This window comes from Pleurodeles waltl, chromosome 1_1, assembly GCF_031143425.1.
Source record: "Pleurodeles waltl isolate 20211129_DDA chromosome 1_1, aPleWal1.hap1.20221129, whole genome shotgun sequence".
Taxonomy (NCBI): domain Eukaryota; kingdom Metazoa; phylum Chordata; class Amphibia; order Caudata; family Salamandridae; genus Pleurodeles; species Pleurodeles waltl.
In genome coordinates, this window is record NC_090436.1 from 387,472,355 (window position 1) to 387,544,443 (window position 72,089).

Genomic DNA, 72,089 nt, shown 5'->3' on the forward strand with positions numbered 1-72,089 from the left:
TAGCTCCCTATCTCACTATCTAACTCCCCCACTCTCCACCTCCTCCTACCTACCTATCTGTCTATCTATCTATTTCCCTATCTATCGACTTCTCTATCTATTTTCTCTATCTATTTCTCTATCTCTGCCCCCCTCCCGCCACCCCCTCTACTACCTATCTCCCTATCCTCTCACTCTACCTCTCTCCCTCACCCACCTCTACAACCCCCCCTCCCCTATCTTCACAACCCTACTCCTATCTCTCTCCCTAATCTCCAAACCTCCTAACACTCACCCTCCTCCACCCTAAACCCCCTCCCCCAGCTCCTCTCACTCTACCTGTCCCCCCCCCTCCCTCGCGCTTTCCCGCCGCGACCTCCTGCACGCCCCCGCCCCCCAGCTCCCATTCGCCCCCAGCTGACCCCTCCCCCCCCCTCCTACCTCTTATGGCGGCCGCTGCGCGACAGTGGTAGCGACCCTTGACCCAAGGGTAGGTCGCTCCCCCTGCCGCTGCAGCTCCTCCAAGTTCCCGAGTTCCTGTGTTCCTGAGACCCACCTAACTGTAAGTACCCCCCTCCTCCCAGCCCCTCGCCCTGCCCCGCGCCACTCACCTTCTCTCCTGCTCCTGCTTCTTTTCCTCCTCTCTGTCTCTTCCTCCTCGCTCCCCCTCTGCAATCTTCTTCTGTGTTCTTCTGTTCTTCCCTTCTGTTCTTCTGTTCTTCCCTTCTGTTCTTCTGTGTTCTTCCGGTCTTCTGTGTTCTTCTTCTCTGTTCTTCTCTGTGCTTCTGTGTTCTTCTTCTCGGTTCTTCTGTGTTCTTCTGTGTTCTTCTGTGTTCTTCTCTGTTCTTCTCTGTTCTTCTGCTCTTCCGATCTTCTGTTCTTCTGTCTTCTGCTCTTCCGGTCTTCTGTTCTTCTGTCTTCTGTTCTTCTGTCTTCTGTTCTTCTGTTCTCCTGTCTTCGGCTCTTCTACTTCCTCCGTCTTCTTCCCCCGAGCCTGCCCTCCTGCTCCTTCCTCATCCCCCTCCCTCACTCGCCTCCCCCTCTCTCACCCCTAGCTAACCCGTTCGCTATCTACCTCCCTCACTCCTCCTATCTTCCTATCTCTCTAGCTCCCTATCTCACTATCTAACTCCCCCACTCTCCACCTCCTCCTACCTACCTATCTGTCTATCTATCTATTTCCCTATCTATCGACTTCTCTATCTATTTTCTCTATCTATTTCTCTATCTCTCCCCCCCTCCCGCCACCCCCTCTACTACCTATCTCCCTATCCTCTCACTCTACCTCTCTCCCTCACCCACCTCTACAACCCCCCCTCCCCTATCTTCACAACCCTACTCCTATCTCTCTCCCTAATCTCCAAACCTCCTAACACTCACCCTCCTCCACCCTAAACCCCCTCCCCCAGCTCCTCTCACTCTACCTGTCCCCCCCTCCCTCGCGCTTTCCCGCCGCGACCTCCTGCACGCCCCCGCCCCCCAGCTCCCATTCGCCCCCAGCTGACCCCTCCCCCCCCTCCTACCTCTTATGGCGCCCGTCCGCGCCTGGCCCGCGCCCAGCACCACGACCCCTGGTCCCCAGCTCCCCCAAGCCCCGCTGATCCGCTACGACCCCACCACCCTCCACGCCCTCAACCCAGGGCGCTCCAAAACCTGCTTCCTAGCTCACCCCAAACGCACCCATGGACCCTTCGCCTGCAACTCCTGCAAACGCATCTTCCACCACGCAACTACCACGACCACAAGCCCACGCGCCATCAACCACCTCAAGTGCATCCTGGTCAACGCTCGTTCCGTCCACAAGCACGCCGTTGAACTTTGGGACCTCCTGGACTCCACAGCCCCGGACGTCGCCTTCATCACGGAGACATGGATGAACGCCTCCTCTGCTCCAGACATCGCTACCGCCATCCCCGAAGGCTACAAGATCTCCAGAAAAGACCGCACCAACCAAGTAGGAGGAGGTGTCGCCATCATCTTCAAAGACTCCATCAGCGTCACCACCTCCACCGAAGACCCCCCCCTCGCCGCTGAACACCTGCATTTTCAGATTCGCACCGACCCAAGGACCACCCTCAGAGGATCCCTCGTCTACCGTCCTCCCGGACCTCGCGCCTCTTTCAGCGACGCCATCGCCGACTTCATCTCCCCGCACGCCCTCGCCTCACCGGACTACATCCTCCTAGGCGACCTCAACTTCCATCTGGAACAAAACAACGACCCCAACACCACCACCCTGCTCGACAACCTCGCTAACCTCGGCCTCAAACAACTGGTGAACACCGCCACCCACATCGCCGGACACACGCTCGACCCTATCTTCTCCGCCAGCAAACACGTCTTCTTCAGCCACACCTCTGCCCTACACTGGACCGACCACAGCTGCGTCCACTTCACATTCCGACGCGAGACCTCCCACCTCCGCACTCAACCCATCCCTCGTCGACAGTGGAACAAGATCCCTGAAGAGCAACTCTTCTCCGCTCTCGCCGCCAACCAACCCACCCTCACCACCGACCCCAACGACGCAGCTCTCAACCTCACAAACTGGATCTCCAACTGCGCTGACAACCTTGCTCCCCTCAAACGCACGCATCGACAGACCAACACCAAAAAACCTCTCTGGTTCTCTGACACCCTCAAAGAATCAAAGAAAACTTGTCGTGCCCTTGAGAAGGCCTGGCGCAAGGACCACACCGCTGACAACATGACCGCCCTCAAGAACGCTACACGCGAACACCACCACCTGATCCGCACTGCCAAAAGGAACTTTTTCACCGACAGACTAGACAAAAACAGCCACAACAGCAGAGAACTCTTCAGCATTGTCAAAGAGTTCTCCAACCCCAGCGCCAGCGCCAACGCCGTCACGCCCTCACAGGATTTGTGCGAATCCCTCGCCACTTTCTTCCATCGCAAGATCAGCGACCTCCACGACAGCTTCGGACACCAGACCCAACCATACACCACTGAACCCGCTTCCCCGGACATCACCCTCAACAACTGGACCCACATCAACACGGAAGAAACCAAATCCATCATGAACTCTATCCACTCCGGCGCCCCTTCGGACCCCTGCCCGCACTTCATCTTTAACAAAGCCGACGACATCATCGCCCCGCACCTCCAGACCGTCATCAACTCTTCTTTTTCTTCTGCTACCTTCCCCGAATGCTGGAAGCACGCTGAAGTCAACGCCCTACTAAAGAAACCTACGGCTGACCCAAGCGACCTGAAAAACTTCCGCCCCATCTCTCTTCTACCTTTCCCAGCCAAGGTAATAGAAAAGACCGTCAACAAACAGCTGACCACCTTCCTGGAAGACAACAACCTGCTCGACCCTTCACAAACCGGATTCCGAACCAACCACAGCACGGAAACCGCCCTCATCTCAGTCACAGACGACATCAGAACCCTGATGGACAACGGTGAAACAGTCGCCCTCATTCTCCTCGACCTCTCGGCTGCCTTTGACACCGTCTGTCACCGCACCCTAATCACCCGCCTACGCTCCACCGGGATCCAAGGCCAGGCCCTGGACTGGATCGCCTCCTTCCTCGCTAACCGCTCCCAAAGAGTTTACCTCCCTCCGTTTCGCTCAGAACCCACCAAGATCATCTGCGGCGTACCTCAAGGCTCATCGCTCAGCCCGACACTCTTCAATGTCTACATGAGCCCCCTCGCCGACATCGTACGCAAGCACGACATCATCATCACCTCCTACGCCGACGACACCCAACTTGTACTCTCCCTCACCAAGGACCCCGCCAGCGCCAAGACCAACCTACAAGAGGGTATGAAGGACGTCGCAGATTGGATGAGGCTCAGCCGCCTAAAGCTGAACTCTGAAAAAACGGAAGTCCTCATCCTCGGCAACACCCCGTCCGCCTGGGACGACTCCTGGTGGCCCACGGCCCTCGGCACCGCACCGACCCCCGCAGACCACGCCCGCAACCTCGGCTTCATCTTGGACCCTCTTCTCACCATGACCAAGCAAGTCAACGCCGTGTCCTCCGCCTGCTTCCTCACTCTCCGCATGCTCCGCAAGATCTTCCGCTGGATCCCCGCCGACACCAGAAAAACCGTGACCCACGCCCTTGTCACGAGTCGCCTGGACTACGGCAATACCCTCTACGCCGGGACCACCGCCAAACTCCAAAACCGCCTGCAACGCATCCAAAACGCCTCGGCCCGCCTCATCCTCGACGTACCCCGCAACAGCCACATCTCCGCACACCTGAGACACCTGCATTGGCTCCCAGTCAGCAAAAGGATCACCTTCCGTCTTCTCACCCACGCACACAAAGCCCTCCACAACAAGGGACCGGAATACCTCAACAGACGCCTCAGCTTCTACGTCCCCACCCGCCCCCTCCGCTCCGCTGGCCTCGCACTTGCTGCCGTCCCTCGCACCCGCCGCTCCACGGCGGGTGGGAGATCTTTCTCCTTCCTGGCGGCCAAGACCTGGAACTCCCTCCCCACCAGCCTCAGGACCACCCAGGACCACTCCGCTTTCCGGAGACTCCTAAAGACTTGGCTGTTCGAGCAGCGATAACCCCCCCTTTCCCCCCTAGCGCCTTGAGACCCGCACGGGTGAGTAGCGCGCTTTATAAATGTTAATGATTTGATTTGATTTGAGGACAAGCCAGCAAGACCATACAGGCTAATAAAATAGACAATTATGCACTCCCGCTGCCATCTGAGAGTTCTGTGAGGAAACATGCCAAACAGGGCCCCCAGGTGGCACTGGAGACTTATGAAATGCTGACATATTGGCAGAAATAAAGAGCTCACGTGAGGTCATGCTAGTGAAAATTGATACAGATGCTGTGGCAGTCAGCCTGCTCCGTGCAGACTTAAATCTCAGAACAAGTTCCATGGCTGAAGGGCAAGTAACAGTGCTCCAGCAGGAGGTGGCAGCAGCCCTAAAAAAAAAAAAAGACTGTGTCCGCGCTCAGCTCACTCAGCGTGAATGGAGGACAGGATTGAGGATGCGAAGGTGTGATCTACAAAAAACAATTTCCATTTGTGGACTTCCCCGAAAGGGCTGAGGGTCAGTCAGTGGTGTTCTTGGAAAAATGGATCACAACTTCTTTGAAACCACTGAGACTCTCTAAGTTCTTTACTCAGATATTGAGTAGTACTGAGTTGGGATAACATATGTTCTGCGAGACATGGTCCTATTGTTCCTGGTTTCTCAGTTTTGCATGTGAATTGAAGTCCCTCATTCTTTTCAGCACCTTCCTGTTAGGCCTAATGTTGACCGTGATGGGGACTGTTCTTTGGATTTCTAATTGGAATTGTTGTGATAAGGAGTGGTGATAGTTCTTGCCAGATTAGTTTGATTCTGTGGTCCCTTTGATTATTGCCTGCTGGAGACCACGGAAGGCTACAGTTCCATTGGGGTGGTTTGAGTGCCTTCGGCCTTGCAGCCCTGGTGGGAGGCTAGGTCCTCAGCTTGATGCAGTTGGATATGTTGAGGCTTCAGCCTCTGTGGAGAGATAGGGCGATGGGTTCTTCCTAATGGCTTAGACGTTCTGGGCTAGAGTTGTTTGGGCTCACTGCCTTGGGGGTTGCGGAGGGGGAGTTCTATGGGAGTTACTGTTGAGGGTTGTTTGGTCTGAAATTGGTTTTCGGCTGCTCCATGATACTCTTGGCACGAATTATCATTGAGTGTGAGTGTCATGTGCTGTATGTGTGGGGCACAATGGGACATGAGCGTACGACTTCATTTGGAGGGATGATCTCTTCCTGGAAGTTCATTACGTGGAATGTGAGAGGTTTGGGGCAACCCGCTAAAAGACACAGAGCGCACTCCTATTTGAGACGCTATGGAGTCTCGGTGGCGTTTATGCAGGAAACCCACACATGGAGGGATTGCATTATATAGCTGAGATGGAGGGGTCAGATCTTTGCAAAATCCTACTTTAGCTATGTTAGAGGGGCATTGATGTGGGTGGCACCTAGTATTCCTTTTGTGAAGGTTGATTCAGAAGGTTGATATGTGATTGTGTCTGGTGTGCTTGCTGCTAGTGACATATGTTTGATAAATGTCTATGTTCCAAATGTGGATGAAGCTGGCTTCTTCAGGTCCATGTTGAGTGCTGCTCTGGACCACATCGGCCCAGTAGTTCTGCTAGGTGGAGATCTGAACTGTGTGTTGGATGGTAACTTGGACCGTTTTCCCCTACAGATCGACACTAGGAGTGCGATGACTGGTGCACTCAGAGAGGTCGAAGGCCTGGAGTTGCAGGATGTATGGAAGGTTTGTTTGCCTCAAGACAAACGTTATTCTTGCTGTGCACCTGCAACGGGCACGCCTAGTCAATTGGACTATTGCCTGCTGTCTTGTGGTATGGTTCCAAATGTGGTCAATGTTTCCTATTTAATGGGCTGTCTGATCACTTTACCTTGTTGGTCTCCTTTTGGGTGAGTAAAGTAGCCCCCAGGGTACCTCTTTGGCAGATGAGAGCGAGGCATTGGCAGACCCCGTCTTTGTGAATGCAGTGGTGGAAGTCCTGGATCATTACTGTACGTAGAACTGAGGAAGTGCGTCTGCAAGGGCCACGGAATGAGACTTTATGAAGGTGGTTTTGGGTGAGGAGTGTCTAAAGGTGACATATGGGGTGGAACAGCAGCTGACCAGGTCGCTGGATGTTCTGGAAAGAGAACTTAGTGCTCTGGAGGAATGTGTTATTGCACAGCCACAGCAATCAGCAGAATGGAAAGAGTGCAATCATGAACTGAAGGAAAGGTGGAATCGCCTGGATATGTATGTCTGCACCAGCTTTAGACAACATCTCCACATGGTTGCCACACTTCTCAGCAAAACACATGGTGGAAGTTCGGAATGCACAGAGGAGGGAGCTAATCATCCAACAAGGAATAAGAAAGGTATTTGCTGCACATCTGCAAAAAGGTATACACTAAACCTGCTGACTCCCTACTTTGGGGAGTTGGGGAGGGGAGAGAGGAGAGGGCATGGCCTACCTTACTGAATTATAGTTAGCTTTTCTTTCGAGAGAGGGAGGATAGGGATAGATTTTATGCACCGGTAACCACGGAGGGAATTGTAGTGGCAATACGAGCTCAGAAAACAGCTAAAGCCCCGTGTGGCAGTGGCCTACCTGTTGAACTGTACCTACATAGAGCCTGTTAGAGGTCTATAAAGAGCCCTTCGAAAGGGTCGGTTGCCTGAGTCTATGAAGGAGGCACATATGGTCAAGCTGCCTAAACCGGACAAGGATACTAAAAAGTGACTTCCTACCACCTCCTTTCGATGCTGAATAGGGATCATAAAATCTTGATGTCCAGATCACAAGAGCATCTGCCACAGCTTATACACGAGGACCAGTGTGGCTTTATTCCATGCAGGAACACCCTCTGTAATTTGCAGAGGATGTCACTATTTATGCACACCCCTATTCTGGAAGGTGACCAGTACCACTGGTGCTGCTTGATATAGAACAAGCATTTGATTTTTTTGTTGTCTTGGGGCTGTCTATTGCAGGTCCTATGGAGGTTGGGCATAGGGAAGCACTACATAAAGTGGATGAAGTTGTACAGTGCAGCAGTGGCACGGGTGTAAGTTGGAGGGACAGTATCTCAGGGCTACTCATTTCATAGGGGTACTAAACAGGGTTGTCCATTGTCACCCCTGCTTTTTGCACTGGCCTTGGAGTGTCATCGTGCTCTGTGATGGGGCATCCTGGTCAGGGAGACCACACATGCAATTTCCTTATATGCTAATAAAGCCTTGGTATACCTACGGCAGCTGATGGATTTGGTCCCCATTATGCTGGCTGCCCTGTCTGTGTTTGGTCAAGTGTCTGGATTGAATGTCAACCATACAAAATCAAAACTATTCCTGTTAGGGAGTTGTCAGGATGATGGGCGCAGGATCTACCTAGACTTAGTCCACCTTGGGAGGTGACCAGTGTCCGATATCTTGGGATCAGGCTTGGTCATACAGCCACGACATTTGAGGCTTTGAATATTGCTAGGGTGCTGGAGGGACTATGACCCTGTGTGGCTTTGGAACACTTTCCTGCTCTCCTTGATGGGCAAGCTGGCTTTAGTGAAAATGAAAATTCTGCCTCTTTGCTTGTGTGTTTTTCAGGGCACCATTTTGAGATCCCTTGGAAATACTTTGTGGACCTGGAAAAATAGACTGTTGAGCCTTTATGGGCTTCAGTGAGGAAGAGGATTAGTCCGGCGACTCTGGAGGAAGGGCGGGGAATGAATTACCTTGCTTAGATCTTTATTATCTGACAGCTCAACTGCAACCTGAGCATTGGGAGAAATTGTTGCACAGTACTTGGGAAGGTGCACCATTGACAGTCCTCTTAATGTTGGGAGCAGGTGTTCCAGATTCAGTGCCATTTGTAGTCAGACAGGTGTGTAGGGCATGGGAGAAGTCAGTACGATTCTGCGTAGAACTCCATATGCACCGTACACGTGTGTTTGGACTCTGCGCTCATTGCGCAAATTATGTCTGTTGACAGGTAGCAGGCAGGTCGGCCTGGGAGTAGGAAGTGTGGGGGACGCGGGGGATGTATCCCCCCCAGATTTTGGAGGGTAGGGGACACGGGGGACAAAGGTGGGGGGGACAAGGGGACAAAATAATCTCCCCTCTCACTTCTATTGTTCAGAGGGCCATTAGCGCACAAAAGCGCTACTTATAATAGCCCTCTACCGACCATCCTCCAATCTGATGGTAACAGAATGAAGGTGAATCAGGAGGCCCCCTGCGCCCTCTGCCCTTTTGTCCTGTTCACAGCTGTGGGCATTAAGGGTGCTCATAAGAACAAAGGAGCACCCTTAACGAGGAGGAGTAAAGAGTTTTGGATGATTACTGTCTGCATCACCTGCCGCCTTGAAGAGGAGCACTGCAGGATGCCTTCAAGAGGAGCTGCAAGACAATGAGGAAGATCGAAAGAGGAAACAGAGTCCCACTCACCCTGATGCCTACAGGCTAGAAAGGAGACTCTGTGAAACACAATATTTGTATTTGTCTAAGATCACACCAGTTGGTGAAACAGTGAAGTCGAGATTGAGCCCAGATTTTACCTTTTCACACAACAATATAGCTATTAGAAGGGTATATTTTTCTAACATTTATGTTTAATGTTTTGTTATCTAGGTAATGAAGGGCTTGATTACAGCTTGGCTAACAGGGAGAAGCCATATTTCATTTTGGGCCGTTATGCCTAGCGTTATTATTTATGTTGTTGTTATCGTTACATACTTAAGCACATTGAAGTATATTATCTTTTCTCTATCTTTTCTTCACTCTACTCTGAAACAATCTACCCTATACCACTGCACCCTACACCACTTTTCTCCTCTCTGTGCTACTCTACGCTACTGCAATCTATGCTGTACCACTCCACTCTACACCACGCCACTGCAATCTATGCTATTCTACTCTAACCATAGTACACTACACCCCTGCACTGTGCCAGTGCAATCTTCACCACTTTACTCAAAGCCAATGCACTCTATGCCAATCTACTCTGCACCAAAGCACTCTATTCCACTGCTTTCAATGCCACTGTACTCTGCGCCACAGCACTCTATGCCACTGCACTCTATGCCACTCTGCAATACACCACTGTACTCTGCGACCCTCTAATCTGCAACATTGCACTCTCTGCCACTGAACTCCATGCCGCTCTACTCTGCACTCAATGCCACTGTACTCTGTACCACTGCACTCTTTTCTGCACCACTGCACTCTAATCTACTCTACACCACTCCACTGTAGGGCACTTCATTCTACTTTGAAATCATCTCTTCTATGCCACTGCAATCTACGCAACTTCACTCTATGCTATGCCAGTCCAATCTACCCTGCACCACTCCAATGTACACTGTGCCACTCCAATCTGCTCTGCACCGCTATATGCTACTGCACTCTACCTCACTATGCTTCTCTCTGCAACAATCTACTCTTCACTACTATACTGTACTCTGCAGCAGTCTACTCTATGCCACAGCACTCTATGCAACTCTATTCTACTCTTCACCACTGTACTCTACGCCACTCTTCTCTACTCTGCATCACTCTACATCACTGCACTCTACGCCAATGCATTCTGTGCCACCCTACTCTACACCACTGCCCTTTATGACACTCTACTCTGCAACACTGCACTCTGCCACTGAACTATACTCCTCTCTACTCTGCACCGCTCAACTATGTGCCACTCTACTGCATTCTACACCAATGTACTATATGCCACTACACTCTATGCCACTCTACTCTGCATCACTGCACTCCACACCAGTCTACTCTACCTTACACCACTCCACTCTACGATGCACCACATCACTCTATGACACAGCACTCTGAACCACTGCAATATACAATGTGCCACACCACTCTACCATGCACTGCATCAGTCTATGACACAGCACTTTGCCCCACTGCACTCCACACCACTGCAATCTATGATGTGCCACTCCACTCTGCTCTCCTCTTCACCACTGTACACTAATGCACTGTACGCTAAACCAGTGCAGTCTTCGCCAATGCACTCTACACCACTTTACTCAAAACCAATGCACTCTATACCACTACACTCTACTTTGCACCACTGTACTCTATGCCACTTCACTCTAGACTACCCAACTCCACTCTGACACTTCACTCTGACATTACACTCCATGATACTAGACTCTGAAACTCTATTCCATTAAACTCTAACACTTTCTCCACTCTGTAACTCCCTACACAACTCCCTATACGCCTCTCCATTCCACTTTACTCCACTCTATACCACTCCACGCCAATCTATGCCACTTCAATCTATGATACTCTACGCCACTGCACAACCCTGTATGCCGCTCTACTATACAACAATGTACTATGCTCAACAACACTCTACCCATCTTTCTCTATGCCACTTCACGTTACTTTACTTCACTCTATGCCATTTCACTCTTCTTTATGCCTTTCCACTCTATAACACTCTGCCACGCCACTCTATTACACTGTGACACTACTCCACTCTACTACTACTTTATGGCATTGGCGCTTGATTAGAGATTCAGATCTCCGTTGATTGCCTTCTCACTCATATTAGACGTGAGTCAGATTTATCTTCGCCGTTTTGGTTACAAGTACTCTGTAACCCTTTTTTCTCAAGCTTAACGAAGGCTTAGGATGATCCTGATACTTGTCTAGGGGATCGAAATATCGATGGCCAAAGTACCTTGACTTGAATGTGTGATATTGTACATAAGTTGGCATAAGCATAGGCACTATGAGCTAATGACTTCTAGATTCACTATTTGAGTCATTCATGTAAAAGTCGGTGTATAAAAGCTTGTAAATCATTATTGTGGATGCTAACCTTGTAGGAAAGTAGCCTCTTTCTAGCTTGGTTACCCACACTTATGGCCTGTTTGCCAGTGTGTTTGAGTGTGTCTACTGGGATCCTGCTAATCAGGACCCCAGTAGTTATGCTCTCTTGCTTAAATTATGGTTGTTGCATACTGGTGACCCAGTATTTCACCCAAAATTGGCATACTGGTGCCCCCTTACAAGTCCCTAGTATATGGTACTTAGGTACCCAGGGCATTGGGGGTCCAGGAGATCCCTATGGGCTGCAGCATTTCTTTTGCCACCCATAGGGAGCCCATGCAAAAGGCTTCTGCAGAACTGCCATTGCAGCCTGCGTGAAAAGGTGCATGCACCCTTTCACTGCCAATTACACTGCACCGGGTCACTTATAAGTCACCCCTATAGCAGGCCCTCCAGCCTTGAGGGCAGGGTGCAGAGTACCCGTGTGTGAGGGCACCCCTGCACTAGCAGCAGTGCCCCCACGACCTCCAGGACCATTTTCCCAGACTTCGTGAGTGCGGGGATGCCATTTTACACGTGTACTGGAAATAGGTCACTACCTATGTCCAACTACATAATGGTAACTCCGAACATAGGTATATTTGGTATCAAACATGTTGGAATCATAACCCAAGGCTTTTGCAAGCATTGGTTGTATGATTTCACGCACTCTGGGGGCTCCTTAGAGGACCCCCAGTATTGCCATTCCAGCCTTCTGAGGTTTTCCAGGTAGCCCCAGCTGCTGCCACCTCTCAGACAGGTTTCTGCCCTCCTGTTGCTTGAGAAGCTCAAGCCCAGGAAGGCAGAACAAAGGATTTCCTTTGGGAGAGAAGTGTTACACCCTCTTCCTTTGCAAATAGGTGTTACAGGCTCGGGAGAGGTAGCTTCCTTCCCCAGGCCACTGGAAATGCTTTGAACGGCACATTTGGTGTCCTCCTTGCATAATCCAGTCTACACTGGTTCAGGTACCCCCAGTCCCTGCTCTGGCACAAAACTGGACAAAGGAAAGGGGAGTGACCACTCCCCTGTCCATCACCACCCCAGGTGTGGTGCTCAGAGCTCCTCCAGAGGGTCCCTGGGTTTTGCCATCTTGGATTCCAAGTTGGCAGCGAACTCTGGGAGCATCTGAGTGGCCAGTGCCAGCAGGTGGCGTCAGAGCCGTCCCCTGATAGGTTACCTGTTTAGCTGACCAATCCCCCTTTCAGGGCTATTTAGGGTCTCTCCTTTGGGAGGTTCTTCAGATTCAGATTGCAAGACTCCAGCAGGAATCCTCTGCATCCTTTACTTCACCTTCTCACCGAAGAAACTGCATCTGGGCCCTCCAGGAACTCCACAAACTGCAACAAAGAAGCAAAGACGACTTCTGCGACATTGTATCTTCAGCTCTTGCCAGCAAATGCAACTGTTTCCCAGTCGTGCATCCTCAGAGGACAGCCTGTCTTCAGCCTGCACTAAAAGAATGAAGGAATCTCCCTTGGAGTGAAGGAGTCACTCCCCTGCTTCAGCAGGCACCTCTCTGCATCGACAACCATCTGCGTGGGTCCCCTCTCCTGACGAGTTGCATGGATTCTGCATCACGGGTGGTGGGCTGAAGTGATCCCGATGGTTCTGACGTCCTACTGTCCAACTTTGGTGGAGGTAAGAGCTTGCATTCCCACGCAAGACAGTACCCCTGTGCACCACGTGTTTTTCAGTTGCCAAGGCTTGTTGGCATCCTTCTACGAAATTCTTTGTGCACAATGTAGCTCCGGCCCCCAGCACTTTTTGCTGCGATGCACAGCTTCCTGAGTGGTTCTCTGGCGGCGTGGGATCCTTTGATTTTGTGCTGCGTGGGTCTCCTTTTGCAACTCCTTTGTCCCCGTGCTGGGGGACTCCTGTGTGCACTGCCTGGTCTTCTGTGGGCTCTCTGAGATGCTGAGAGCCCCCTCTGACTTCCCCTCCTGGGTAGAGTCCACCAGGTCCCTCCTGGTCTTGGGCAGTTCCATTTTCCGCTAACCGTGAGCTTTGCGTGAGTCAAGGCTTGTTGGCGGAATCCAGTGAGGCAAACCAGACTGCAGTCATCCATCCTGTGCGGGATATCATCTGAACCAACCAGGAACCCGCATCCATCTTCTTGGGTGCAGTACTGACTGTTGTTCTTCACCAGTGGTTCTTCTTTTGCACCTTGATTCGGGTTAGCAGGGGCTACTGTCCTCCCTGGACTCTTCTATGCTTCTTGGACTTAGTCCCATTCTTCCACAGATCTTTAGGTCCAGGAATCCACCCTTTGTGTCTTGAAGTCTCTTCTGGTTCTTGCATTATCTTCTTTCTCGTGTTCTTGTGTGTTCTAGGAAAGTTACTGTGATTTACTCCTGCTTTCCTGGGCTCTGAGGTGGGTTCATTACTTACCTTTGGTGTTTTCTAATACTCCCAGCGCCCCTCTACACACCACACTTGCCTAGGTGGGAAACCAACATTCGCATTCCACTTTCTTAGTATATGGTTTGTGTTTCCCCTAGGGCCATTTCTAACCATTGTGATTTTCACTAATTGCACTGTTTTCTAACTGTTTTTATTGCTATTGCTGCATACTAGTGTATATAATTGGTGTATTACTTATCTTCCAAGGGAGTATAGTCTCTATGGTATTTTTGACATTTGTGTCACTAAAATAAAGTATCTTTATTTTTGTAACACTGAGTATTTTCTTTCATGTGTGTGAGTATTGTGTGACTACAGTGGTATTGCATGAGCTTTGCATGTCTACTAGATAAGCCTTGGTTGCTCAGCTACAGCTTCCCCTAGAGAGCCTGGCTTCTAGACACTGCCTGCATTTTACTAATAAGAGATAACTGGACCTGGTATAAGGTGTAAGTGCCATAGGTACCCACTACAATCCAGGCGAGCCTCCTCTGAACCACTGTACTATATAGGTTACTTTTTACATTTTTCTTGTAATTGGTGACATTTACAGATAACTTGTGTAATGCCCGAATACCAGTCTTTCTCGATTTCCCCTGTTGATGTTTTCCCACTACATTTGATCTTTTATATTTTGATTGAATAAATGCATGACACATTCCATTTGCATACTACTTTAATACAATTTTTTATGGGAGTGGTGTTGCATTTTATTCAAGGGACCCCAGTTCCTTTAAAGTTAGTTTACTGCTCCATTCTAGGACACTCTACTTACTCCATGACACTACGCCACACCAGTCGATGACACATCATTCTCCTTTATGCCATTAACTTTGAGCCATGTTGAATAGTAGTCTTACTAGTGTACAGCATGGCAAAAACACATTGGCAAAGGCAATAGAACGTACATAGGTGAGACCTATTGGCTTTGCCAATGCTTGTTTATAAGGTATGAACTTCAAGGTGACTTGCAATATCCTTATGTACGCAGGGGGTATTTTACCCCATATAATACATGGTCACACCACCAACTTTCCCAAAAACCACTTAAAACCTTAGTGCATAGCTTCTGTCATTCCAAGCTATTAAAGTAGAGCAGAAGAAAGAAAAGCAACATTCAATTTTTTGCTTTAAACAGCTGCATTAATTATGCTCGGTGACCTGATCTGCCTTTCACCTTAGCTGCTAGCTCTGGCAGAAGGCACTGTAATGTCAGAACTCGACTGTAATAACCCTATCATAGTCATTTTCTGATGTCTTTTCTTTATAAACAGTGACTTGGTGCATCACAAACAGCTGATTCTAAAGAAATTAGTGACTGCAGTTTATACAGAGATTAAAGAATCCATGTGTATATAGCCTGTAACTCCAAGAGCGTCTTCAGTTGAAATGCTTCTAGTTATGACTGATGTGGAGCTGAGCTTCCCAAGATCACACACAGGAGTAGAAGTGTTATTAGAACTATGGTTTCCGAGCAAAGTTTACAACTCTTGTACATAATCGCTTTTGATATCTCCAGTGAGGTTCCAATTGGCATGAGGTGAAGGGCATGATGGGTGTGGGGCGCAAAGGGTATGTTCTTCCTTTTTACCCTCCTACCTTTATTTGCTTGGTGCATGAAGATGCAAGGTTAATCAACATGTTATTTTCACATTTGAGCTAATTACTTTGTGAATGTAAATAACAAAAAAAAGATGCTTTCAGACTGTGAAAACATGCCTTCCTTTCTCCCTATTTCACTTCCAATATATATGATTGAGTATATTTATCGGAGCCTGCAGTTCGTAAACAAGCGATTTGTATAGGGTTGATTGGAAGTCCCCAAAGCTGTCCCTGTCCCCCCTAGAAATGTATTGTCTCCTACGCCCCTGCAGGTGGGTGCGACACCTTAACGCGATGTATATCCTATAGACAGATGTATCACCCCGGCGGACGCAGTGGAAATGTTTGCCTTTGAGATAGACCAGTTGTTGCAGTCTGCACAGATTGCTGCGCCTGCCCATGGAACCTTCCTGCTGTCTCTCAGAAATCTCTTACTTTGGGAGCGTTACTGACTGCGGCCGGCAGCTGGACACTGTTTTCGCACATTTTCTTCGGGCTGCAGGAGGATTTGCCTCCAGAGAGACTTGCCAGCGCACGGGATTCTGGGGGCCCTCTTTCTGCTAACGAATGCAGGGGAATTCAGGAAGGAGTGAAAGGAATATCTACTAATGCAGGTTCAAGCTTCTTCAGTACATCGTCTACCTCATCCCGACTACGATCCGTGCAATGTACTCATCGCGTGTCTCCTGCTGTTCGCGTTGTGCCACAGACAGCGGATTTTCTACACATGCTTTGGGGAGCGTCCATTCATTTCTGGCAAACCGTATTGGGTCCTTAAATGGGGTCATCTGTTCCCAGAAATGTGGGGCATTGACTTTGGGACTGTTACCGGCTGCAAAGGAAAAGGGGGAGGGGGGGGGGGAGCTTAGTAGGCGGTTTCAACTCCAGGGTTTAGTTCTCTCCGAGGACAGCTTTCTGGCGGTGGTCTCCAAGGGGTCTGACTGGTTGCGAGGCGTGGAGAATGGGGCCACATGACTTGCAGGCCTGGGCAGCAATGCTTACTGAGCTGCTTGAGCCCCCGGATGCCCTACCCGCATGAGCGGAGGGCGGTCTGGTGGTCGGTTACCACTGTACTAAATAAGCGCACATACTGTCTCCAATTCTGAGGTGCTGTAATCGGGTCTACTTTTACTTTGGGACATTCTCTTTTTTTATGCTCCCTAATCCCATGGTGCACTTGTCTGGAGCATGCTGGGGGATGGTGATTGTTATACTTTCTTGTATATGCAAAAGATACATTGACATGGTAAACTTGTCATTAAAATACCAATTAAAATCTAAATGCAAAAAAAAAAATCGAGTAATACAAAATCTTTAGACTAACAGTGGTTTTCTCACTCTGAAAAACTGTCAAGAACCTTGTTCCTTCAATCCTCTTCGCTTCATTCTCATTGCCATCTCCCTCAAATGGTCAATTTTAATTTTGGGCCAATCTGTCTATTCTCCAGCCAACTACGTTATGGCCAACTAGACATTAACAGGGGAACTGAAACACCACAACTTGTTCCCGTGAGTGCCTGGGCTTTTTTTTTTCTTTTCTAACCCTTCTATCACCCACTTGTCATTAAGGCATTGTAGCTGGCTTCACACTTGCTTTAGGAGACTCAAATCCTCCTCACCGTTTGGTCCCTTTAGACTACTACCAGTCGATTAAAGCCCTACCAAGAACGTGCCAATTTGGTACCCAGCTGCCTTCTTTTACAAGATAAGAAAGGTGAAATTCCTGTGACTGAATGAAGGGTTGTGCAGTATGCCCACAACACGTCTTCTATGGCTAAATTAGCAGGAAGATTGTTAGAAGAAGCACACTGTAAACACTCCTTTATTTTTAAGATTCACCCTCTCGACTGACTCGTTATCTCTTGGGCAATATAAGACAGTCCTATAACGCTGAATGGACAATTTCTGAAGGAATTTCTTCACAAGAAACGAACTACACTCCATGATATGTTACAAGTACTTCAGGCATCCTTTGGGAATTCAACAAGGACAAGTCAAAATATGACTCGCAATTTTCATAAGGACCCATTTGGAATGCTAACTAATCTAAAATCTTCAAGGAACCTCCCTTCATTGCTCAAACTCTTCTCAGGTCCTAAATATGCCAGTTTTCACTACATAAGGAACTTTAAATAACGGATTTTGTTGGTGATCTTCACCTTGACACTAGATGCACAAAGGACAATCGCATACTGGGTTGTGAACCATAGAGTCTAACCTTGGCCACCAATAACGATCTCTATTCTTGTTTGTGTTCCTTCCCAAATGGCCTTCAGGGACTAATCCTATTATCTTCTCCATGAGTGCAAGGGGAGGGAGTTTACTAATTTCAAACCTTTCATTAGTTTTCCCTCCTGGATACTCAACGCATTCTTGATGTTACAGAATGCTATAAAATCCTCACTTATAGCTTTAAAATACCTCAAATGTGTACATTTTGGGTGGCCTAGTAAGCAATGGGCCATTCTATTCCTCTGGGCAATGATACTACTATTTTTTCAATACCCCTCCCCCATCCTGGAAAACTGCCGACACCACATGTGGGGAATATTCATCCATTACTGAGGATAAACAGGTAGATATAGATTGCTTAACCCACGAAGATGCTCCAGGCGAAATTACACACTTCTTAACCCAGCAATTCTGCAGGTGGTACACATCAAAACTTTGGTAGTAACTGCAGCTTGGAGGGGTTTATGATCCATACAAAAGGTAAATCCCACAGGTAAAACTACAAATGTTTGATTGCCTAGTAACCACCCAATACTTACCTTTCAGAATTAGATCAGATATTCGCAGGCCCTTTTAAAGCTATATAGCTACAAAAGCATGAATGTTTTTCTTGTTGTCAATGGTTTGGGATGATGTATCCCCGAGTACTGGACTAAGTAGTGTTTTTTTTTTTTTTTTCACATCGAAACACCACAGAGTAAGTGCCCTTTGTCGATCTCATTATCTTGGTAAATTCCTCCGCAATCAGTATGATATGTATTAGGTTGCTTTTTTTTTTTATTATAATAGTATGTTTTTTTTTTTGTTTTTTTTTTTTTAAAGTGAACAATGTTGTCAAGCCCCTACAAATTTACAATAGTATTCTGCAAGCCCAATAAAATACCTCAATTCATCCTTATCCAAAGTTGGAACTTTTACTGATTCTACCAAATCATTTTTGTGTCACTCCATCTTTCAACAATGTATGCCCCAGATAGGTAACAGAGCCCACTCCAATTTGACACTCGTCCTTTCTCAGTGTATCAAGCCATCTGTCAATGTAAAACAGTTATGTACACTAACATCAGTTCCATATATTAGCACATCCTTCTCAAAGCACGGCACTACTCAAGGGCCTTTCAGAATGTTGCATGATTGTTAAAGGACGGTTCTGACCATCAGGTCTGCCCTGATTTTTTGCTTTTTGACCACCTGTATTTTGACTTTTTACTGTGAGGGAGCCTCCTATGAGGGGACTCCCGCACAGTAAACACATGGTAAAATGGACTGCGCGTGTTTACCGCCTGTGCTGCCGTGCTAAGGAAAGGCTGCTGTGACGCAGCAAGGGTAGGACGCCCCGGGCGGGTTACGTGAGATCATGTGTGCACACGGATGTGCACCCATGTGAGGGCTGTGGGAGGAGGATTCCTGGTGTGTGCAGCCCAAGAACTGCGCATAGGTAAGCCTGGTGCAGGAGGAACTATGCAGAGTGGGTGGTGACCTGGAGTAGGTCTCATGAGAGGGGTGTACATATGTGAGGGAGAGTCAGTGTGCTTACTGTCTTTTCACTGTAGGGAAACTCCGTTAAATGCCAATGTCAGTGTGCTTAATGTATTTGCATTGTGGGGATACTCCGTTAAATGTCAATGGGAAAGGATGGCCTAGGGTGCAACTCCAGTTCTCTGGGGTCCACCGAGACCAGAGTCACACCAAAGTACACTGTAACCTATAAGAAAAGAATGATGCAGTAGGTTACAAGAGCATAGTTGTACATCTTATGGGTCATCCAGGGATGTCATCTTTCTCTGACTCAGCTGAGGATTAGGGACAATTACTGCTCTGTCCAGTTGCTTGAGCAGGGTCTTGCATCAATCAGCCAGCTGTCATCCCGTGCCAGGAGCAGGCTGGAGAGGCCCTGGGAGGAATGTCAGTGAGGAGGGGCTGAAACTTTCAGGGCACATGTGGCAACTAACTCCTAGATGATGCCATTTTGAGCTATCCCAGAAGACTGCAGGAAGGAGGGGACGGGGGCAAGGAAGTGATGTGGCACATCGGAATAGGCCAGAGGTGCAGACCTGCTGGACACTTCCACCCCCACTTAAAAGGTCCTGCACAAGGGAGAGCTCGCTCTTGGCTATGCTTCACTACTGAACACTGGGAATGCAGACGAGCATCATGGAGAACTGAAAGGAAGAACCCCCTGACTGCCCTTGGGGCAGGGACTCTGCCCCCGAAGTACTCCAGGCCAGCGAGGCGAATGCCAGGGCCAGGCAAGCTGGCCCCCTTACCCCCTCTGAGGACTAGTTGGGGAAGTTCTGGGCTAGCGCAAGGAGAGCACCCTGCCCAGGAGGAAAAGAGGGCACCCAGAGGAAAGGCTGGCGCAGGGAGTCAGTGGGACTGGCTCCCTATGATCTGGGACCCTTCTAGGCCAGGCGGCCCAAGGAGAGTGCTCCTGGTGGCAAGGGGTTGTCACCAGGAGCGAAATAACACCAGAATTATGAAAATCGACACTTGAGGGCCCCGAGATATCCAGGGAAGAAGCATTGTGACCTTTGGAGAAGCAGCGACGAAGCGCATGGGGCTCCCCCGCTGCTCCAGACTGTGCCCCCGGGGTGGGCCAGGGCCCGTGGGCTGCCTCAGGAGGAAGAACAGGGGGGGGGGGGGGGAGGGGGAGTTCAACAGCACTCCCCCTCCAGAAGGAGGGGTCCCGGGCCCCGTGAAGCCTGGCCAGTTTGACTTGATTGGGGGGGGTCGCGCACCCCCTCCTGCCGTAGTGGGTAGGGAACCCAGACCCCATCCCGGGGCCCCCCCACAGCCGAAGTAAAGTCAGGGAGCACCATTGCGCTCCCCGTGAAAATTGTGAGGACCCGGGGGGGGAGGGGGTCACGCACCCCCTCCTGCTGTAGTGGGTAGGGAACCCAGACCCCATCCCGGGGCCCCCCTACTGCCGTAGTGGGTAGGGAACCCAGACCCCATCCCGGGGCCCCCCTACGGCCGAAGTAAAGTCAGGGAGCACCATTGCGCTCCCCGTGAAGATTGTGAGGGCCCTGGACCTCATCCTGGGGCCCCATGAAGGAGGAGTGGGGGGCACCATCAAGGAACCCCGTAAGATGGCTGCCAGCTGTGGAGGGGCCGGTGGCGAAGAAGCCGGGGAGCGCTCCCTGTGAAGATTGGACCTGGGGGCCCCAGACCCCATCCTGGGGCCCCAGCAGAAGGCAAGTCGGGGGGCACCGTCGCACCCCCGTGAAAATCACCAGCAGGGCCCCCAGAGGGAAATTGTGTCTGGGAGCACCATTGCGCTCCCCGTGGAGATGAAGAGTGGCCCCAGACCCCATCCCAGGGCCCCAAGACGAAGATGGTGTCGGGAAGGGCCATCGCGCTCCCCGTAGGCATAGAGGGGCCCTGGACCCCATGCCAGGACCCCGAAGCTGTAGCGAGCGAGGGGGGCGGGGGTTTGCCGTTACACTCCCCCAGACGGCCCGTCTGGCTGCAAGCCTGCACGTGTTTGCCTGTGGGAGCGGGCAGACACCACAGAAACCGGTTAGCTCCTGCAGCAGCACACGGAGGGGCTGGCCATGCGGCACCCTCCTACGAGGGAGCACTTACCTCGTGTGGGGGTGTCAGGGTGGGACTAGGCACCCACCTGGATGGAGCACCAGTTTTGGTGGCACCGGAGCTCCTCCCCGGCTCAGCCGGAGAGCCGCTCATTTCGTATGCAGCCGCCCCAGCTTGCTTTGCGAGGCATCAGCAGGGGTCTGGGCCCCTAAACCAGCTTGTGGTGGTCCCAGGGAGATGGGGCCACCACCGTGCCCATGGTCAGGGGGAGCAGCGCAGCCTCCCCACACTAGGTAAGGTGGGGTGGGGACAATCATTTATTGAGAGTCATGCTGGTGTGCTCATGAATGGGGATTACTAGCCCACACCACCTCCCTTGAGTAAGCCTTGGACTGCTCTGCAACGCTACCCTATGAGAGTCAATCGCTACAATGGGGTGTTTGGTTCCCAGTGGCAGTCGCGTGCGGACCAATTACTTGTGCAGGCCACACAGCTAATGACCCACCTTCCAACAATGATTCACTAAAAACCCACAGCTTCAGAAGGAAGGACAAAAGCTATGTAAGACAAATCTGAATGCACTCAAGTAATAAAGGATAAGCGGTGTTCGAGCTCGGATAACATTCAACTTTGTGGTAAACAGCAGACGAATCAATACAGCTGAAACATGAAGCCGCACTAAAGTGGAGATCTCTTCAGTAATAGGTAGGGTGTTGCAATGTCCCCCCACAGTATTCAGGCCCCTGAGGTCAACAGAAGAAAACCACTACCCCTGCCTTTTGACTAAAACAAGACAGGACAACCATTCTGATGCATCAGGGAGCTCAAGAACTCCATCCTTTACACATTAAGTTCCTTTTTTAGCAGTTCCTTCGTCAACTTAGGGCCGAAACTGATTTCATGAATGATGGGCTTAGTCCATCCATATTATACCATGCTGCCAATTACTTTAGGAAAAGCTTTATAGGTATCCATGACAAAGATCTTTCAATAAGCAGCACAGGATCAGACCTGTTAGGGTCCAACACTGCATTTCATTTTATGCAGCCATGGCCCTTGCTTCAAGATGCATACTTCCAATAGTGCGACCTTAAGTTTAGTCTTGTCATTGAGATATCTACTAGAGGAATGGGGTCCTTAACCTGTTTCCAAAGGTCCAGTTCATCAAGTGACGAATACATGATGTGCTTTCCAGAAATTTTCAGAACCAAGCTTGTCATCTGGAATGTTGAGTGATTCAGGTGGTTTCGGTTGTGAGTCATTTGTTGGGAAAAGCAGTTACCAAATGGAGGTCTGAGAATTTGCTTCCTATTGGAGTTCTGGTTTACCCTTCTGTGATTTCTCTTGTCTTTTCATTGGCGAAGAGCAGGTGAAGGAAGTGGAATGACCCATTGTGATGCATGCTACACAGAGTTGCTGTTTAATATTGGACAGAGTATGACACTAGCTCATGATCTGTTGGATATTTTTCCTTTGGTTTGGCTTCAATCTGTGACAAAGGATCCTTTATCCTGGTTTTAGACGGCCTCAAGTTTTTGCTTGACTGTCCTAAACAAAGAATTGCTTTATTGAAACACATTAGGTTATGTTTGTTTTAAAACATTACCAGTCTTGGAAAATCCTGGTAACATTGATTTTGAATATGCAGTTCAACAATTAACTATGGGAGGGGAAATTAGTCATGGAAAGACAAGTTTTATTCAAGAGTTGAAAAAGAGGAAGTAATAAGGTTAATAGCTGAGCCCTGGGAAACTTGGCTGTTTCTTTCGAGTTCCATACTATCCCATATGACCAGGTCCTAAGAGATCAACTCATGATGAGAACCAAAAGCCTAGAAATTCAAGACAAACTGGGTTGACACAGAGGACTTTCAGTGTGTGACTATTAACATTGCACATTGAGGGGCATGGTCAAGAAATTAAAGGAAAAATGGATTTTCACGCTAGTAAAAATTTGGATGTAAATGTTGAATCATATTACAACTAGAGAAAAAAATGTATTTTTTTTTTTTTTTTTTTAAGTATAGAAAAATCTATAATTGATTATAGTGGTGGTAGCCATAACCATGCAGGTAATTTGAAAAATTCTCCTGCAGTGGACAAAATTAGAAATCATTGTATAAAGAAACACCATTTTTGTACCACATAATACAAAATACTAAGGTTAACTACGTTGCTAAAGATCTTGAAGACTTTCAATCCTAATGCAGTTTTATGTGCAAGTGCCTGGATTTAGTGTGGTTCTCTCAAGTGCATGGCAAACTGAAGGGAAAGATGTCAAAGGACTGTTCTTGTGTGCTTGGTACAGTACCATTAGTAAATTCCAGATGGAAACGTTATAGGGAGATAAAACATATGCTCCTGGGCCTGTATAAAGGTGCATTGTTCATGTTGGTTTTTGCCACGGCCCACCTTTAAACAGGTGCACCAGTTGCAAACGTGAACAGTGCACCGGATTATAATTATTGCACTGGCCTTGGCAGCCATGAACTCTGGTGGTAGCAGATTCTGTGAAATATTGGACAGCTGGTTAAATCAGAAATGCTTTGTTTAACTTTGCAGACAGCACCCACCTGAACTTGATATTTCCCTTACAGGTGGGTGCAGTGTCACTTGTAAAGGAGGGGGGGGGGGGGGGGGGGGGTCTAGGATGTTTGAAGGTATCCATGGGATACCATTTGTTCCCTCCAGAGGACTCCCGTTTTGTTTTTGGGGGGGGGGGGGGGGGGGGGAAAGAAGTGAACAATAACAGTGAGCTACCTTTTTATGGCATACTGTCAGTGCACCTCCTGATAGCTTCTTTGCGCTCAAGCCATATTATGGATGCAGAGATTCCCTCCAATAAAATGGGAATGCATTTGTCGCATGCGAGTGGTTGCTATTTGGTTTAGCTGGTGGTGCATCTGTTTCCCATTGATGAAGGAAACACTTTGAATGAAATAAGCTACACAGTTGCTCTCAAAGATATTCTTGTGATTTGTAAAGAATACAATGAGCAGAAGAATATACATAGCCCTTCTCCAATGGAATAAAATAGGTCTTGTATTGAAGGAGTCCAATTTTAAGTGGTCGTGAAGCTGAATATTTAGATCTTATTACAAGTGCGGTAATTCAACCTCAGCAAAACCATATTTAAGCAGTGGTCGATGCCCTAGTGCTGCAGACTAACAGTTACAGCTGTCTTATTTTAACTGAATTCATTGACAACTACACTAGTAAGGTTGAACAGCTTCTCCCGCGGTGTAAAGAAAATGCGCGGTTTGCCTTGTCTGCAAATCAAATTCCTGCCTGATAATCTTAGTTGGTAAATGCTCCATTGCTCAGATCATTGAAGCAAGGTAGAGTATATAGTAGTAGAGGACACTAGTGAACTCATAGCTTTGGGTTATTTTATTACAAAAAGATAAGCAATAGGTGGTATCTTGTGTCAAGATCTTTCAGAACATCAGAAAGGAACTATTCCACAACTGAAAGCGCTTGGCTTGCACACGGGCAGGCAGCCATTCACTACAGGGCACGGAATCCGTTTTGAGGACCAATAAAACCTTGTGACCCAGAAAGTATTACATTGATAGTGTTTTATACTGCACCAAGCTTTCTCCCCCACACCCCTCCGTCCCTCAGAAGAAAAAGGACTGTGCAAATACCCAATAGCAGAGGTCCTGGATGGGCCTTTGGGTTTTTTTTTTTGGGGGGGGGAGACATTAGGTTCAGAACCTAGATAATGCTCTACCATCTTAAGGGAGGTATAGATCCCTCAGCTAGCTCTTTGGTACTCTCCAGCAGTAAGATTAAATATGGCGTTGAAAGGTATGCAGTACCATGACACCTCCTACCCCCCCCCCCCCCCCAAACTTAATTCAATCAGTATTTGTAAAGTGTAGCTACTCACCTATGAGGGTCTCTAGGTGCTGGAGGTGAGGGGCCTCACCCGAAGAGCCATGTCTTGAGGTTCTTCCTGAAGATGGTGAGCAATGGGCTTTGTCTGACGTGCAGGGGGAAGTGGTTTGCTTTGCTGCAATGTAGGTAAAAGACTGCCCTCCGGCGGTGGTTTTGCAGATATGAAGGACGGTGGCCAGGGCCAACTGGGCAGAACAGAGGATCTGGTGGGGGTGTGGAAAGATGCGGTGGTTCAGGTAGGCTGGTCCTGTGTTGTGTATGGCCTTGTACGTATGGGAGAGAAGCTCGAAGGTGATTTGCTTTGACTGGTATCCAGTGGAGGGTCCTCAGGTGTTGTGAGATGTGTTCTCAGCGAGGGAGGTCCAGAATGAGTCTGGCAGTAGTGTTCTGGATGAGCTGAAGTTTGATTTTTCTAGTTGAGGTGCCAGTGTAGAGGGTGTTGCCGTAGTCAAGCTTGCTCGTGACTAAGGCGTGGGTGACTGTCCTGCAACAGTCTGCTGAAATCCATCTTAAGACTTTCCGGAGTGTGTAACAGCAGGAGGAGACGGCAGAGTTTACCTGGCAGGTCATAGATAGGGAGGAGTTGAGGATGATTCTCAAGTTGCAGGTGTGCTCGGTCAGAGGGGTGGGGCAGGGAGGAGGGGGATGGGGTGCTGACATATGTGGGCCACCAGCAGTCGTCCCAAGCTTAGCTTGAGGCACCTCTCTCTCATCCAGGTGGCAACTGCTTCCATTCTTGTGTGAAAGTTCCTTTTGGCTGTGTCCGAGTCTTCGGTGAGGACAACAAGTTGTGTGTCATCGGCATATTACATGATCTTCATACTGTGGCTTCTAACTATGGCAGCACGCAAATAAATACACTAGGGATGTTTTCTGCCCCCCCACCCCCTCCACCAAAGGCAGGGATTTCTCCCCCTACCCAAATTTCATAGTCTAGTATAGCAGAGGACTGGTCCCCACTCCTTACTTCATCCCCGTGTTCCCAGGGACCTCCAAGTTAATGAATACCAACCCTCCTGGACATTACCACCCACCACCACTCGATGCTCCATTTCTGCACTCCCCACTTCTGAACCTTGACTGTTAAGTTCCACCTTACAACTTCCACACTATTGGCTAGGCCCTTCTGAGATCTGAACCACCCTGATCTCCATGCTTCTAGATGGAAGTTGCAATAGGGTTGTCGTCATTGCCACCATTGTGTGCAGTATGACGCTATGCTGTTCCTTACAATGTATGCTGGTGTATTTATTTCTTAAAAGTTAGTTTTACAAAACTCCAATAAAGTATTTTTTTTTAAGTTTCTCCAGAAACTTTTTGCTCCAATTTCTTTAATTTGCTGAAAATATATTTACAGAGTGGCTCATCCCATCCTTCCACGTCTTGGCCAGACAGGTTTTACATTTTCCTACCCTTGTGGCAAAATTGTGCCGCAGCATTGCTTCGAGTGCAGAAATGTTACTCAATAGCAAGGGCACAATTCAAAAAGTCTTACCCCTTGCTTCCAAGGCAAGGGAAGGTGCGCGCCAATCCCCTCCAGAAATTGGGGTGGTTGAGCTATGCCAGCTACTGCCATGTTCGAGGAGGATGGAAAGATGTCCAGCTACCGTGTCAAGAGTTAATTTTGAAACCGTGATGATGAAACGAAGGTCCAACAGTTGTGAAATATTGTACACTAGTTGATAGCCGTAGTTTAGAGGTACAAAACTATGAGACTTGGAAACCGTTGAAGAAATTTACATTTGCAAGATTATTTTTTACTAATACGCTGGCGCTCTTTAAAACGCAGCACTCCTTTAATGGATATATTAGAAGGCGAGGAAGGAGGAATGAAAATGTGTTAAATCAACTCCATTCCGTGCAGGACAAGAACTCGAATGGGGGAGTTCAGATGAGATTTCCAGTGCGGTAGGAGCACGGCGCTCGCGTTTTCCACAACTGAAGATAAATACACCATAGGACAGTGCTCAAAGTTAGGAGAACACAGCCGCGTTAAACCGTGCGGTCAATCGCCAGCTCGAGGCAATGGCGCAGTTCATTAGCTTGTCAGCTGACAAGATGGCACAGCAGCCCTGAGCCGGTAGTACACGTCAAGGTCAAATAGGCTGCTTAAGGAACCTTGAGGAACACATTTAGATCTCATTTCTGAAGTGCCCACAGGTGTGCGCGATTCCTGGAATCGAGTTTCTCCTCTGAAATAGCTATGAAGAGGACGGTAAAGCCAGTCTCCGGGGGTGACGGTGCCCCAGCTGCCTCCTCAGCTTTGGAGTACTCGTCGCCAGTACTCCGAGCGAAGCTGGCAAGCCTATATTCGAGAACACTAGCAGCAAACAGCACGTTCAACTGACCGCAGCCAACTCTAAAGTGAAGGCAAGATAAGGGGTGAAGAAAGAACGGATGGATCAGACCGGGGGGGGGGGGAGGGGGGGGCGAGAATGGTTGGACGACCACTTCAGCGCTTTACACACATTTATTTCCCTTCATGAGGTATTTTGTATCACTACACTAGAACCAGCATCAGAGAACATTTTTTTTTTTTAATAAAGTAAGCTTCTGAAGATTAATAATTCTTTGGCAAATATTTTATGGTTTAAGTTAACAAACAGGAAAGTCAAATAATGAACATGTGGAACGTGTGAACCTCTGCAGGATAAGTGAAATGGAAGCGTGCAGAGATATTTCACAATTTCTGTTTCGCAAACAGCTCTTTGAGTTGTTCCTCTGTGGTGGCCTCCTTCTGCTGCATCAGCTCAGCTGCTCCTTTGGTCACTCCCCAGGCATCAGGCCTGGACATTGAAGGACAATATGGCCTGCCGGACGCTGGGGCTAGTTTCTCCCAGTATTCCCTTCGTGCCCTGAGGAGAAATGAAGAGCGTAAGCTGCTGAGTCCAGTGCAGAAATACTGCCACGTCAAATCATGCTTCTAGGAAAAGACTATCTGATCATGCACAAACGACTACACCATTGAGACCCTCAGGCTAGCAATCCTAAGAGAAGGAATCCACCTCCTCCCTCCCCACCCCTCCAACAGGTCATGCTAGCTAACGAAGCATGCGGTTATCTGTGCCTACAAGACATCTAGGCTAGCATACTGGAGACATAATAGTAAAAGGGTGAAGGGAGGAAGAAAAAAAAAAAAAAAAAAAAAAAAAAAAAAAACTGTACCTTGCTCTAACCCAGGGTTTCGTGTGCATGTCCAGACCACTGGCCCAGCTGCCATGTTTTTCAGATCCTTTTGGCAAAAATCCTCTTTCTGGAGCAAGCTCCTCTGCTATTGCTCGGATGTGGTAAGGTTCAAATCCACAGCAACCACCGATGTACCGGATGCCAAGGTTGTAGGCCTCCCTTGCATATTTCTGAATATCCCACCTGGTGACTATCCTTGGTTCCAAAGCTGCAAGAAAATGAGCCATAAACGCCACAATGTTTAAATATTTCATTAAGCTACTGAAGTGATAGTGGGGATCACAATTAGATATATCATAACGACTGTTGCTAAATCAGATGGTACCCAGGGCGGCTCATCACCAGTCGTTTGAACTAAAGCATGGCACGTTTCCCTAAACCTGGCAACTGTAATGTAGGCATCAGTGCTGGCAATACATACCAGCCAAGTACTTCACGCGGACTGAGCGAGGCGGCCAGTGCATCCAGCTTGGACAGCTGAAGCATAAAACCATTCTGTAGTTTGCCTATTACTCAAGAACAGGGGTTAGCCCTGCCGTGCTGGCCATCATGGAAGGACACTGTCGGCTAGTGTAACCTTTCAAAGGTGGCTGCTTTGTACTGTGCTCAACCTGCACAACGCGCACAATCTCCACCAAGCCTTTTAGGTCTGGGTCTGACCGCAGAGCAGTCACTGAACGCTTACAATATACACAGTGGGCTTTGGGCTTCCCCTTTGTTACTGGCTTTCTACTTTAGTCTCTGGTTTGGCTCAGCCCAGTGAAGTATTCATCTCATCTTACTCTACTAGGTGTTTTGACCGCATCCTTATACCTTTATTCAAATGCCTGCACAGAACTGTACGAGAGACTATTTCACAGCCGAAGTCCCATCCTTCTGGGTTTGAGGTTTCTGCACCTCGTGGTGTAGCACATTAAAACCTATGTAGCACATTCTTTGCTTACGATTTTTTCCTACCAGCTGAGAGCAGGTGCTGACTTCCCTGCTCAGCGAGGAAACTGTTCAAAACTTAAGTCAGTGCTCCCAACTGACTTGCTTTCCCAGTCTAATTTCATTAACAAGCTAATTTCATGGAATAATTCCTCTGCAGTGCTCACGCACCAGGCATCAAATGCAAAGCCGTCATGACTGCTTCCAGGTTCATCAAAGCTCTCCAGCTCGGGCAGAGTTTGCCTTGTCTTTACACAGCAACCAGACACATTTACACCAGAATCGTTCATCCCTCTCCAGTCATTTAGGATCAGAATCAGCCACTATTGGCCACAAACTCAGTCGTGCAGCTTAACTGATGAACCAGTAGCCCACCCCCGCCATATCTTTGCTAGATAATATTCACCGCAATCATTCTGGTCATCCTGGCAAAATGCACCATTTCACACGTTTCTCAGAACGTAATTTATATTCCCACCTTTAATGGCTATCTGGTACCTATATACTACCCCCTACTCTTGCAAGCATCGCCTGCTCAATGTCTCAATTGCACTGGTGTCCAGCCCAACAGCCTGGAGACAAATGTTAAAACATTCACCCTCGTGATAGATACAAAGCAATTCTATTTGCTGCATACAGGCTTATGCTCTTTTCGCAGAGCACCCGATGGAGCTCCGCAATATAACCAGATTCACAAAGCTGACATGCAAGAAAAACAATTATTTTCTCCATTATATTTAAGGGGTTTCCATCCAGCTTTTTATTATGTAACTTACCAAAAGGAAACTCTGGAAGATCAATGAATCCCTGTTTGCCACAGTCAGGGGTGTGGTAAGCGAGTGGCTGTACCATCAGATGTGCCTTGATCTTTGCTGCTTCCAGGCCCCGTTTCATCAGTTTCATGGTTTTCAGGCAAAACGTCGGGTCAAAATGGCAGTTCACACCGACAATCGCTGCACCTAAAGTCAAACAGATAATATTAGTAAATCCGAAACCAATACACCAGGATTGCTGCAGATCTAAGTGTTTCATGCCTTGTTAGTGGGATACACTGGAGAGGAATCTACGCATGTTCTTCCAAAGCCAACATACGAAAACTTAAGTTGGAAAGCACTAGGTGCAAAAAACCCAACGTCTCCAACACATGCCCTCATGTTGCCGCATAAATTCAAGCAATTTACTAGTGATGGAAAAACGAAATACCAAGTCCAGATTTCTTTTTTTTAAACAAGGAAATGTTACGAGTGCTGTATTGCTCAAGATGTAGTGAATATGGAATGCTAATAAGTCATACAACTTCAAGGTACTATAGTCATTGAGCAGGGTTAGCAGGATAGCGTATACAGCAAATGCCACTGCTGATAAGTGCAAGTCCTTCAGCAGACATTTTAGACGCTGGGGCTAACACTGAAATCAAACCTACCAAAAAAAGCTAAAACACCCACACAACCACCTTACCAGCTTTAACTAGCCTAACTGCACATTCTCCAGGCGTCACACAGTTCATGTCACCCTCCGGACCAATACACATGGTAGCGGCCACCGGCAGCCCAGACTCCTTCAGTACCTCGACAGCCCACACTGCTTCTTCCACATGTTCGAAGTACTGAGGTTAAAAAAAAAATAACGCATGCTAAGCCAATTCAAAGTTTAAAGACGTGACATCGCTAGGTTGATAATATTTAAAGCATTAGCGCGTTAGTCTACCTCTGCAATTAAGAAATCCACTTTTTTACTGGTGAAGACTCCCAGCTGCTGTCGGAAAATGGCCTTCACCTCGGTCTCGCTCTTGTTACTGAGGTAAGATGGCGTTTGGCTGACCCCTCCGGCAACCAGCGCGTCGCCCTCCTCGGCCACTTCGCGTGCAATGTCACAGGCGGCTTCGTTTACCTTTTGCCCCTAGAGAAAGAAACAAAGGTGGTCGGTTAAATCTTATTCCGGAGTTGGAGAATGACCTTCTCTACGAGGCGGAGTTCTGAAATTCAGAAAGTGCAGTTTTATTTCTGCCACATCGTGCACTACTAGAATAGTTATTATTCCCGTAAACTGGCACGGACAACGGATGCATTATTAATAGATACCCATGTTCTAAGTTGCACATCGACTGCCTCAACGACATGAATACATTTACAAACTATTGTGGCATGACAAATTATTTTTCTGTAAGAGTAACTCCTAAAATTGGGAGTTTTGGAAAACCAGTGACTACAGTGCCAGCGTAGGTAGGAGACCGTGTCTTCACAAGGAAAGAGTCTGCCCCCTCCAGCCCCCCTCAATGTATTCACAAGGAAATCAGATCATACCCGATTACGGTCCTGTGGCCCCCAACAGGCCTGAACTCTCCGCCAAGGAACCATTACAGGCACAATCATTCAACAATACGAATTAGTCCGTAAACCACAGGTTTTCTGCCATCACTGTAAACTTGAATGCTGGACCACCACTTTGTAGTTTTGGTATATGGACCACGGCACTGCGTTCAGTTTCTTGGCATGGACTATCCTGCCATAAATGCCCGGTTCGAAACGGGTCAGGCAGCATTACTACACTGGGGTGAGGCAGGGCCATGTTCTTACTGTCCACTTTTTAGCCTGTACGTGGACGATCCGAATAGTGTTGGTGTCAGTAGTTCATGAAGTGGGCAGCGATTAATGCCAGTGGCAGTTATAATTAAAGTTGACCCTAGTGTGGAGTAGCAGGTCCATCTGTAATGGAGGCCTATAGTCTAGAGTGCGTTACGGCAGTGCATATCTTCAAACCATAACTGAAGTCTCCAACACTGGGGGTAATTATGTGGAGGTGGCCAAAGGTCAAATACTCAAAAAGCTGTTTGCCATCTGCAAAGTCAACATTAATTTCACAAATGGTAATCGAATGGGCTATAGTCCTGGCATCACATCTCCCAGCTTCAGAAGTTGGAAAGCCACGTCACCTTGTCATAACTCGGGCATTAGACACGTACAAAAGGCCACTCAAAATATATAACTACTCCTGTAAACTTAAATAGCCACTAACATTTTGACAAGTTAAAGCGTGGCAGGGCACTCTGATGCAGTGTTCCAACCACACCCCAAAACCCTGCTGCTCAAAGAATAGAACTTGGACACACTATCAACAGCGGACTGACAAACTTGCTGGAGTGACTTACACTGTAGTAGCTTCCAGACACTGCTTGCTCTGAAGGAGTGTCTAAACATGGCCAGCAATATTAGGCTAAGCGCCCTACATGTTGAGACAGGAAAATACAGATCTTCGCCACATGGACTGGCGGGGGGCCGTGTGCTGCGCTGTAGCCAGTGCTAGAGCAGTACTGGGTCAACAGTAGTGAGCTGTGGCAGGTCAAGCCAAGTGGAAGCAAAGAAACCTGCAGCCACAACAGGCATGAAAAGGATACAACTGGCTCCAAGTAGGTTAAGAAAAGGCAGACGTTTCACTATTGCGGGAGGCAAATGGAGGCCCAGCAACTAAAGGAAGGCAGCACAGGAAACACGTGATCGTGCACTGAGGGGCTCCGGGCACAGAGCATCTGGCCTGTTCTCATCTAAACTAATAAAACCAGCAGCGCAGTACATGCTTGAAATGGAAACAAAAGTGCAGGTACTCCCGTGTCTCTTCCTCCTCCTCCTCCTCCCAACCCCCCCCCCCTCCCCCGAGTATCTGAGGCGGAGATGTACCAGGACTCTGCCATTAAAAGCATTAGCGCAGTGCTGAGATGCTCCTGCGCAATTCCTTCCAAAGAAAAGTATAATGATACTATGCACACATGCTCAATTACTCCGATTTTTGCGTTGCCCAGGTTATTGGGAGCCATGCCCAGCGAGGAGAAAAAAAAAAAAAAAAAAAAAAAAAAGTGTAGGCTTCATTGTCTATCGACAGTCAAAGCGCTTTATACTCACAGAAATTTTAGACGCTACGTAGTTGCCTCGGTTCTCCAGCTTATCCTCGCTCGCATAGAAAGTGAAGGTCTGCATGACATTTGAACCAGCACGAAGAAACTCTCGATGAAGCTGTCGAACTGAAATACATTTTACAATATCGTGAGGAGCTGCATTCAGGCAATACAAACTAGCATATGGAATGCAACGGGTCTCACATTTGCTCGAGTTAGAGCGATTAGTGTTGTAAACTCCTAACCGGACTTTCCTTGCCACACAAATTACAAGGGAAAAAAAAAAGGAAAAAAAAAAAAAATCGCGCTGAAATTGAAAACCGAGGTGATTGCGCTATGTAAACCCCAGCGCCATCACGCTGCGTGGAAAATAAGATAGTCCGGAAACCATGCTGAAAAGAGCCTTGAATGGTTTCATTAGTTTACTGGTGCTGTGTAGGTGGGCTAAACACTGGAAAGGCATGACGTATGCAGCCTTTCACAAGTGAAAGCAAGCAGATTTTAAAAAGCAAGCCCAGGAACCAATGAAAGTGACTGACGTGACATGGGCGTGGTTAGAAGCCCAAAGATATTTACAGCATGGGAGGGAGTGCTTTGCACTCGCCCATAAAAATGAGTACGTGTAGCTTGAAGGCAGAACAGGTTACCAGCAGTTATCGGGTAGTGACCTACCACTCTTCCCCACACCAGACTTCAAACCCACAATAAACTGCCCTAAGCAAGCAGCGGTATTATAAGCATCATGGCAATTTAGCTTGGAATAAAGTTAAATTCAAAACACTAAAGAATGGTTCCCTTTAGTTTCTACCTGAAAAAAACAAATTTGATGTACCAGGTTCTCATTTTTTCAGAAATTCGTAGTTTGCATTATAAGCAGTACTAACATGGCATTGGCAACATGGGAGGCAGCCACTTATGTTTGATCAGACTTATGTTGGTAGCCCGTCATCCATCCACCATCTGACCTGGGGGTAACATCTACCCACTGCTCTTCTTGGTGATCTTAACCTCTCGTTTGATTCCATGTTGACTGCACAAGCTTTGCTCATTTCCAAATTTCAACTACTCTGTAAGACTGGGTGCTCAAATACTCCCTCCCGATACTGCTCAACAACCTTGACTATGGTGTAGAATGTTATACCCTTTAGTACTTGACCCCCCAACCTACTGAGCATTAGTGACCTGTATTCAGAGCCTCCAAAGTAGCTACAACCTTATAAAATACTCCCAAAACAACAAGTTACCTCCCTAACATACCCAATGAGGCCCCTTGCCTCACTTAGAAAGGGGGGGTGGGGGGCGGCTTCAGTCTTCCTTGCAGTAAGTTGGCTTCTTCTGGTGATTTCCTGGCTGGGCAGCATCTGGATGAGGTGTGCGCAGCCGCCTCAGGAAGTGGCTTGAGTCGTCCAGAGTGGTACAGCTCCTGCGCTTCCAGGTTGAAGCCTAGCGATGCAGGACGTGTCCCCGGCTGCTTGTTTGTTACAATGGAAAGGTCAGGTTTTGGACCTGCATTTTTTTTATTATTCAGTGGTGGACCAGACTGCGGCCGTTTAATGCAGCAATTTCATTGGTGTGGTAGGGAGGTTCTCTTCCCTATTTAAAGTCTGCCTGAGGTGGTTTTGGGCGGTCTGACTTCAAAATCATGTCTGAGCAGAGGAGTAAAAAGCAGAGATGCATTTTAAAGCAGAGACGTATTTTTTCCTCCTCTGTCCTTTGAGGGGGGAGGTGGTTCCTGTTCCCCTGAAGGTGTGTATGGACAGGGATACAGTTGATGGGCCTGCTCCTCATGTCTAGGGAGGTTCAGGACATGATTGAGGTAGCTGTCTCCAGGGCCCTCCAGGCTGGGGGTGCCTGGTCCAGGTGTCACTCTACTTCACGCTTTGGTGGCTGCTGTTGGCTCCTCTTCCTCGGAGGGTGATGCTCAATCTACTTCTTCTGGATGGAAAAGTGTCCCGTGAGGAAATGTAGGTAATTATTATTTTTTACTCATGTACAGGACAATCTGGGCTTCGTTTCAACCTCCTGGGGTGGAGTCCCTCTTGCTTCCTCAATATTTTACCCAGTCTAGTTTGGAAATGCCCTTCCAGGGTCCAGTTAAGAATATTGTTTTCAGTGAGGGGAAGGAGGTGGACAAGGCCCAGGTGCCCAAGTTTTCTTCAGAAGTTGTATTTTCTGGAAAGAGAGGATGCTCTGCCTCCTTCTGTATGGCTGGATTCCATGGTATCCACATTGATTGGTAAGACTGCAGTAAATCCAGAGGACTCTACTCTTACTGATGCCACTGATCGGAAGGTTGACTCTGGTCCTTCATCCACTTAGTCCAAAAAGATGAAAACAGTGTCATATGGTTGGCTTTCAGGGTGATTGGGTCAACTGTCTCTTGCATCAGTACATTTGCTTTACTCCTGCCATTTGTGTTTCTTTCATATTCCAGACCTGTATGGAAAATAACTTAATGCACGTGAAATAATTTCAGACCTAGTTACCCATGCAGTTTTTACTTTGGCTGCATTCCCCACTGACCAAGGAAAATTCGAGTTTGGTAACCAAAAAAGTGAGCTTGCAAATGCCACTACTTTTTAGCACATTAATTTCCCACTTTGTTATTGGCATGCATGAGCCAAGGCTATGGTTGGTCTGTAGGAGAGGGGCAGTGGTGGGCTTGGTGCGGACTCCCGGCCCATTCCTATGCTCCACAGCTTTGCCAGCAGCCCTTCGCCTCCAAGGCCAAGGTGCAGCGCACTTTGAGACTCCACACCCACAATGCAATGGCCCTTGAATTTTTCCTGAATCAAGCAGTAGGTGACAGTAGGGGATTGCCTGGTCTCCCCCTGGGAGAGTCAGGCTTGGTGGAGCTTTCCACCATGCTCCAAGGATACTATTGATCATGATGTGAGGAATTTAGGGAGGGCTGTTAAGGGTGTGGGCACCTCTGACCGTTGTCACAATCGGGTGCAGGGTGGAGCTAGCTTTTGTCACATTCACTAATAGGTAAGCCAGAGTATTTAACATGTTATAGTAATTTCAAACTATTTTGGCCGATTATTATGGCTACGGCCAATAGAGTAGTGCAAGCTTTAATTTTGCAGGAAGGAGGGAGAATCTTCTACAGGAGGGTGTTTTGGAACAGGCATGGGTGGGATGGAAACACTCCAAAAGGGCATCCTAAGAAAGTGTATCTGGTGATTTTGGCCTGCACCTACCCTAACAGGCCAAAACATTTAAGCAGAAGAGTGCAACCGGGAGGTGGTCATGCTCCTTACCTCATTCTAATTTAAAAAAACAAAAAAAAAGCGCACAAGCCTATGTTTCAGTCTTCACGCAGCAGTGGGCCACGTTTGGCTCACAGAGGTATGTGTTTAGTGCACTGTGGCTCTTCTGGACCACGTCATGGGCAGAGGGAGAGGCAGATTCTAGTGGACAGGCACAGACAGGAGGTCAGTCTTCATGGCCAAGGCAGCCGTTACTACACCTGGCTGTGACAACTCCTCTGGGTTGGGTAGCCTTCAGGAGCATGGCTGTCTATGGCACCTTGAAGCAGGTGCTAACAAGTACAGATGCCAGTGGAGGTCTGAGCATCCTTTGGTTGCACGTCCAGAGGGAAAGCAGGCTCTGAAGAGACCTGCTTGACGTCAGGGAAGACCCTTCTTATGACACTGGGCCCCAATGGTGGCAGAAAGCATGACAGGCAGCCGAGCACTAGCTGGGGTGTTGCTGGACTCTTGAGTATTGGTGGCTTTGAGGAGGAATTATTAGGTTCCAATGAAGAAACTGTTTGCGAAAGGGGAAATTGTAGATGCCATTACTACTTTTGGGACAAATCAGGCTTTGGTAGGTGGACAGATAATTAACCCCAAGAGAAGCACTGGCGTTTTTCAGAAGGAGGCCCAGAATATAGTCCAACGTGACTTTGGGAAAGGGGGGGGGGGGGCTGGGGGCTCCAGAACATCAAGCGGTTTGGTGGGCAATGTCCCTAGAGGTAAGAAAACAGTGGTTTGGGGTACATCTTCACTGGCAGATAAGCAAAAGGTGGTCAGGGTGGTGTCAGTGGCTGTGGGTAATAGTGGTTAAAATGATAGCAGGCAAGCAGGAGCAACAGTAGTAAAGATACTGGTGTGCAAACTATAACTGAGGAGAACAGAAGTGATTTGTTGGGAGTCCAAAAGGAGGATGCCAAGTCTGAGGGTTAACAGCAAGTAACGGGAATTCAGGTAAGGATGAAGGAAAAGTTGCAGAGGGCAGTGCAAAACATAAATGTTTGCCATACATGGGGATGTCGATGCCTTTGGGGGTGCATCTCACCCAGCAGATGAAAGAATTTGTAAAGGTGAATTTGTGAAATTGTTGCATAGAGAAGTCCAAGCCAAAGAAGGTTTTAAAGAAGAGGAATGGGACCAGACACGTAGACCCAAGGTACCCACTACGATTGAGAATTGGACATCTGTCTTCTTGATATTTGCAAGTGTATTGTGAGTGCCATCCAGGGAAATGTGTTCTATTTAACTACATGGATGTGATGTGGAGGGCACAGATGGGCTATGGGGGTTTAGGTATGATGAGTTCCATGCAGACAAGCTATTAATCCAGAAAAGGAGTGGGACGAGATTGATGGAGACCTGTGGATGCAGTGGCTTCACACAGCCAAGTGTCCCAGTTGTGCACAAAGCCAGCAGTCTACCTTTACAATACAAGCCCTTTCAGGGACATCCCACCCAATATGGGGTGGGGGCTTTTGGAAATGGTAAGCTCCCCAAAATGGGTCTTGTTGGTCCTTTAAACAGAGGAGCACGCCCACGCCTCCAGTGGGAATTTAGGCACAACTGCAGAGGGAAGTATCTGTTGGTCCAATGCTATGTGGTAGTGGTGGGAAAAGGGCCCTACACCTATCAAGTTTCATATTAAGTTACTGGCTGCAGTTTTAGCCAAAACATGAAGAGGCTAAATATTTGTATTGGGGTTTTCTTGAAGGTTTCAGTTTATCAAGGCCCCAGAATTTGAAGATGGGCAAAGAATTGGGTGGTCCCGAACAAGCAGCAGGGTGAATTTCGATTGATTCATCTGTTATCTTGGCCCTTGGGTGAATCAGTCAATTTTATTGCTCAAAAGGACTCAGTTGTACATTGCACGTTTGTGGATCAGGCTATTGCTTTGGTTAAGACCTGTGGAGTGGGAGCTGAGAAGGTCAAGTCAGATATTTGATCTGACTTCAGGCTCTTGCTAGTTAATAATTTTTCATTGTTGGGTTTGCAATCGGACAGTTCCATTTACATAGATAGGATGTTGCCAATGACCTGTTCAGTCTCTTGACTCAGAAGGGCCCGGTACATGCATTCCTTTTTGGGTATTGAGTTGGAAATAATGAAAATGGAGGTCCGTTTACCTCAGGACAAAGTATGCAAGTTGATTTCTTTCGTGGAGCAAGTTGTTAGCAAACACAAGTTGGAGTTGACCGGTGCAATCTTCTGGGGCACTTGAACTTTGCTTGGTGGGTGGTGAGTTGGAGGCACTGTCTGCAGGCAGTCAGCTTTGCAGTGAAGGGTGCCGTTTTGCCTCATAATGGGATTAGACTGCGTGCCAGCATTTGAGTGGATTTGACGATGTGAGTAACATTTATAAAGTATTCCTATGTTGTGACAATGCGGTTATGGCAGATCCAATTTTTCAGATGTGTTGGGTGCTCATGGCTTTGGTGTTTTTTTGGGATGGACACTGGGTGGCAGAGGATTGGCCCATCTCACGGCAGTGAGCTAGACATAGTATCACCTTTTTAGATTTTTTCCCATTAGTAGTGGCTCTAGTATTATGAGGTTGCCAGGTGGCTAATAGGTGTGTAATTTTGAATGTGGAATATCAAACTGGTCAATTTCTAGAAGGCCAGTGACAAGAAAGTGGAGGCTGCTTAGGATTTTTCTCCAGGGAGGTTTAAAATGTAACCTTATGTTCATGGCGTGATCCCACCCAGGTGGGAATAATGATATAGCTGATGCACTCTCGTTCAGTGGCAGAGATTGTGGGCTAGCACCGGGAGCAGATGCACGGAAGACCGATTGTAAGGGATCTGTGGTCGCTGGGAGAGTGATATTGCGATTGATTCAGTCCACTGCACCTACTAATTTCTAGATTTATGAGCAAGCCTGGTCTGAATTTGTTCTTTCAGGTGCTTCTCGAAGGGTGGATGATCCTTTAGCATTGTTTTCACAGGAGGAAGGATGGGGTACATTTTATTTTGTTGCAGAAGGACTCCGTGCTTTTCAGCAGTCACTATCAGGTAAGATGTCGGTTATGTCTTTTTATGGTAAGTATTTTTTGGATATGATCCCATGGAGGAAGAAGTCTGTTGGAGATTGCGGAATGGGCCAGGGAGATGGGGTGCGGTTGGATAGGATAGGAGGCATCCTATTACAGGTGAACGACATTCTATTCAAGTTAAACAGCATTTGTTTATCTGCATGGAAAGTGGCTATGTTTTCTCTCTGTACAACTTGGATGTACGTCTGCATTTTGTGCCAGAATTGTTGGGGAGAACAGGTAAGGAAGGCTTATTGTGCTCGAATGGGTCACTGGGAAAGAAAGGGGGTGGATTTGGTTGGCTAAATCAAAAACAATCAATTGGGCAGGGTTCAAGAATGGTTATTTTCAGGTTCTCATTCTTAAGGATAGTGTTGGGCAATTTGAGTTTGTCCCCTAGTGAATATGGTACTCACTTTTCACATAGGCGCAACGACAGAAGCAAGGAGAATGGGTACTAGAGCTTGGTATCATGAATATAGGTTGATCGAGGTCAGTGTTATGAACATTAGGTTCAAGCTCATTTACATGAAGATTGACCATTGTTATGTTTGAATCCTAGTTGTAAGTTCCTAGTCTAATTTTCCATTTCAGGTTGTGTGGTGTAGCTGACCTTTTAGGTCAAAGAGTTTGGGATTAGCTTGAACTTTTGAAGTAGTATTTCTGGTCAGGCAGGAAAACACCTGCAGGTTTACCTGGTTGGCGAGTTAAAAAAAAAAGGCAATTCTTGGGTGGGTTGTGGGTCCAAAGCAGAGTAATATGAAGTTGGGTATATTGAGGAAGGATCTAAGGCAAGGGAAGCAACTCAGGATGGAGATCAGGGCTAAGAGATAATGTATTTTGGTTGGGAAGTGTAATTTCCTGGGGGGTGGAGGGGGCGGCATTGGGGGAGGTTAAGCTTCATTAGAATGGAGGGGTTGGGCCTTTAGGCAGTTATGTAGTTATACATTAGTGAGGTGGGGTGGGGTAGTTTTCTAAGCCTTTGGACAAGGTGGTTTGTTAATTTGCCAAACCTGTTCTATTAAAGCAGCCTTTTACCCCTTTAATTGGTGCCAGTGTTGTGTTTGCTCAGTCTCGCCAGATGGGGACGTTGGGCTTGCCTGGTCTCCCCCTGGGCTAGTCCAGTGTTGTGGGGCTTTCCACGACACTCCAGTGACATGACTGGTCAGGATGGGAGTGTTTAAGGTGTGGTGAGGGTGTAGGTGACCTCTTTGGCCTTTGTCACACCCAGGTGCAGGCTGGCGCTAGCTTTCATCATCCTGCCCATCCACCCCATAATTTGGATTTATACAAGGGATTTTTTTTTTGTTTTTCAAAGACATCTTGGTTGTGTATTTGGGTTTCTGTAGAACAGGTCTTGGTTGGTAGGTGGAAGGGGTGGAGCAGTGTGGGAGGAATGGGGAGAAAACGCACCACACACCTTAACTCGATTGACGCACCATCTGCTACCCTGCTGCGGGCACAGGCTCCCAGACTGCCCTGTGGCCAATCCCGACACTGCTCAGAGCAGCGCTAGGATTAGCTGAAGCTGTGCAGTTCCCCCTCACTGCTAGTCACCCCCAGGCCCCCCCTTTACAATAAAGGTATAATAAACAGGGTTTTTTGGGGGGGTGCAGGGGGGAGAAAGGAGTTGTGTTGGGCGACATTCCTCTGCCCTAACGGAGGAGCCACCCTTGAAAGGGATCAAGTGGTAAGCCGGAAAACATGAGTTCCAAAGCCAATGGCAAGCAACAGGCTGAATGCATTCCCAGAAAATTATGTTATGCTGGAGGTTGCTAGAGTTTGCGACAGGATCTTGCAGTAAGGGAGGATGGTGTTCCAGTGTCTGCATTGCCTGTCTACTAGAGGCATCTTGTAGAGACACCATTTCTCCCGTCCTCCACTGCCATGAGCTTGCAGCACTTGCTGCAGCATATGCTTGACCTGTGCTAGTTTATCACTGCAGCAAAATGTAAAACCTACGCAGCTGTGGGCTGCTACAAAATGCAGACTTCAAACAAGCAATGGTTTAAAGGAGTTGACTAAACAAGCCCCAATCAAGTTTTCACATGTAGATAGGAGCGCAGGCTACAGCTAAACGCTGAAATATCTTCACATTGCATACATGTTCTGACATAACAGCTTCAGGCTTACAACTGCACCATCTTGTTTGGCAGCTTAACTAGGTTCTAAGAATGGGAGATTTCAGCACTTGGGTGAACATGTGGCACCCTTAGAATAGTAATGTGCGCTACAATAATGATTTCCCAATTGCTCTCCCCTTTGCACATTTTTGTAACCATCCTCCAATTTAGCAGCATTTGTGCTCCAACTACATACTGCCCAGATTGCCCTTACATTATTCCATAAGGGATGAACAGTCAATGATTCACACTATCAGGCCTCGAAAAACCATAAAAATGTTACTAGAACTGCAGGTCAAGTAACTTGAATAAGCTACTCAACCATAACTAATGTACTTGACCCATAAACGGGTCTCCAATTGTGTGATCCTAGGCAAACGTAGTATACAGAGTCACCTTTCTTCATTCTCACATACAAGAATACCTTCAAATATGTCAACGCAGCGTTCCTGCTGTATAAAAATACTTCTATGTTTCATTAAATAGACTAAACGTTTGCACCATGTATAAAAATAATCTAGCCCACATATAGGGGTAAACATGATCCATTACGTGCCTCTTAGTTTACGAACAGCATTACTACCAGGGCAGGAGGGTTTGTTTAAACACAAATGTTAAAGCATGTGGTCACACTGTCATTTACAGAACCAAATTTATTTAGTTGGAGTAGTTGTGTTTAGCTGTACCCTGCGCTCCAATCTACATGTGAAAACTTTATTGGGGATAGGGCTTGTTTGGTCAACTCCTTTAAACCATTTCTTGTTTGAAGTCTTAGTAAAATCTTCCAAGTAGAAAGTAGGTGGTCACATTTACACATTAAGCTTGAATAAAGTTGCCCTTTCTGCAGAAATGAAGAAGTGTTAAATTTTCTACAAGCTGTGAACACCAATTAATGCAAGTTAGTTTTAACCTTCCCACAGACTTTTTATAGAATATAATGTATTAAAATGTTTTAGCTTATGTCTGCAAAATGTTTCAAAGCAAACAATAGATTATGATAAGTCAATAGGCAGCTTGCGACTTGATGTAAAAGCCTAGCCATGAACTGAAGTTTTTCTAAGCAGAGCCAATGATGTGAAACCTTACAGAGTAATACAAAGTTTGGATAACAATGATTCATTGAAACACTTGTCTTTGGACTATTGTTTTTACGATGAGACGACAAGATGTTCCTCACCCCATGAGGGCACCAAAAGCTGATTAATTGATGCAAAGGAAGATGACATGTTGCAAAGGTCCAGATAGGATTGTTTAAATTGGTGCATGTTGCGCCATCTTTGCACTCTCTCACCACCCCCTCCATACCCCCCCCCCCCCCAACACTCTCCAAGACTTTTCTCAGATACTGCAAGGGATCCCCCCCCCTTGCTCAATCCTAGTCACCCAGCCCTTTTTTCCCCTCAAACCTATGCTGCTCTGAGATGGAGTTTCTGTATAAGAGGTTCTGCTTTGAGAATTGATAGTATGATTCTGACCCTTTATGCGTGAACCTCTATTTGGAGCCCTTTATTGGTTCTGACTGGCATCTCATTCTTCTCAAATTCATCCTGAGATTTAGAAGGAGGACTTTTCCTTTATGGAACATGCTTAATGCACTTTCTCTGAGAAAGACTGATTAGTGATTCATAGGGATAATATTGTATGCAGAGTTCGATAAAAGAAACTAAAATGATTTATGAATAAAGCTTTTGAACACACCAACTCACCGACTGAAAACGGACAGCTGAAACCGATGAATCATTGATTGATGTGCAGCTCCTGGTTAATCTCATTTACATTCAAGTTCTGTTAGCCTGACCGCTGGTATTTCTTCCCTGATGAATTGGTAAGCATTATTTCATAAAATCGATATTTAACCAATACCCCTGCACCTGCAAGGTGCATGTTTGGATTTTTAACGGAACAGTTCCAAGGAGTAGGGGCAAGCACAACAGAAATTCTTCCCTGTTGCAAGTTTGCAGAGATATAATTAAGAACGGATTTGAGCGTAAAGGACACTTAGGATACCACTGTACCAGAAATTTAAGTAGAGCTGAGAAGCATCCAAAACATGCTTGGGCACGTGGCACAGCAACTGTGCTTTGGAATTTTGTACAATTTGAAGTTTCTTTGGAGCACTTCAATACAAGCATGTTACCATAATCCAGCCTGGATGTAATCAGAGCCTGAATCACCCTTTTGAGCAGATATGGTTAACAGCCCAAGAATTAAGACGTTTAAGTGTCCAAAAACAGTGGGCAGTAATTTTAGAAATCTAGATATCCATAAGAAGCAGTTGATCGAACAGAAGCAGAGGCTCTTGACTGCTTTAGAAGGAGTGGGTAAGGCTCCAAGATCAGAAGGCCACCCCTGGGGCCCCAGAGATGGCGATTCTCACTCGCCAACCAAAAGATCTGTTTTATCACCATTCAGCTTGAGAAAATGGAGTCTTCCATTTTGAAGAATCTGCAAGACCGGTGGAAATTGGCCACCCTATCCTCATTCTCTGCACTCAGCGCTACAATGATCCTAGTATCAGCGTACATGAAGAATGACATGAGTGGACTAAATGCCAATATCTACCACTTTCTGAAACAAAACCAGATGAGATACCATGTCAAAGCATGAATGAGGTCTAGAAGAATGAGGGTAGCAGTGGCCCCAAAATCAAGTAGTTTCTTGAGGTGCTCTACTGGAAGAAAAAAAAAAAAAAAAAAAAAAAAAAAACATACCATCAGATTCCTTACTGAAGCCCAGCCAGAATCCAGACAAAGGCAAGTAAGAGACCAGAAGCCTCTTCTGGTAACAAGAAAGCTAGGTGCTAACATGCTTTTCTATGATCTTGGCACAGATAGGAAGGAGTGAAAACGGCAATAATCTAAAGTTTTCTTTTCGTTAAGTAGAGAGGTTAACTATGGTGTTTCCATGAAGGAACTTTACTTTTCGTTAAAGATTTGCTCAAGTGCTACAGTAGGTTGAGGAGGGATACAACAGTATTAATCGTCTTCATCTGCTCCAGAGAAGAGGCTATAGAGGTGAGTCAGATTTTATGAAATCTACAAGTGATTATAGAGAGTTAAAAGATCTAATAACAAACTTTTCTAGATTAAATTATGGGTGTCTTGTATCTGCTCTTTGGGAATGGTTTACGTCTAATCTCTGCTCTGGTACTTCCGAAACAGCCAAATAAATACATGTTAACTACATTATAGAAGAATCTTCAAATGTCTTCAGTTAGACACAAACACAAGAGGGAGAAACTTGTGCTGGAAATGGAAGGATTAAACAATATCTAAAAGCTCCTTCGATTAACTTTGAGAATTAGCAATTTTATTGGAATGGTCCACCTGGGCTTTACGACCGGCATTAGTATACATATTATCAGCTAGGTTTTGGCTTCCTCTTCCTATGTTCCACATTCTACAATTCTGGGGGTCAGGTGAGGTGTGTGGGGGGTGCAAATTCATGAGTCAAAGGCAGCATTGTTATCATTAAGGAACCTCGGTCGGGAATGACCGATTCCATTATCCACTTAATTTGGGGGTGATGAAATTGTGTAATGGTCCATCCAGTGTAGAGATGGACTGACCACTGCAAGAGAGGCCATGTCAGAAAAGCTGGTCAAGAGTATGCCTGCAGACAGTGAGAAAATGCACTAAAGGTAACAGACCAATAACGCGTAAGTCTGTATACAAAGTGGTAGCCACACCATTGTTTGTATCATTAAAACTACTAAAGCCATCTAAATAAGAAACCAGAAATCCATTTCAAAGAGAAACACTCCAGATGGACCTTCAGTCCCATTTACAATGCAATTTAGTCATGCACTTCTAAGACAGAAATGTGGTCTAGGAACTATTTTAAAAATGAGCCAAGAACCTAATAAGAGCAACAGCACAATAAAACAGAAACAGAAAGCCTACCCAGACATGGAAAATGCGCGAAACATGCACTAATACCGTAGCTGCAACGCACAGAACTACACAGACCCCCCCCCCCCCCCGTACTCCACATGGACACTCTATTGGACAATAGGAGCAATGATCAATACCTCACCTCTCTCCAACAGCCTCCCTCTCTGTCCTGACTAGCATTCCGACGCCCAAAAGAGCCTCAAAAATGTGACCCTTTGCTTCCTTCTGTTTTTCCCCTCTAGTCGTTATTGCAATGCAGAAACGAAATGTTTACTTGTACTCGTCTGGAATCTGATAAGGCGATTAACCTACCAAAGTATTAAGATGTACACAGAATGACTAAAGCCAATAATGTAGCCTGCTGTACTATCATGATCATGCTTGTAAACACTGCACTATATAACAAAAGTTAAACAGATTTAAAAAAAAAAAAAAAAAAAAAAAAGAGCCATGACAAAGGCTACTGATGTTTAGTCAATCGCGAAAACTGGAAGCCAAGCATATAACTGAAACCAGAATTAAACACTGCACTAATCAGTCTATTAAAAGGGGGCAGAGGTCCAGACAAGCAAAGAAACTGCGTTGGAGGCTGGCTTGTAGAAAATTAGTAGCTATGCCATGTACACCCTGTAGAACGCACCATGAAGCAGCAATAACTGGATACACTTGCCGACCCACTGTTGTGCCTTTCCCAATCTCACACAAAAACACAGAAGTTGAAGATAAAGCCACCAAATGTACATTAATTGCAACAAACGGCTCCACTTTGAAATGCTCAATAGGATTAGACCTGGTAGCTGCCAGCCCCGCCACCTCCCCTCTCCTGGCAGTTGAGATCCCCACTTTGAGTGTTTTAGTTAAGTACAAGAACAGAGGCTACCAATCCCTCATTAGGTTGCATGCACCTGTACTGTTCCCACGAATCAATCTGAGAACACTAACTTCATTTTTACTTTATTATACTTACAAAACATTTAATATTTTCAGTTTACATATTGCAATGCATCTAAAATGCTTGCACTGTCATGCAGACCTCCAGGGGTAGCAGGCTCACAGGTGAAGAACCACTGATTTAGACAATGCAAAGGCTCCATGAGGGCAGACACCTCAACACAAGGCTGAAATTCAGATATCAGGCAAAAGCAACTGATGCCAGCAAATCCACTCCCCCTTAAGAGCAACTAGTAGCAGACACCCTGCGCCCAAGTTTACACCTCAGCAGCATCCAAGCTTCTACACCAAAACTCTTAAGAATCTGGTTATACTGACAGCTGGGTTTACAAGTAATCTACCACGTCACTCGATTGGTGAACTTACTTTAGGACCATTGGGGTGTACACGTCCATAGTTAGTGTAACATGAGCTTGTCCACCTGCTTCTTACATGTCAACTTGCTTTCCCACTAATCTTGACACTCACCCAAGAACACTTATAACCCAAGTGAAATTGTTCAGTTACACCTCTTCAAACTCCTACCTGAAAGTAAAGAGGCTAACAGTGTACATCAGCAGCTCTCACATTAAGGAGCCATGGTGAAGTAGAAGGCAGGCACTGGGAGTACGTACACTCTGGTACTTATTGCAGCTTTGAAGCAATTTAGGTAGTCACAAGTTAGTGTGACAGCCAACAGCCTACAACTGGTGGGAAAGGTTAGTACGGAAAGAACTCTACAGTCAGCATGCTGCTTCTGCCCCTCAAGAGCAGAAAACCTTGTAGTGCAATCCATTGTAGTGGTGGTTCAAAATTCCCAGGAAACCAACCTGCTTCTGGGTGCTCCACTGCAGCCTCTGGCGTCCATGGTCCAGCTTTCACGTAACCCCTCTTCTCCAATGCAAACACAAAGCCGCCATCTCCAATGACTACTTCACCAGCATCCAGACGGGCCAGAATACCCTGTGTGAAGAGAGTAACATTGTGAAAGAATTAAAGCAACCAACAAAATAATATGTTAAAACCAACAATGGTGCAACGCTTACAACTGCAGTGATAGACACCAAGAAAATATTAAATTAACCATGGAAAATCCCCCTGAGCACCAAGCCCATAAAACATTTTAGGTTTTGACCTTATCCTAAGAGTTAAGGTCCTTTACTATAGCATCATTGCAAGACTAGTCATTTGAGGGCTAGTAGTCTCCTAAAGTTATCAAAAGTACTCAAATGCCAAGGCAATATGACAACTACATTTCCTGCTGGAAGAACTACATCAAGTCTGATGACAGTTTTAGTAAGTAAGCTAAATGCGCTGTTTTTTTTGTAATCATTAAACATGCGTTTTCCAATTACTTTTAATTTGCTGTTTCAAGATGGCACACACTAACGTTGGAGCAGTAAATTAAGAAAAATGTGGGTGGAGGGAAGTGAAGTTAAAGAGTTGGAGTTTAAAAATGAAAAAAAAAAAAAAGACTAAGATGTGGGGGTAAGGAGGCAGGAGGGGAATTACGGGGAGAAAAGGAACCGAAGTAAATGGGAGTGCAGAGAAGGGGCAAACTAGTAAGGAGAAAAAAAAAAGAAGAAAAAAACCCACACCACACAACAAGTACTTTCAAGAAGAACTGATAAAAGTACTTCCTCAGAATATCTATAATGGAAGGATCCAGGTAATCCAATCTAAATGAGGTTAAAAAGCCATTCTCCAAGAAGGGACAAACAAGAAGAAAAAGTAAAGGCAGCAAAGGCATAAAACAAGCAAACCAATAAGACTGGCAAGAACTCGCCCAATCCTGAACAATGTGCTGACCTAAAGTCCAGTCAGTGTTGGTATTGTCCAAAACAAGTTTAACAGAAAGGTTGAAAGCGGTCTTAAAGATACCCAATGATGATCTCTTCGCTGTCAGGCGGCCTAGACGAAAGAGGTTTCCTAAAAGCTGTGCTGCTAAAGAGCTTGTACTGCATTTAGTACCCTACTCATTAACCTCAAAGCCCGAAAATAATAGCACTAGTTTTTCAGTTTAGTGAAATCAGGACAGTGTTGCAGCTTCAACCCAGAAACACAACAGGCTGTGCAAAGCTGAAGAAAGGAAAATACGCGACTGACACTGGAATCATTTTCGGTAGGTAGTAGGACTATAGCTGGTATTTTCTAACCCGCTTTAAACTCCTTGAAGGGCTGCTGTGGAGTGAATAGTATGGCGGCAATGGCATGTTTCTTCAACATAGGCACACTTTCAAGATTTCTAAAAGGAAACTATTGTGACTCAAGAGGTTCGTTATAATTATTGGCTAGCATTTTGACCATGGGTGATCTGGTGCTCGTTGTGCCCGTGTGCTTAATTTGCCTTTTTTTGTGTAGTCTATATACACACAATTGAATTGAAGACTGTCAAAAGCGCACTTCGTTGTGTGTACTGGAAACATGTCGCACACAACGCCAATTATGCTGGTCACTTCTTGAAGTAAGAAGGAAATAAAAAAAATAAAAAAATAAAAAAACCACAGTAGACCTATATGGTTTGGGGTGCTTGTTCGCGGCTGTTTTGTCACTTGGCACCTCCGAGGCCCTTGAGTGGATATCTCCAAACGGCTGCACTGAGACCTGAAAACCTGTTATAATAAAACGAAACGCCACCAAACGGTAAATTAGGGGCAATGTTGAGGCAGGGAGCACTGCTCCCTCCACTTCGCTGGCCTTGCATTGCTTTTGTAAAATTTAAAATGCTTCACATTTCGGTACAGGATAATTTTTCAACACGCGATTTGGGAACGCAAAGATGCTTTGCCGTTGGCAAGATTGGTTTTCATTAGTCCGCTGTCTTATAATGAAGTAAAGATTTTTTTTCACCAGAACACATTTTATTTATTTTAATGTACATACACGGCAGAAAAGGCCGTATGGAATGATAAGGCTTGGGTATACATATAGCAATGCATGTAGGTAGAAGGAGCAGAGCATTGATAGACAAAGAAGAAATAAACAAAAAAACAGTTTGCACATGTTGAAACCCCTTCCCCATCCAATTCCAAAATGACTATTTATCAGCCGGCGTCTACATATCAGTTGCCAGGCGTCCATCCTCATTGAGCGGACCTTGGCTCTGACTATCCCCTCCAGATCCCTGGTCAGGAGGATGCATCAGCTCCAACACAATACCTTGTTATTCCACCCATCTTTGCCAGATTTTATGTTTCTTAAGGCATTCCATGGGACCTCCAGCCTCATGCAGATGTCTCTGCCTCTTTTCCAGGCAGAGAATGAGGGCGCTGATGTGTCCTTACAATGTTTAGCAATATCACGTTCAGCCAAAGTAAGACCCAGGCAAGTTTCTATCTATCGTCCCCAATGCCCTCAGTGACAAGTAGGATCCCAGGGCAGAACCCATGAGGACTGCTCAGGGACAAAGGAATTCTCTGCCAGAACACCTCTCATGCAGTGCAGTTTCACACAGAATGCAGAAAGGTGCCCCCTACCCCATCCGAGGGGCAGGGTGAGGCCACCAGACCCATCCACCACAGGAGTTGTCGAGTGTAGTAGGCTCTATGTAAGTATTTAAACTGGAGGTGGGTAGAATCCACTGCCTTCCTGAGAGCCCCAAGGGCCTCTGTCCAATTGTCATTATCTAATGCTTCAGGATAATGCTCCCAGGCAGCACTGAGGGCCGGTAGAGTGTCATTACTATTATTAACTAGGGTTCAGTAGATCTGTGTGATTGTGCGAGTCGAAGTCTCCCAGAAGGAGTCTGCCCCTGAGCGGGTTAAATTCGGAGAGATCCGTGAGATATTGTATGTAGGGGGTGAAAGCATGACTGAGCTGAAGGTAGCAGTGGAATTGGCTCCAATGCAGGTGGTATTCCCACTGCAGCCCCCCCCCCCCATATGATTTCAGGATGGTGCCCTGCATGACATCACCCAATGTAGAAATTCCTGAGGTCCCAGTGTCAGAAACCACCTAGTCGGGTTATCTGGGGTAGCAAGTGACCCCACCAAAGCAGTGTTTGTTCCTAAAGATGGCCCCACCACCCCATTCGCCACAGAGTACCTCTTCAAAGAGGCAACCACTCGGTGGCATACGGTCCCCCACCCCCCCACTTTAAGAGTTGACATAAAGAGAAAAAACATTACGAGTTTAACAAAAAAAAAAAAACTACAACATAATGCGATTAGCTTAGATAAAACCACCCCGAGAGTTGCTTGAAGTGTTGTGCCATTCCTAAGTAGCCTTATATGTCCTGGAGCTAAAGGTGCACGGATTTCGGTGGAGAAGTAGCAGTGGAAGAAAGCAGGGAAATACATGCACTCTCTCATGGACTGCTTAACGTAAAAGATAAAAAAGCAGTTCTCTAAAGCATGAGTAGAACTATGTACTTCATAGTATCAAAAGGCCAGTAAAGCAGTTCTGTTCCACAGAAGTGGCAAAGACATGATGGATGTCTCAAAGAAAATAACGCCAGCAAACAGAACCCAAGCGAATTCAAGTTACACAACACAAGGCCAATAATAAATTACTGGGGGAAATGCATTCCCAGGTTAGATTTCTGCATGTCCCCAATATGCCTTTGCAACCGGTATCTGGTAGGATGAGACCCGAGAGGTACACAAAGTACGACTGAGGGTGGCCTTTCTGTCCTTTGCATATAGGGCCCTGTTGACTATTTAGCAAAGGTATTCAGAACATGTTCAACTAGCAAGTATTTATTTACATGTTAAAAAAGTGAAAGGAGTAGCAAAGGTTCTGCACTAATATTTAGAAAAGGTTTCATTCTAAAGAATGAATTGTGTAAAAATATGACTTCAAAATTCCAAAAAATGCATTTCATTAACAGGCGGAAGCTGCTAACTTGTGTGCAGTTTATATCACTGCTCTGAAATTCATTTTTTTTTTTAAGTGATAGTTCAAAAACTAGAGCTTAGTAACTTTCATGCCATAATCTTCCTGACAACAATAGCATAAGTGAAATCAGAGGTATGTCAGTTATGTGCATTCTGTATGTGACCTAGATTATAATTACACATTGGAATAGGATTATAGTTTAATAATAACAAGAAGTTTCGCACAGCGTTTATCCTAAAGTTATTTCATGGTGTTCTTGTGTGCTAAAGAAAGGGGAGGCAACGTGAAAAAATAGCGGCCTAGCATCAGACAATTTTGAAAGCCAGGATAGATTCTTCCCAGGTTTCACATTATACAGTTCTGCCACTAGATGGTATCGCTTTCCGTCTAGTGGATTACATCAAAAGGTAATGTTCTGTCTAATTATTGGTGCATGAGGTTAGAGCCTGGTGGGCAGACTGAATACTTGGCTCTTATCCGGCCCAAGGATACAAGAGAACTATGAGCTGAGCCGGAGTCAGGCTCAAGCTTTTAGTGTCTCTCCCCCCACCCCAGCACATAATGACAATTAAGAGGACAAAAGCATAGGAAAGATTTGAACTGACCATCAAAACAACTAGTAAAGCAGTACTACCAACACCACAGCACAGGACTCAATGTGCCAAGATTTATAGCGCTCTCAATACATCATTTTATTGAGTGAACAATTAAACTGGATGATCTCTCCCCACAAGAGAGAATTAAGATAGTCTTATCGTTTTATCAAGCACTTACTACCAGTGTGTAGTGTTAAGTTCTAAAAAGCAGAGCAATATGTTCAAGTGATAACCCAAGAGCATACAGTATTACAAGGTCAGCTTCTGGTTCCATTTTTTGTTATCTTGTTCTTTACACAAGAATTGAGTGGTTCCAATGGTAAGAGTTGGACTACCCATAATACTCTACCAAAAGAGATTAGTTATGAAATCTGTACTAAAGTCTATACTGGTCCCATATCTTAGGTTAAGTGGTAAACTCACGATTAAATGTAACGTCTCATACCACCATGGTTACAGCTTTCACTGTTCAATGTCTTGTGATGGAGGTGGGGTGTTTGTGTCTGACCACCTCGATGAAATGCATACCTTGCTTGGGGGGGGGGGGGGGGGGGGGCAGGAGGAGTCATTTGTCAAGGATTTTTAAAGCACTTGCTACCTTAACAGGGCCTGATCCTAGGCACTACTAGGTTTAGAGTAAAGACAGTGGCACTCCACAGATCATACTTTTTGTCCACTGAATAAAGCTTGCAGGGACCTATGGCTTAGACCTAAAAAAGTACTCAAAGTAGATACTGAACACAAAATATAACTTACTTATACCTACTACCCCCCCGGAGGGATAACATTCCTAATCTCCACTTTAATTTAGCCCCAGCTAGACAGTTGAGCAAACTGCAAATCGAGCTGGAGGTCAAGTGGGGAGGGTTTGTGAATGACAGGCTTCCAAGAATACTGCAGTAGTACATTCCACAAGGGTCCATTTACCTTGGGAAACTGCCATGTAGTGCAACACAGGAACTGCAAATATGTGCTTACCCAATGACGAACAGATTTTGTTCTACAAAATGAAGAGCTGTGTGCCCTACTCGTTTAACCCATTTTTTAAAAACATTAATATTAATGCAACATATTTAAAACTCATAAACAGTGTCGTCTTAAGGATTTTTGGGGGCTACAGGCAAGATATTTTGGCAGTCCCTGCGAGAGGCAGATTAAAAAAATATATATGTAATTACTTGTTTCATGTTAACTTGTGCCCCAATTAAACTGATCAATACAAAATTATGTATCAGACTTGAACAGGGTCACACAAACTGATTAAATATTTTGCCCGGGACCCCAGAAATCCTTATAATGACAGCACGTAGAGAAACAGGCAGAGCTAGACAGAATTACAGAGGTTAAGACAGAATATACAGATAAATAAGAGTTAACTTTGCCAATGGGGGGGTGGGGGGTTGGGCAATTGCCCACTTTGTCCATGACTCAAAACGTCTCTACACATCAGGGACAACGGATAGGAGTGGCATGAACCTTACCAAACCGATGTTTAAACACGGATCGGTTTAAAAACAGATTTTAGAATTCAGAAAGGCAATACTCGCCAACGCCGCATTAACGTTAAATATTGTCTGCGCTTCATTTGAGAGGTGTTGCCGCTAAAGTGCATACGCGAGTCGTCCTCCGCGGAAGAGAGCACGGAGTCAGGGGCTGGTGCCCCCGTCCCACGCGCACGGACGGGGGAGCCCCTTATCGCCCCAGTGAAGAGCTAGCACACTTTCCAATACCAACATGTTGAACAGGCATGTGGAGTTCCGTCAACTTAGAGTTTCGTCAACTTCGAGTTTATGACTAGATTAAACTGAGGTCGGAAAGAAAATGCAGGAACCTGGCGTCAGCTCCCTCGCTTATCGCCTCCCACTATCCATCTCCAGAAGGAGTCGCGCCCCTCCGCGGCGAAGCAGGAATGCGCCTTGATTATGTCCGTGCCACGCTGGGATCCGAGGCTGCGCGCGGAGCGCTGCCCTAGAGGTGTATGCAAAACACGCGTGCTATTACTAAATGAGCTTTAGGAGGACTACAGAATAAATTAAGATTATCACAGTTACACTATAAATTGTAAAATAGATTTGACATGAAGTTGCAGCTCCAAGGGAGAATAATAGTTCAAAAGGGGAGATTACAGAAGTTTTCTTCTACAAAATTGTGAAACAGCCCCTGTGGATAACAGAATAATTACCATGAAAAATGTTTTACTAGCATGTTTTTGAATGCTGAGGAACATATGTATCTAGAATACCGCGAGCCGAGGACGCATCTTAAAGGCGCGCCCTGCACCGACGTGCATAGCCTTCCAAAACAAACACCACGAGCCACTGATCTGCCAGTTCTGCGCACTTTCAGACCACCCGTCTCCAACCCGACCTGCCGCCCCGCGCACTTGGAAAGGGCGCCCCTTCTTCCATCGCGCCGAACAGCCGCTCGAAGGGTTGGTGGGCACCCGCACCCCTCAAGTCAGGGACTCGCTTACTTTCTTCGCTGCCATCCTGCGCGCCAGCTGACAGACTCACAAACCCGCAGTCCCGGTGTGGCAGACAGGAAAGAAGGCGTGTGCTTTTAGACCCTCCCTTTATACCGAGCGGGGCGGATCCCGGTGGGCTGCGCTCCGGCCCCCTGATTGGAAGGGACCCTCCAGTCCCAATAAAGCGGCGGCAGCAAAGGAGTCCCGCTCTCGTGGGGGGTACGCTGTATAGAGGGGGCTTCACTGGGGTGCCTTCCTTCAGGGGTCCACTCACTTGAAGTTTCCAATGAATGGCGCAGACTATCTCCGGGGATGGCGTGTTGGATGATTAGTGAATTTATGTGCAGAGGCGGGGTCTTAACGTCGTTAATGCTCACTCTCAGCGGGGAAGGGCATTGTAAGGCATGCTGTGGTCCTGCAGACACTGTAGGGTAGGCTGCACTTTGTCTCTCCTTGTTGGTAGGTGTAATTCTTACATCGCCTGGGTTTTAGAAAAAGTCTGTACATAAATCCTTGAATTGCAGTTGGTGTTTATGGGTTGGGGCTAAAACGGCAAACATGGTGAGGGATGGGCTGTAAGTGGCTGGAAGGGATGACTTGATAAGGCCTGGATTGCTTGATCCGGGGTGGGATAGCCTTTCACTGCCAATGTAGAAAGCAGCTAATGACGTGGTGGCTGTGGTTTTGGCCTGCTTACCATCACTTTCACAAGCGCGGGAACAGGATCATAGCTCTCTCAGGTAGGGGGCGGCCTTAGGGACAACCCAAGGTTAAACTTGATAGAAGAGACCAGGCAAGGAGAGCAGCAGCCGACCAGGTGGGGTGTGAAGTGCACACACCGGGCAGAAGAGAGGGTGAGGTTTGGTGAGGCCATCCCGACCTTGCAAGATGAATAAGACAGACTACCACAGATCCAGCCAAGTATAGAATGTAAAACATTTGATGGTTGTGATAAATTAGGTTGTTGGTTGACTGGGATGTGAGCCCTGGTGAAGCAACAACTACTTTCCCTTGCAGGGTGAACCACAAAAAGTCACTAAGTTAACCTCTGCTTAACCCTCGGTAGCTTGGCACAAACAGCAGTCAGGCATAACTTAGAGGCAATGTGTAAAGTATTTATGCTGTACACAAAGAGTAATAAAGTGAAAACCCAACACCAGAAAAATTACAAACCAATTTTGAAAAACAGTACATTTTAATAAGTCATTTGACACCAGAACAGTAAAAATCCATTCGATAGAACTGAAGTTATGAATTTTTAAAGTTTAAGGTTAGAAAATAGTACCTAAAAGATAAAAGCACCAACCGCAGACATGTGGTCACCTTTAGCACCACAACCAAGGCTGCAGGAGCTTATAGAGACCACTTGGATGTTCCAGACTCACTCAAGCTGGGTCTAGGTGCGGCTTCAAGATGTTGGGAGCCTGTAACGCCCCTGTGGTTCTGAACAGGAGACTAACAAACTACCCTTAGTGTCACTATTAGAAGTTATGAGTGCAGTTGTAGATGCAGGGCTGACCTATGAGGATTTAAGCAGACTCCAGGCAGCAAATACGTCCAAATGAAGCAGTAGTCTTGCAGAGTGCACAGGAGGCAGTCATGTGAAAGTCCTGCTACATGTCCAGTAGTGAACTGAAAACTGGGTCTGAGAGCCCTATTTTTATAGCCTGGTGTCCTGCTCATAGGAGGTGAGAGACGTTTCTGGAAAGGTTCTTTGAAGTTTTTGGAATTTCCAGACTCCTGCCCTGGCTGCAGTGACAATACAGGGTTGTTAGGTGTATTGTGAGGAGACAGGGCACAGCATATTCAGGTGAAAGTGGGGCAGTGCTCAGCTCCGCCCTATATCAAGTCAGTTAATGGTCCATTGAGGCACACCTAATCCCACTATTGTATAACCGTCTTGGAGGAATTCACAAAGACTGTCAGCTACACCCAGTTATGTGACCCAAGACAGGCTGAAGGCGCATGGGCCTCCCACCCCAGCTAAGAGCAGGACAATGTCCACTTTCTAAAAGTGACATTTTCAAATTTGTAATGCAAAATCCAACTTTACCATTAAATAGGGCTTGCCATTACAATTCCATAGGTACCGAACATGACATATCTACATCCTCTCAGTTAGGAATTACAGTTTAATAAAGGTAATAAGGAATCCCCAATATTAGCCTACGGGGCAGGTAAGCCTCACAGTAGTGAAAAACAAATTTGGGAGCTTTTCACTACCAGAATGTGTAAAAGTTAAAATCACATGTCCTACCTTTTAATGAAACAGCACTCTGCCCTATGAGCTATCTATGACCTAACATAGGGATGCCATATGTAATAAAAGGGGAGTTTAAGGCTTGGCAAGGGGGTTTGAATGCTAAGTCGACGTGGCAGTGTGACACTACATCCAGGCTGCAATGGCAGGCCTGGGACACATTTTATAGTGTTACATAGGTGGGTGGCACAATAACTGCTGCTGTCCCACGAGCAGCATTTATTGTACAGGCTTTGGGTATATGGTATACCACTCTATAAGGGACATACAAGTAAATTAAATATGCCAATTGGGTATAAACCAATTTTACCATGTTTTTGGGAGAGAGAGTAGAAGCACTTTAGCACTGGCAAGCAGTTGTAAAATGCACGTAGTCCTAAGGCCAACAAAAACAAATTCAGGAAAAAGTGGAGGATAAAAAGCAAAAGGTTTGGGGGTGACACTACAGAGAAGGTCAAGTCCAATAATGGTGGCGTGGAGTATGGTAAATGTCTGGAGGTGAGTGGTGTTCGGGGAAGCGAATGAGACGAGGAGGAGGTGATGGAACTGAATTATGGGGCTGAGGAAGAGGAACTGGAAGAAGGAGAGATCCCAGCATGGCAAGAGACTCTGAAAGTTGCAAGAGTGGATATGGTAATGCAAGGGTGGTGAATAAAATGTCAGAAAAGAGAAATATATTACAGATGTCGGAACTCCCAGATGCACCAATGGAAGTTGAACAGGGAGGCAGACAGTCACAGGCAGAGAAGGGAGACCAAAGTGCAGCTGCTCAGCAACAGTTACAAACAGGTGAGAAAGGGTGGGATGCTAGATATGTGAGGCTTAGGGTGGTTTCTCCCAATTTTTTTGCCTTTACTCTCCTATTTTCTAGAATTAATTTTTGCTGGCTTTAGGACTCTGTGCATAAACCCCCAGTAAAATGGTATACCATACACCCAGGGCTTGCAATTTAAATGCTATTAGAGGGCCTGCAACATTTATTGTGCCACCCAGTGAAGTAGCCCCCCAAAACATGTCTCAGGTCTGCCATTGCAGCCATAGTGCAATTTTTAAAATGACAATTTCACTTGGCAAGATAATGCCCTTGCCGAGCCTTAAACACACTTTTTATTGAATATACACCACTCTTAAGGTAGGCACTAGGAATGCATTGTAATTAAAAGGCTGGAAATGTATGTTTAAGTTTTAGATGTCCTGATATTGAAAAACTCCTATATTTGTTTTTCAGTACTGTATTGTCTACATCTCCCATAGGCTAATACTGCGTTACATTCAATAAGTGCTAAATTTTGATTGGGAACAGACAAGGAATTTATATTTGGTGTCTAATACATTATAATTTTAAATACTCTTTAATGGTAAAGTCGAAGTTTAAGTTACAATGTTGAAAATGCCACTTTTAGAAAGTTAAAGAACAGATGATGTACAGAATACTGAACAAATGAAACATTCACCCCCAGTCACAGATATGGGTTTAATCCATCTTTCTTTTGCCCACCAGGCCACCCCAATTTGGACCTAGCCATATGCAAATCATTCTTGAACCTGCTCCTCATGGGAACAGTCCAGCCTGAACTGCAAAGCTAGGTCCTCCCTGGCCCAGTTACAATCATCCTGGGACCGGTTTTAGGGATCACCCATCATCAGCCAGGCTATCTTGAATCCAGTGACACAATGAGCATGGGACCCAAGACTGAGAATATTTTTCCCACCTAGGGTGACAAGGGCAAAAAGAACAGATGAAGAACAGAATACTAAACAAATCAAACATTCACCCCAGTCACAAATCTGGGTTTAATCCATTGTTATTTTGCTTACCACGCCACCACAGTTTCAACCCAGCCATATGCAAAGTACGGTCCTCCCTGGATCGAAGACAAGCATCCTGGGACCAGTTTGAGGTATCACCCTTCATCAGCCAGGTTAGCTTGAACCCAGTGGCACAGTGAGCACTAGACCCACATCTGGGCATACTCTTCCCTCTTAGGGTGGCAAACTAAAAAAAAACAGATAATGGACGGAATGTTGACCAAATCAAACATTCATCCCATTCACAAATCTGGGTTTAATCCATCATTTTTTTGCTCACTATGCCACCCCAGTTTGGACCTAGCCATATGCAAAACAGTCTTAACCATGCCCTCCATGGGAACAGTCCAGCCTGAACTGCCAGGCCAGGTCCTCCCTGACTGGAAACGAGCACCCTGGGACCGGTTTCGGGGTATCACTCCTCATCAGCCATCCTAGCTTGAATCCAGTGGCACAGAGAGCACAGGACCCATGTCTGGGCATACCCTTCCTTAACTTAGGGTGACAAAAGCAAAAAGAACAGATGATGAACGAATGCTGAACAAATCAAACATTTATTCCTAGTGCCAGATATGGGTTTAATCCATGATTTGTTTGCTCACTACGCCAATAGCCTGTGCCCTACCTTAACATAACGGATTTTGCACTTCCTTATTGTTTATGCAGTCAGATTGGAACAAGGGCAGGAAATGGAGGAAACTCCAAGCACTTCAAATGGAGTTTTCTAGAAATTCTTTGTACTTCACAAAGGCACCCGATATAAAAATAAGACCCTCAGATCAACTCTTCAGTTCACTTTCTGGACCTGTGGAAGGACTATAGAGACATGCTTGTTGCTGTGGCCTGCTGTGTACTTCAGAAGACTGCTTTGCTGTACCTGTAGGAACTGCTCTGCTGCTTGAAGCCTGCTGTGAACCCTTAGACGTCAGCCCTGCTGCTTGAGCCAGGTTCTTGAGCCCAGGACTACTAGAGTGACTCCAAGGGCTAGTTGGCCAGCCTCCTGATCAGAGCCTTAGGGACAGAAAAGGTTCCAAGTATCTTGAACTTATACCTGGGCTCAGCCTGAGTGAGTCCCAACCCTCCACGTGGTGCCTCTCCTGTCTTGGATCCCTAGAAGAAGTAGTGCTAAAGGTAGCTAAATAGCCAAAACTTGTGACCCCCAAAACATTCTTTTTTGCTTAAAACTGCTCTGAGAACCAAGAGAAGACTAAGACCACCCTGCTCATCTACACGCCCAAAGTGCATCTCTGGTAGGCCTGTCATCATGGTAGCTCCTGCTATGTTCTTCTCTATAGTAGCAAATTGTGTTCAGCTGTCCTTCACATAAAGGGTTCCCAGTTTCATGGAGCCCTTCTCGGCTACTGCCTAGTCCTGCTGGAGATTTGCGACTTCCAAAAAAAAGACTAAGGACCTGATTTAGATCCTGGTGAAGAGTTACTCCATCACAACGGTGATGGATATCCTGTCTGCCGAAATATAAATCTAATTACAAGAGGGGGGAGGGACCGGGAGGTTATGTGGTCCTGTGTACAGTCTCCCAGCTATAGTAATATAAACAAAGGTACACTGTTCCAAGTGTTCTCTAATGACCTAGGAAACCTAAAATCTCAGGAGCAAGAGCCCTCAAGCATCACAATGGATGACTGGCATCATCATCGGGAAATGCTCCTCGCCAGGCCAGCATTGCAACGCCTGACGGGCTCCCCGAAAGGGGGGCTCTAAGCCGTACTGCTCTGATAGTGGCTGGTGGGTTCAAACTATACAGACAGAGATGCCTGCATTCAAGCACCAGCGCACGTAGGAGAGAACAGAGAAAAAAATATACTTAAAATTGGTTATTCATCTCACAATACACATCATAATTTTAATCAGTACAAAAGGATGAAGACCAAGATTAAAAACAAGAAGGAAAGTAACAGATTGAGTTATGATGCTCAATTATTCTCAAAGAGCAGCAAACCACAGAGGACTACAACTGTTATAGTGCCTCTAAACCAGGGTCAGAGGCAGGATGTGTATTGTGAGCAGTGGAACCCAGGGATCTCAGCATACTTCAATTAATCACGTTCTTACAGGGGAATCAGAACGGGTACATTCACTGTACAATAGAACTAGTATAGCACTACATCATCACCCCCTTTACAAAAGCAAAAGCACAAATGGAACCAAGGTAATATAACAAATAACCAATTTCAACCACATGCTAAATACAAAAGAAACAAATGTTTATTTGATTTTTTTTCTCTTTTTTTTAATCATCTTTCATCACTGTGACACAGAGTGCAAGTGAATCCTGATTATAGCTTGGATGCCTCCTGGAGTTCAATATTAACGCATATCAAAATCCTTACCCCTGATAGGTCAGTTGGTTTTACGTACAGGTCTGGAACTTGAACCATCCAGGTCTTGTTTGTTATTCATTCTGCACCACCGGATTCTATGGCTATAAGATCTTTGCAACGGGGCCTACCAGTCCAAACAGTGGGTCTCACATTTGGAGCATTAGGCGATTCAATTATAGATGAAGTGCCATTGCCATCAGGCATGCCAATCCACCACGAACATTCGATTTGATCATGAGTACCTTCACCATGATCAAGTCTACAATTTAGTAAAATATTGGCTTGTTCAGGCGACACCTTAACTAAGTGACGTCTACTCCATCAATAAGAACTGCATCTTTAGAAACTTTGACAATTCTTTTGGGACATAGAAATTTGGCCTCCCCCTTCTTAACTTTGTAGTGTGTCTTAATAAATAACCAATCTCCAATATTGAGTGCTATTTCCTTGACACTATGGGCATCATTATGAGTGTGGCTCGGTGATGGTCGGACCAGTGCACTTCAGGAGGTCCGACCTCCACATTACAACCCTGGCAGTTGGGCCTGCCAGGGTACCACCATCTCTGCCAGGAACATAGTTCCCGACGGTTTGACGGCAGTCTGAGTCGTACTCAGCCACGGCAGTGCTGAACTCAACGCCACCTGGCTGACTACAACTCAGCTTTCTGCCAGCCTTCCATGGTGGGCAACCCCGCCATGGAAAGGCCTGTCGGAAAGCCAGTGCTGAGGGTCACAAGGGGGTCCCTGCAGTGCCCATGGCATTGCAGGGGGTCACCAGGGTGTCAGGCCACAGTGGGGTACTGCTTAGTGCTGATGTGCTCCGATATTGGCTCAGCTCCCTTGAAGAAGCCAAGACCAGTATTGTAGCACTGTTCTTGCCAGTCAGCCTGGCGGGAACACATAATACAATGTTCCCTCCAGTCAGCCAGGTGGGAACATTGTAGTACGCTTGGGTGGGAGGGAGACGACACCAGTATGACTGTGGCAGTCTCTCCGTTACTTTGGCGGTTGGCTCGTCCGACAGCCAAACTCATAATCAGTCCCCAAGTCTTTTATCAAATCATTCTTTGGAATAGTTCTGCCGAGTCTGAACGTTGGCTGTTACCCTCTTGCTTGATTCAGTTTCCCATGTGTCCACTGCAACATTAGCTTTCAGCCAATCAGGACATAAAGAAGATCTGGGCTTTCTCTTTATCAATAATATAAAGGGGGAAACCCCTGTGGTACTATGGGGTATGGTTAGGTAAGCCCACACCTTCTGCCTCAGGAACACCTCTATATTAACACCCGTTGTCAAAGCGGTCTGAATGCTTTCTTTCAAGAATCTATTTAGTCGTTCCACAAGGCTATTTGATGTAAGTGAATATAAAGCCACTTGGAGATGTGTGATGTGATGATATTCGATAAACTGTTGCATTAACATTGAGGTGAAAGGTGTCCCATTGTCGGTGACAAGAACAGAAGAGTCATCTTCTGTTTGAAAAATTATTTTCAGAAATGTTATTACCGTTATAGTATTAGGATTAGCTGCAAACTCAAGGTATACCCACTTTGAGAAGTATTCCACCAGAACAGTAAAAAATGTCCTGTCACCCGGCAGCAACTCAAAAGGTCCCGCAAAATCAAGGGCAACTTTGTCCCAGGGATTTTCAGGTAAGGGAACAACATGTAAAGGTGACTCAACAGTTTTCCAGTGCTTGTCAGAATTGAGACACACACTACAGGAAATGATCCCTTGAGGGCCACCAGAAGTACTTTTTCTGATTTTTGCATGTATTACTGATGCCCAAATGCCCCTTGTGTGCTAAATTAATGAGTTTTGTTCTATTAGCAGATGGAGGATGGAGGAAGCTGGCTCTGTATATACTATATCAAAATTAGATATAGTGTGCACAGAATCCAGGGGTCCCCCAGAGGCCTAACAGAAGCTAAAGTAGATAATACTAAGGCTCTCTTTTGTGTTAGTGTAGTCGAGCAGTTAGGCTTATCAGAGGGTAGTGCAAAGCATTTGTTGTACACACACAAACAATAAAAGAAACACTCACTCAATGACTTAACTCCAGACCAATGGTTTTTATATAGCAAAAATATATTTTCTTAATTTATTTCTAGAACCGCATGATTCAAGTTGCAGGTAAGTAGATTAATAAATACATATTTCACATATGAATCAATATTACTTTGTTTGGAATCGGTGAGCTATATAGTTTTTGAATAAATTGCCAATAATCTGTTTTAAAAGTTGACTGTGCAATTTTCAGAACAGTCCCGGGGGGGGTTCGTGGGGGGGAAATTTAGTATGTTTTACAGGTAAGTACAACACTTACAGTTCCTGTCTACGATGGTTAGGAAGTCCACAGGTTGGGGTTCAAGTTAACCCGAAACACCCACCACCAGCACATGGGGCCGGCTGGGTGCAGGGGTCAAAGTTGAGGCAAATTTAACATGGGCTCCTATGGCAACTGTGGGCACTCGGTTTCAGATCTGCTGGCAAGTAAGTACACGTGTCTTTGGAGGGCAGACCTGGGGAGTTCAGAGGAGCACTGGGGAGGGCCACAGGTATGCACCAAACACACATACTCAGTGGTACAGGGGCAGCCAGGTGCAGGGTGCAAACAGAGCTTCGGGCTCCCAATGCTTTCCTACGAAGGGGCCCAGTGGGGGTCACTTAGATGCTGCAGGCTGAGTCCAGGAGGTCGGTTCTGGAAAACCACAGCCTGGACAAGTAGGAGGTCTGCCTGTTGAACGTTGCTGCACCGGTGGTCGGGTTCTTCAAGGCCTGGGGGCTCTGGGTGCAGTGTACTTTTAGGCGTTGGATATCTTTGTCAGGAGTTTTCACGGTCAGGGGGGTCCTCTGGATTCTCACTGCAGGCGTCATTTTGAGGGCCAGGAGTGTGCAACCCAGGGTGGGCACTTGCTCGGAATCGCATGGGGATCCTCTCTAGCCAGTTGGACCACCTGGACAAGGGCCGTGGGCGTCGGATGCAGAGTGGTCAGGACTTGTGGATCTGGGGAGGCTCTGGAGTCCTTAGTTGTAGTTTCTTCTTGGACAAGGCCACTTTCCACGGGAGTTTCTGGTCCTTTGTGATGCAGGGCAGTGTTTTGGAGCTTGGCAGAGGTTGCTGGTCCTGCAGGAAGCGTTGCTTTCTTGTTGCAGGTTCTCTGGAGCAGGAGACAGGCCGGTAGGGCTGGGGCCAAGTCAATTTGCATCTTCCTTCTTCTCTGCTGAGGTTTCAGCTTAGCAGTCCTTCTTCTTTCTTGTGAGGTCACTGGGAATCTGCCGACTTGGGTTGAGGGGAGCCCTTAAATCCTGGATTTAGGGATGTCACAGGGGTCAGAGGGCAGTAGCAGTGAGTACTACACCTACGAAACAGGGGAGGGAAAAAGCAGGGACACACACATGCAACACGCAACACCCCCACCTTCACCCACTACAACACACATACTAATACATATTGATACATCACAGTTACACCCCCAAGAAGAATGCAAAGACCAAAGAAAATGAGTGTAACCATTGTAATATATTAAAAGCAAGTAGGCAAAAATATATATATACACCATTAACAAAATATACACCAAGCATAGTAGTCCAGGTAGTGCTCCAATTAAGTCTGTGGAACACTGGGCCCACACGGTATGGGTGAGGCCCACATAAGACCCCCGCCCATGACGGAGAGAACACTGCAGGGGCATCAGAGAGCAACAAAACAGGCACCTCAGGGGGAGGGAAAGGGGGGGCACCTCAGCCGGTTGAGTGCACGACGCCAAATCCACGAGGGGGCCACATGCCCACTGTTCAATCCTGGGGAGTGCAAAGCCACAGTCTCTCAAGTCTCTACAGTGGGTGGGTTGCCCACTGTTCAATCCTGGGGATTGCAAAGCCACAGTCTCTCAAGTCTATACAGTGGGTGGGTTGCCCACTGTTCAATCCTGGGGAGTGCAAAGCCACAGTCTCTCAAGTCTCTACAGTGGGTGGGTTGCCCACTGTTCAATCCTGGGGAGTGCAAAGCCACAGTCTCTCAAGTCTATACAGTGGGTGGGTTGCCCACTGTTCAATCCTGGGGAGTGCAAAGCCACAGTCTCTCAAGTCTCTACAGTGGGTGAGTTGCCCACTGTTCAATCCAGGGGAGTGCAAAGCCACAGTCTCTCAAGTGGATATCAGTCTCCACTGGTTCTGGAGGGGGCATGGTGCCCAGAGTGCTTCATCCTGCTAAGGACAGAGATAGTGGATGGATCGCTCCACTGGTTCTGGAGGGGGCATTGTGCCCAGAGTGCTTCATCCTGCTAAGGACAGAGGTAGTGCATGGATCTCTCCACTGGTTCTGGAGGGGGCATGGTGCCCAGAGTGCTTCATCCTTCTAAGGACAGAGGTAGTGGATGGATCTCTCCACTGGTTCTGGAGGGGGCATGGTGCCCAGAGTGCTTCATCCTGCTAAGGACAGAGGTAGTGGATGGATCTCTCCACTGGTTCTGTAGGGGGCATTGTGCCCAGAGTGCTTCATCCTGCCCGTGACGGACTCAGTAGCATCAGTACCCTTGGTGCTCATGGGCCAGCGGTGCTTGAGACGGCGGTGCCCAGTTCAGCGGTGCTTGAGATGGCGGTGCCCTGTTCAGCGGTGCTTGAGACGGCGGTGCCCTGTTCAGCGGTGCTTGAGACGGCAGTGCCCAGTTCAGCGGTGCTTGAGACGGCGGTACCCTGTTCAGCGGTGCTTGCGACGGCGCTGCTTGAGACAGCGGTGCCCTGTTCAGCGGTGCTTGGAGCGGCGGGCTCCTTTGCAGTGACTCAGCTGCTGGCGGCCCTTCATGGCCCAGTGGGGCTTGTGCTGGCGGTCCTCTCTGGCCCAGCGTGGCTTGTGCTGGTGGTCCTCTATGGCCCAGCGGGGCTTGTGCTGGCGGTCCTCTCTAGCCCAGCGGGGCTTGTGCTGGCGGTCCTTCATGGCCCAGCGGGGCTTGTGCTGGCGGTCCTTCATGGCCCAGCGGGGCTTGTGCTGACGGTCCTCTCTGGCCCAGCAGGGCTGGTGGCGGTGGCCTCCTGGGCAGCAGGGCTGGTGCTGGCGGTGGCCTCCTGGGCAGCTGGGCTGGTGGCGGTGGCCTCCTGGGCAGCAGGGCTGGTGCTGGCCTCCTGGGCAGCAGGGCTGGCGGTGTCCTCCTGGGCAGCTGGGCTGGTGGTGGTGGCCTCCTGGGCAGCAGGGCTGGTGCTGGCGGTGGCCTCCTGGGCAGCTGGGCTGGTGCTGGCGGTGGGCTCCTGGGCAGCGGGGATGATGGCGGTCTTCCCCGCCGTGCTGCTCTTCCCAGAATTGCTGAGTTTCTTGTGCCCTTTCCCCACCTTGGAAGGTGTTGCAGCTGACTCCACACTCCCACCTGTACCCCTGGGAGCGGCTTTGGGGGCTGGAGTCTTCCCCCTCTTCCGCCTGGCACTGGCCAACTTCTGATGCTTGACAGATGGGGGACTGTCTGTGCTGTGGCTCCATGCCACACTGGCTGCCCTGGTGGCCGGTGCACTCCAGATTCCGGTGACTACAGGCACCACTGGTCCCGGAGATGTTGTGGCTAAAGTGCCAGTTCGGGACCTAGGAGATGGACGGGGTGGGGGAGGTGTGGGAAAGAGGTCAAGGTTGGACAGGAAAAGTTTTTGGGAGACACTGGGACGGGTAGCTGGAGGGTGTTTGGGAGTGGAGGAAGAGGTTGTGGTTGTAGGAGGTGTTCGTTTGCTGACTTTGGGTGAAGGTGCATGCGCTGGAGGCTGTCGTGAGGTGGATGGCTGTTGGGTGGGTGTGTGCCTTTGTTTGTGTATCTTGGGAGGGAGCGTCACAGACACACTGGGAGAGGACACAGGGGACGTGTGAATGGTAGTGGGGGTGGTGACTGCACGTGAGCGGGGTGTGGTGGTAGGTGTGCTGGTGCTGGACGTAGTGGCTGTAGAGGTAGTGCATGTTGGTGTGAGTGTAGACAAGACTGGGAGGGAGGAGGGAGACGAGAAGGGGGTGACACAGTGGAGGCAGTGGATGTTGGTGTGTCTGCATGTGTCTGATGCTTGCGTGAGTGCCTGTGGGATGTGTGGTGCTTATGTTTGCCTGAGCTTCCCTTGTGTGTTGACGTGTGTGCATGCTGGTCTAGAGGTGTGCTTGGGATAGGCTGGGGTACAGGGGATTGGGTCTGGGTGGAGGAAGTTGGAGGGGGGAGGCTAGACACAGGGACAATGGCTGCCATCAGTGCTGAGGCCAGAGTCTGAAAAGCTCGCTGAAGGGCCGTCTGACCAGAATGAATGCCCTCCAGGAATGCATTTGTTTGTTGCAACTGCCTTTCTACACCCTGGATGGCATTCAAAATGGTAGACTGCCCAATAGTGAGGGACCCGAGGAGGTCAATGGCTTCCTCACTGAGGGCAGCCGGGGTGACTGGGGCAGGGCCTAAGGTGCCTGGGGCGAAGGTGATGCCCACCCTCCCAGGTGAGCGGGCACGGGGCAAAGGCTGAGGGGCTGCTGAGAGGGTGGTGCTGGAAGGGGGGCGGCGGCTGTACCTGTAGATGGGGGGGCACAGATGTTGCCACCACCACAAGGGAGCTCCCATCAGAGGACGAGTCCGTGTCACTGGTCTCTGCTCCTGTCCCCGCCGTGGAGCTCCCCTCGCCCTCCGTCCCACTGGTGAAGTCTGAGTCCATAGTGTGGCCCTCCATGGCCATGTGGGATGCAGCCCCCTCGTGCTCCACTGCCACTGCTCCTCCGCCTGATGATGCTAATGCACACAAGAACAGGGAGACCACAAAAAGGGGGACGACGACAGAAGAAAGACATGTTGAGTGCATGCATTACCGCTACCGTTGGTGGACACGACAGACACAGAAGCCCCCTGCACTACGCCGTGCTCTTGGGCTCCACTGTTCAATTCCTGGGAAATGGCCTACTAGGCTATGGACGACATCTGCACACATGGATGACACAGGGGCATGACTAGGTGTAGTTGTCACTCTACAGAGGTGCTGTGGGGTGCCACATGGCCTGCCTTATGGAGGGGCCTTGCCTACGGAACTCGCCCTAGCCTAGGGAAACCCACAGCCCACCTCCCCCACCCAGACCCCTCCACTGCGCACAAAATCAGCAGAATGAGAGTGTACTCACCCCCTTGTGGCTGCTGTGATGCCCTCAAGCGCCCATCCAACTCCGGGTACGCCACCGCCAGGATCCTGAAAATCAGAGGGGTCATGGTGCGACGGGCACCCCTCCCACGTTGGGAGGCCATCCCCAGCGGAGCCTCCGCCGTCTTCTGGCTCCAGCGGTGAATGTCCTCCCATCTTTTCCGGCAGTGGGTGCTCTGTCTGTGGTAGACCCCCAGGGTCCGGACGTCCTTGGCGATGGCACGCCAAATATATTTTTTCTGGTGGGCGCTGACCTATATGAGTTGTACAGGGGGAAGAGAAACTTATTACCAACTGCACCGTCAAAGTGATTGGCCCCCATTCCTACCCTTGCCATGTGGCACATGCACTCACCGTCGTTTCATGCACGCTGCACTCTCCCCCTTCCTTCTTACATCCACCCCTCTCCACACAGGCATAGCCCATATGGCATGCTCCCAGTGTACTTACCTGTTTGTCTGGAGGACCGTAGAGTAGCGTGTACTGGGGGAGGACCCCATCCACGAGTTTCTCCAACTCCTCCGATGTGAAGGCAGGGGCCTTTCACCAGACACTCGAGCCATTGTCTCTTCCAGACCGAGGTCACAGCAGTACTTGCAGTGTAGGTCCTCTCCTGTCGAAGATCAGGTATCGAGTGATTGAACAGATAGAAAATGGCGGTCACGTCTGCTGCGGTGCGTACCATCACCGCCTTCGTACATCGTCATTGGCTCCTGGGACCCATAGGGTCCAATGTTAACCAATGTAGCATTGCGCCGCGGTCTTCGACCACCGACCGCGACGGTGTACAACGCCAGCGCAATTACCTCACATTCCACTGTCCCACTTTACAGGTCAGGCAGCTGCCATTTCAGGGGCCCACATGGCTTCATGTTCAACTGCGTCACACATACCTAGGCCTAGACTCAACACACATACAGGCCACTTTTTAGATTATGATTGGTGTTCTGTGTAAGCTGTGGGTACGTACCTCTGAGTTGGTTGACTCTGTGCTCGCTGTTGTCCTTCATAGGCACCGTCCGCTGGGACATGTGAGGAGATGGCGGCATCCTCCGGTGTACCGGCCGTTGGTGGACCTGTCGACAATGGAGGAAAGACATGTGATAATCACATACAGGCTTGACCGTGCCACAATCCATGAACTGTGTGCCCAGTTAGAGCCAGACCTGATGTCAGCTATCTGCCATCCCACAGGAATCCCCCCTCAAGTGCAGGTGCTGTCAGTACTCCATTTCCTTGCAAGTGGGTCATTTCAAACAACAGTGGCCATAGCATCAGGGATGTCCCAGCCCATGTTTTCCAACATGTTGTCCAGAGTGTTGTCTGCCCTGCTGAAACACATGCGGAGCTACATCGTTTTCCCTCAGGTGGAGGATTTGCCTACAGTGAAAGGTGATTTCTATGCCCTGGGACATATCCCCAACATCATAGGTACCATTGATGGGACACATGTGGCTTTGGTACCCCCCCACAGGAGTGAACAGGTGTACAGAAACCGGAAGAGTTATCATTCCATGAATGTACAGATGGTATGTTTGGTTGACCAGTACATCTCCCATGTGAATGCCAAGTTCCCTGGCTCAGTGCATGACGCCTACATCCTGCGGAATAGCAGCATCCCTTATGTGATGGGTCAACTCCAGAGGCACCGTGTGAAACTATTAGGTGAGCACCTGGAAGCTAGTCAGTGGGAATGGTTGTCTGGGTCTGGGGATAGCCCTCCAGGTTAGTGTGTGTCTAACAGTTGTCCCTCGCCATTTGCAGGTGACTCTGGTTACCCCAACCTGTCATGGCTACTGACCCCAGTGAGGCATCCCAGGACAAGGGCAGAGGAACGCTACAATGAGGCCCATGGGAGAACTAGGAGGGTGATCGAGCGGACCTTCGGCCTCCTGAAGGCCAGGTTCAGGTGCCTCCATATGAAAGGTGGATCCCTAGTCTACTCACCAAAGAAGGTGTGCCAGATCATCGTGCCCTGCTGTATGCTTCACAACTTGGCTTTGCGACGACAGGTGCCTTTTCTGCAAGAGGATGGTCCAGATGGCGGTGTTGTTGCAGCTGTGGAGCCTGTGGACAGTGAAGACGAGGAAGCAGAGGAAGAAGACATGGACAACAGGGACTCAGTGATCCAGCAATATTTCCAGTGAAACACAGGTAAGAATACAAACCTGCCTTCTACATGTACTTAAACACTACTACCCTTACGATTTCACAGATCTGGGTCCCACAGTGTGACATCTGCTTTTATTCCTCATGGACTAGAGTTGTGTGACATTGGTATGTTGACATTACAAGTGAAAGAGCTATTTGCCACAGTATTTTGCTAAAACAGTATTCCGAAATCACAGACTGACTCCAGATTGTTTTGTGCTTTAAGGGTGTTTATTTTAGTGCTCACAATTGGAGGGGGTAGCAAAATGGTGAGGTGTGATGGCGGAGGAATGTCCATGGCAGAGTCCAGTCTATTAGTCTCACAGGTGCATTGCCCAAATGGGCATAGGAAGTGGAGCTGGGGCAGTTTAAGGATGGACAGGGTGACAAAGTGGGACAGTAGGATGACAATCAGGGTGGTCTCATTTCTTGGCGGGGGTCTTGGCATCGTTCTCTGTCTTGTTCCTGGATCTCAGGGACCGTTTGCGACGTGGTTCTCCCTCTGCAGGGGGTGGGGTGCTGGTGTGGTGGTCCTGTGGCGGTGCCTCCTGTCCACTAGAGCCGGCGGAGGTGGTGGGCAGTTCATCGTCCAGGCTAGTGTCAGGGGCCCCTTGTAGTGCCACAGTGTCCCTCCTGGTGTTGAGTACTTCCTTCAGCACCCCTACGATGGTGCCCAGGGTGAAATTGATGGTTCTGAGTTCCTCTGTGAAGCCCATATACTGTTCCTCCTGCGGGCGCTGGGTCTCCTGAAACTTGGCCAGTACCGTTGCTATCGTCTCCTGGGAGTGGTGGTAGGCTCCCATGATAGAGGAGAGGGCCTCGTGGAGAGTGGGTTCCCTGGGCCTGTCTGCCCCCTGTCGCACAGCAAGCCTCCCAGTTCCCTTGTGTTCCTGGGCCTCCGTCCCCTGGACCGTATGCCCACTACCACTGCCCCCAGGTCCCTGTTGTTGTTGGGGTGGTGGGTTAGCCTGGGTTCCCTGTAGTGGTGGACACACTGCTGATTGACGTGTCCTGGGGACGGAGGTATGGGCTCGCTGGGTGGGTGCTGTGCTGGTGTTTCCAGAGGGGGGAAGCTCTGTGGAGGTCTGTGACTGGGTGTGGGGAACCGACTGTCCTGAGGTCCCTGATGGGCCGGGCTGGTCATCTAGATCCAGTTGGACAGAGGTGCTGTCATCACTGTCGGCCTCTTCTGTTAGTGGTGCAGACATGTGTGGACCCTCCTGTCCGGTGACGTTGGGTAAGGGTCCTGCATGGATATAAAAGGATGTTTATTACATCTGTGTGTGGCATGGTGTGCAATGGGTGGGTGTCCGTGTACCCCAGTGCTTGCATTCCTGTGAGGGACCTTGTGTGATGATGGTTTAGGGGTGTGTATGGGTATGTGCAGTGGCCATGCTTTAGTGATGTGTGTCCATGCGTTGTTGTTGCATGCAGGGCTTGGTGTTGGGATGGGTGGGTTGTGATGTTGGGACATTTGTGAGAAGTTGGAGTGATGGGGGTGAGGGTGGGGGTATGTGCTGGCATGCAGGTAGGATGGGGGATGTAATAGTTAAGCTTTGACTTACCAGAGTCCATTCCTCCACCTACTCCTGTGAGGCCCTCAGGATGCAGAATCGCCAAGACCTGCTCCTCCCATGTTGTTAGTTGTGGGGGAGGAGGTGGGGGTCCGCCGCCAGTCCGCTGAACTGCCAGGTGGTGTCTTGAGACCACGGAACGCACCTTCCCCCGTAGGTCGTTCCACCTCTTCCTGATATCCTCCCGATTTCTTGGGTGCTGTCCCACTGCCTTGACCCTGTCCACTATTCTTCGCCATAGCTCCATCTTCCTTGCAATTGAGGTGTGCTGCACCTCTGATCCGAATAGCTGTGGCTCTACCCAGACAATTTCCTCCACCATGACCCTGAGCTCCTCCGGGAACCTGGGGTGTCTTTGCCATGCCATGGGGTGGTGAAGGTGATGTGTGGGGTGGTGTGTGGGGCGATAAGTGTGCTGATATGTAGTGGTGTGTAGTGTGAGGTGCGTGGAAGTTATGTGGGTGATGGTGTTGTGTGCCTGTGGATGCTAGTATTGTTGATCGTGATGTCTCTCTCTGGCCTTCGTTCCTGATTTTGGTCGTAGGGGTTTGTGGGTGTGTGTTATATATTGTATTGGGTGTGTGGGAGTGGTGTGTGTATGTGTAGCAGGTGTGTGTATTTCGAATTGTCCAATGTGTTGGTGTTTTGGAGATGTGTGTGTATTTTGAGTGCGACGGTGTGTACC

General features: G+C 47.6%; 1 protein-coding gene across 1 annotated transcript; it reads right to left on the bottom strand.

Annotated features, from left to right (window-relative positions):
* Positions 1–27,560: 27,560 nt before the first annotated feature.
* LOC138284475 (betaine--homocysteine S-methyltransferase 1) lies at positions 27,561–54,243 on the bottom strand. The gene is made up of 8 exons (XM_069223280.1): positions 54,138–54,243; positions 47,063–47,195; positions 33,006–33,124; positions 30,817–31,008; positions 30,568–30,715; positions 29,886–30,068; positions 28,159–28,387; positions 27,561–27,848 (listed from the first exon to the last, which is right to left on the bottom strand). The coding sequence occupies exons 1-8, from the start codon at positions 54,150–54,152 to the stop codon at positions 27,674–27,676; spliced, it is 1,194 nt and encodes a 397-aa protein (XP_069079381.1). The 5' UTR covers positions 54,153–54,243; the 3' UTR covers positions 27,561–27,673.
* Between the last annotated feature and the right edge of the window lie 17,846 nt (positions 54,244–72,089).

Excerpts from the sequence above, each read along its gene's own strand:
- LOC138284475 (XM_069223280.1), bottom strand. Across the intron at positions 30,716-30,816 it reads TGGATTTCTTAATTGCAGAG|TACTTCGAACATGTGGAAGA; the intron begins GTAGACTAACGC and ends TTTTAACCTCAG. Across the intron at positions 27,849-28,158 it reads AAACCCTGGGTTAGAGCAAG|GGCACGAAGGGAATACTGGG; the intron begins GTACAGTTTTTT and ends ATTTCTCCTCAG.